The sequence below is a fragment of the Medicago truncatula genome, chromosome 3 (assembly GCF_003473485.1).
Source record: "Medicago truncatula cultivar Jemalong A17 chromosome 3, MtrunA17r5.0-ANR, whole genome shotgun sequence".
Lineage (NCBI taxonomy): Eukaryota > Viridiplantae > Streptophyta > Magnoliopsida > Fabales > Fabaceae > Medicago > Medicago truncatula.
In genome coordinates this window covers 39511716-39563264 of record NC_053044.1, presented here as the reverse complement: position 1 = coordinate 39563264, position 51549 = coordinate 39511716, and the positions used below count along the sequence as shown (strand labels likewise).

The window sequence follows — 51549 nt, the reverse complement described above, 5'->3', positions numbered from 1 at the left end:
TAACTCATTTAACTATTAATTTAAAGAGTGGGTGTAGGTACACTCAAATATATTGGGTGTACCATAAAATTTGTCTTTTTTATTGCAAAATTAGTGTAACATAATAAAAAATAAAATAAAAATTCTTTAAAAAAATAAAATAATAATAATAATAATTTCTTTATCAAATAATAAAAAAAAATAGTAGTAGTTTATTTAACCTCTAAAAATATAATTTATGTGTTACATTAATTAATGAATATTAAAATTTAATTTTTTTTATATTCATAAAAACATAAGGTAAATAAATTTCATTGTTACATAAAAATAGCGGTAAAACATTGATCATTTGATACGTACAAAATACCAAAGAGAGTAGTAGAAAAAGAGTGATGTGTATAGATTTGAAGTGAGACACTAACAGACGAAGTATAAATAGTTTAAGAGACAAGTTTTAAAAAAAGAGTGATACAAGGGTCAGCTTATCATTTCTCATATCATATTAGCATTTCTCTCCCAATTGTGTGACTCCCGCGTCCGTAAATATATGACATAGTCAAATAGGGTCAAACAGAGGTTCCTTTCTTTCATTAGAAGTGAGAAAGAAAATTAGATATATTTTTTAGATTGAGATAAATGATACCGGTAAAACAATTGTGTTTTGTCCACGATGTTAAAGAATAAAGTGAGTCGAAGAAGTTCAAGATTTTTGAGTAATTAATTTACCCAAAAATTAGACTTAATTAAAAAAACACAATAACATTTTAAAATTTCTAATAAGCACGCATTTTGTTAATTCAACATAACCCATTAGAGTTTTTCTATGGTTAAATCTCACCAAAGACAAAAGGTGAAGAAATTTAAAATAATAGGGATTGATAAAAAACAAATACATGGAAGTGAACAAAAAAAAAAATTAAATTCAATATAAAAATTAAACATCTACTTATATTGGTCATCTCATTTATAAGTGTCTCAACATCTACTTTTGCATCTAATGTGAAAATTTAAATTACAATTGACACAATAACATATCTCTCTTAATTGTGAGACTATGCGTCTATGATTTGGTGACATAACCAAATAAGGTCGGGCGAAGGTACTCACTCCGTCTCATAATAACTGAGTCATTTGCAAAAACAAAGTGTCCCAAAATATCTGAGCCATTTCACTTTTCAATGCAATATTAATTTTTTTCTCTCTCTTTATAACGCTGATTAATATTACTTTCATCACTCTCAATTCAATATATTCCACTTTGCATTTCTAACAGTGGAGAATGCACCGATACTTAACAAGAGTACTTAAAACCATTTTTCTCTCTCCTTCATTTATACGTTCTTCTTAATATGTATGAAATGAGCAAATGACTCAGTTAATCCGGAACGGAGGGAGTATAACATGATTGAAAAGGTGGATTCATGGTGATTTCATGGAAAGAGGTTTATGATTCTAAATTTCATGAAAAGAGAGAAAGGAAATTGTAAAAAGAAAGAATACGAAAAAGTAATTTGAAAATGAGATAAATGATTGAAAGAAAAAGAAAAAAAAAAGTAGTGTGTGTTTCGTCCGTGAAAGTATTGAAAATAAAGTGAGTTATTGGTAATTTTATGGTTTAGTTGAAGGAGTTAAAAATTTATGAGTAGTTATTTCATCAAAAAAAAAAAGACTCAATTGAAAAATGTCACATAATTTTAAAATATCGTTTTGTCAACTCGGCAAAACACATGCATTTTTTCATTGTTAGATCCCCCAAAGAGTAAAAGTGAAGGAATTTTAAATAACAGAGGTTGAATAAAAACATTTGAATGAAAGTGAATGACATCCAAAAATGTATATTTAATATAAAAAAAACTTATGCAAATGAAATCCAAAAACTATCAAAACAGTTCATCATGATGTTTGAAGTTCTTAGAGTGCCTACAATGAGTTTGATCATCGCATTTGACTAAGAGAAACCCCACACATGAAATTCACATCACATTTAAACCTAAAACCTTAAGACATTGGATATATTAGTCGTCTCACTTATATGTTTGCTTATTGTCTACTCTTACATATAATGTAGAAGTTTAAATCATACACGACACATTAACGTCTACTCCTTAGGTGTGAGACTATATGTATTTGTGATATGATGTGATAATCAAATAAGCTCAAAGGCACAACATGGTAAAAAATGTAGTTGGTGATAGTTTCATAGAGGATGTCTTTGTTCCTTTCTTTCAAGAGAAAAGAGAAAGTAAATTAGAAGAAGAAATAAGATGAAAAAGAAATGTGTACAAGAGAGAAATAATAAGCGAAAAACTAAGGAGTGTATGCTTTATTCGTGAATAGAATGAGATGCCGATAATTTTATGAATTTGTTGAAGGTGTTGAAAATTACTGGGTAATCATGCTACCAAAATAATAGATTCATTCAAAAAATGTCACATCAATTTAAAATATCTAATAAGTGTATTTTGTCAACTTAGTAGAACACGTCTACATTTTCCCATTGTCAAATCGGACCAAAGACTAAAACTAAATAAATTTAAAATAATAGAGGTTGAATAAAAAAATTGCATGGAAGCGAATGACATCTCAAAACTAAAATTTAAGATACAAAATTTAAGAAATGACACCAAAAAACTAACAAAACAAATCATAATAATGTTGGGACTTTTGTGGGAACCTGTATTGGATTGTATCATAACATTAGACTAAAAGCAAGCACACAAGTGAGATTGACATCGCAGTTACATTCAAAATCTTAAGAGATTATGAGTCATCTCATTGATATGTTATTCAATATCAATTATATGGCATTCAATGTATTATTTTAACCCACACTTGACACATTACAATCTCTCAATTAAATACGATACTCTTCGTGTCCGCGATCCACCACCACGAAGCACTTCCGCTCCCCAAAAATGTTGAAGCGTATATGATATCACCATTGGGACATACGGGGGATACAACACTTGTGTGATTCGACACATTGCAGAAAAAACAACCACAAAGGTGAGAATGATGTCGCATCTTCTTCCAAAATTTTAAGGCTTTAGTATGAGTTTTTTTTTCCTTTTCACTTATTTGTTTTTCGACCTCCAATATTTTATCCAATGCGATTTAAATGACACTATTAAAAGTTACACATGATACTTTTTAGTGTATACTCCCTCCGGTCCTATTTATAAGATAAATTTAGGTCAACAAAAGTGAATGTATTTGGACTGAATTTTTAACTAGATACATCAACTTTTGTTGATCCAAAATTCTCTTGTAAATAAGACCGGAGTGAGTATTTTTTTAGGGGAGTGTGTACATGTTTTTTAATTTATCTTCTTATATATTAAAGTTAACATGTAAGCCCTAATTTTAACCTAAACCCTATTGCATAATTTTACTGTTTTAACCCTAATGTTCACACCTAATCTCCTATTTTCATGAACAATCCTAATGCTCTCTCCTAATCTTCTTATATATTAAAGTTAACCCGTAAGCCCTAATTTTAACCTAAACTATGTTGCATAATTTTACCGTTTTAACCCTAATGTTCACACCTAATCTCCTATTTTCATGAACAATCCTAATGCTCTCTCCTAATCTTCTTATCTTCTTATATATTAAAGTTAACATGTAAGCCCTAATTTTAACTTAAACCCTATTGCATAATTTTACTATTTTAACCCTAATGTTCACACCTAATCTTCTTATCTTCTTATTCCTAAACAAAGCTTTGTTGCCCTAATTTTAACCTAATATTTTAGCAACTTTTCCCTCCTTTAAAACCTAACCATATTTCCTAATTTCCTTCCTCCAAACGCTAACCATGATTTCCTAACTTCACTCCTCCTAAAACCTATCTAATTGATTTCCATAAACCATATCTCCTAACTCCCCTCCTCCAAACCCTCACCAATATATCTTATCTTCTTATTCCTAAACAAAGCTTTGTTGCCCTAATTTTAACCTAATATTTTAGCAACTTTTCCCTCCATCAAAACCTAACTATATTTCCTAATTTCCCTCCTCCAAACCCTAACCATGATTTCCTAACTTCACTCCTCCTAAAACCTATCTAATTGATTTCCATAAACCATATCTCCTAACTCCCCTCCTCCAAACCCTCACCAATATATTTTAATCCTTTCTCCTAAACCGAAATCTCTTTTTAAAACCATACCTTTCACTTAAACCGAAATTTCTACCTATCTAATTGATTTCGATAAACCATATTTCCTAACTCCCCTCCTCCAAACCCTCACCAATGTATTTTAATCCTTTCTCCTAAACCAAAATCTCTTTTTAAAACCATACATTTCTCTTAAACCGAAATTTCTACCTATCTAATTGATTTCGATAAACCATATTTCCTAACTCCCCTCCTCCAAACCCTCACCAATATATTTTAATCCTTTCTCCTAAACCGAAATCTCTTTTTAAAACTGTACCTTTCTCTTAAACTGAAATTTCTACCTATCTAATTGATTTCAATAAACCATATTTCCTAACTCCCCTCCTCGAAACCCTCACCAATATATTTTAATCCTTTCTCCTAACACGAAATCTCTTTTTAAAACCATACCTTTCTCTTAAACGTTCCTAAACAAAGCTTTGTTGCCCTAATTTTAACCTAATATTTTAGCAACTTTTCCCTCCTTCAAAACCTAACCATCTTTTTTTATAAACCTAACATTGTTGCCCTAATTCCACCTAATATTTAACCTAAAAAATTATAGCCACTTTTCCCTCCTTCAAAACCTAACAATATTTCCTAATTCCCCTCCTCCCAACCCTAACCATGATTTCCTAATTTCCCTCTTCCTAAAACCTAATTCTCCTCCTTCAAAACCTAACCATATTTCTTTTTATTTATAAACCTAACATTGTTGCCCTAATTCCACCTAATATTTAACCTAAAAAATTATAGCCACTTTTCCCTCCTTCAAAACCTAACCATATTTCCTAATTCCCCTCCTCCAAACCCTAACCATGATTTCCTAATTTCCCTCCTCCTAAAACCTAATTCCCCTCCTTCAAAACCTAACCATATTTCATAATTCCCCTCCTCCAAACCCTAACCATGATTTCCTAATTTCCCTCCTCCTAAAACCTATCTAATTGATTTCCATATTTTCTGTTGCCATATTTTTTTCCTCACTTCCTCAACTCATTTACCCTAATATATTATCTTTTATCTTTTATTTATTAAAGTTAACCCGAATGCTAATTGTTGCCCTAATTTAACTTAAATTCAGTGCTTGCTTTTACTGTATTACCTATGTTTAAAATATCAAATTGCAGAAATCTCCTTTTTTTTTTTTAAAGAAAAATTGTTTCCTACTAAACAGATAAACTTAAAAAAAAGAAAAACAAATCACTCCTATTAACAAATTGTTCCTATTTTATTGCAGAAATTCCCAATTCTTTTGAATGAAACAAATCCCTCCTATTCTTTTGAACAAAACAAATCACTCCTATTTTTTTTTAACAAAACAAATCATTATTTCCTGCTGCTACTGCTAATTGATTTTGTTACTCGCATCCTTGGAGGTTGACTGGTCTAAACTCCCATAGAATTTCTGAATCTGCTAATATCATTTGTGTAAGATGATGATATATGCAATGATTTTCAATGTTTTTTCTTTCTCCACCATGTTTTGATATGTAGCTTTATTTTACAAATTGCAGATTTTGTTGATGGAAATGTGGATTTGGGGATATGCAGGTATGTTTGTTTATTTCACTTTCATTATGTAATTGTTTCATTCTAATTATTATTTTTTTCTTCCCTTTTTTTGATTTTGAATAGAAGTTTTTTTTTTATTTTTTTTTATTATAAAATTGCCTCACTTTCTCTGATGGTCCCCGCTATGTCGTTGGATTTATCACCAAGAAGCTGGAAGGGTTGGTTCTATCCAGAAAGTTGCAGATAGGCTTCGTTGTTACACTTGGCCATGACTTCTTCATCTCACTTCAAAATTGCAGGTGCGTTTTCTCTCTCCATGCGAAAATTATTAGCTTATCTTACAATGGAATTGATTTAATTAATTAATTTATTAAGTATGTAACAAACAGGGCTCCACAATGATTTAATTGTTTCATTCTAATTTAATTTTTGTGTTTATATAGAAGCATTGTTATTGTGTTAACATTGAGAAGAAAAATCAAATGGATTTTTAGCTGCTCCTCCTCTTTTCTGTGACTAAGGTTAACCACACATCTTTCTTTCCATTCAATTCCTCTATTGTACAAAATAGCTTGCAATAGCTTTTTAGGCTTCTTACAAAATCAAAGTAATTGTTATATGATTGGTGTGGGGTTTGGTTTGTTGATTTTGCAGTTCATGAATTTTCAAATTCGGGGTTGGAATAAGAGTAGGAGCATTTGTTTAGTTTGATTTTTGGTTATTTGTAATCTGATGACTTTTTGAATTGCATTGCTATCTAATTTATTATCATCTCTTTTTTTGTTTGTTATATTCTAGAAGGAGGTTTATGCGGTGGTGGTTGTTGCAAGAAGGCCCTCGCGGTGATAATTTATACAGTGGTGGTTGATTATACTAATGTGATTGTGTCTTAGATATCCCCTGAGCTATGCAAACTACAAATTAAGCTGTAAACCATGATTCATATCATTGTTTTAATAAGGATTGGCCCAATGCTTCATGTGATATTCTATTGGCTGAATAAGGATCTATCTAAGCATATGATTGTGTCTTCAAAATATGCTTAACTTACCATTAACTATAAGCATGATCATTGCAAAACATTAATTGTAAATCATACCTTACCTACATAATATAGCTATATATTTCATGTTATTTTAATTTACGGTTTTTATGTGATGTTGAACTCCTAAATTACTAATATATTGTGCTCATCATTGACCCGTGTGGTAGCACGGGTTAGCAAATTATGAGGTTTTGCTTGACATGAAGGCAATTTCCATTATCTGTCGTCTCATTTGCAATGACTATTAACAAGAGTCAGGGTCAGTCGTTGAAACATGTTGGTGTTTATCTATCTTCTCCTGTTTTTTCACATGATATTCTATTGGCTGAATAAGGATCTATCTAAGCATATGACTGTGTCTTCAAAATATGCTTAACTTACCATTAACTATAAGCATGATCATTGCAAAACATTAATTGTAAATCATACCTTACCTACATAATATAGCTATATATTTCATGTTATTTTAATTTACGGTTTTTATGTGATGTTGAACTCCTAAATTACTAATATATTGTGCTCATCATTGACCCGTGTGGTAGCACGGGTTAGCAAATTATGAGGTTTTGCTTGACATGAAGGCAATTTCCGTTATCTGTCGTCTCATTTGCAATGACTATTAACAAGAGTCAGGGTCAGTCGTTGAAACATGTTGGTGTTTATCTACCGTCTCCTGTTTTTTCACATGGACAGTTGTACGTCGCAATATCACGGGTTACTTCGAGAGGTGTTTTAAAAATATTGATTAATGACGACGACGGCGATGATATCGATGTTGCATCAAATGTGGTCTACAAAGAAGTTTTCCGTAATGTGTATGACTTTTTTGTGTACTGTTCATTTTCTTACTTATTGAAACTATTTGCATGTCAACGAAATTCAATTTCCCTTTCAAAATTATATGTTATTTTAAAGTAACAGGAACTACGTACTAGAATTATGGAACAATAACAAAGTCTTTGATATTGACATTATACTTTGATTCACGACAATTTTTAGATTCACACGAACTACAGTGTCTTATTTTTTCAGTGAATATTATCATTTTTAAATGACACGTGCGTTAGCACGGGTCAATGGTCTAGTATCTTCTTATTCCTAAACAAAGCTTTGTTGCCCTAATTTTAACCTAATATTTTAACCTAATATTTTAGCAACTTTTCCCTCCTTCAAAACCTAACCATATTCCCTAGTTCCTCTCCTCCAAACCCTAACCATGATTTCCTAACTTCACTCCTCCTAAAACATATCTAATTGATTTCCATAAACCATATCTCCTAACTCCCCTCCTCCAAACCCTCACCAATATATTTTAATCATTTCTCCTAAACCGAAATCTCTTTCTAAAACCATACCTTTCTCTTAAACCGAAATTTCTTAATCAACATGGCTTTCAGAAACATTCAAACTTTGCTGTCATACCACTACCTCACTGATAACCATATCTTCATTCCACTCTGGTTTATACTAAATATATAGACTTTTGCTCTTATTCCTCGCTGTTGTAAGGTATAAATCTTTCTTTCAATCCCTTTTAATCTTTTGTAGGTTTGTTGGTGAAAAACCCTCTTTCCGATCTTGACAAAGCAATCAACAAGTTGAGACTGAAATACAGATCATATATCGTTGAATATGACATTGATGATGTATGTGTTTTTTGTGAAATATACCTATTCTTAATTATTTGCATTCTATTTTATCAACGTTTGTGATGTTTTTGTTTGTTATTTTTTTAGGGTGCAGTATGCTTGCCAAACATGTTTGGCGGTGATTTTGGAGATCAAATTGGGCGTTATGCAATATTGACTGATCCTAAGTCCAACAAGTTTGAAGTATTGGTCGACAGAGTAAACAGAGCATTTTTTTTCTCACAAAGGGATGGAAAGCGATTCGTGACTTTTATAGAATCGATCTTGGTGCCTGAATTACCTTGGTTTTTGTTGGTGACGGACAGTTTGATATACAGTTGACTGATAGGTTTCACAAGAGTATCCCCTACCCGGTTTTTGATCCCCCTATGCATCTCCTTCTTGACAAGATGAATTTGCAAGCAACTTTCGATGACTATCTTCCCCCAATAACATCTCTTCTCGCTTATCGTCACAATATCATTGACATGGTTCTTGATTTCGAAAAAAAATTAACTGAGTATGATGTTACTAAAGGTTGCATGGTATGATACACTTTTCGTGTCCACCTTAACTTCTTTTATTCTTTTTCCGTTTAGTTGATATAAGTTACATGGATTTCTAATTTTGCAGATTCTACTTTACATCGGCAATGTTCCGCATATGCTTGATACACTCAAGACAACTGTGAATATTATCGACGACTGCGGTAACTTATGAGTGTGTGAGCTAACTTTTGCAACTTTTCCTTATGAACACTTCAAGATAGGACGGCGTTGGAATATGTTTGTGGAAGCTCGCAGGCTCCGTGAAGGTGTGAAGATCAGAGGGGGTGCTCCGATGGTTGGGTCACATGATACCATCTACCTTGATGTTATTTACAATTAGTCCATGTTTAGATAAATTGTGCAACACCTTTCCACTTTGAATTTTAAGTTTTAGTTTCTTAGAGTTTTGGAAGCATCTATTTTTTTGTCTTTGAATTTAGCAAATGTCCCTTGAATTTCATAAATAATTTAGCCTTGCTTACTTTGGTTTTTGATTTATATATTTGTGTTTGTGCTCCTCAAACTATATTTAGTAGCATTGCTGTGTTATTGAAGCATTTTAGTAGCATAGCTTTTAGTAATATTATTAGTAACAATTTCTACCTTTTGGTGACACTTTTAGTAACATTATTACTAACAATTACGAATCCTAATCTCTAAAATATGTTTTGGGTGGAATCAAACTAAAATCCTAATCCTAATTTCTCTCATTCAAGTAACTAAGAAATTTCATCCACATCTCTAAAGTAACTTGTTGGTGGAAACAAACTAAAATCCTTATTTCTCTCATTCAAATAATTACGGGATTTCATCCACATCTCTAAAATATGTTTTGCGTGAAAACAAACTAAAAATCATAATTCCTCTCATTCAAGTAACTACTAAAGATTTCATCCACATCTCTAAAATATTTTTTAAGTGGAAAAAAACTAAAATCATAATCCTAATTTCTCTCATTCAAGTAACCAAGAGATTTCATCCACATCTCTAAAGTAACTTTTTGGTGGAAACAAACTAAAATCCTTATTTCTCTCATTCAAATAAGTAGGGGATTTCATCCACATCTCTAAAATATGTTTTGGGTGGAAACAAACTAAATTCCTAATCCTAATTTCTCTCATTCAAGTAACTAAGAGATTTCATCCACATCTCTAAAGTAACTTTTTGGTGCAAACAAACTAAAATCCTTATTTCTCTCATTCAAATAATTAGGGGATTTCATCCACAACTCTAAAATATGTTTTAGGTGGAAATAAATTAAAAATCCTAATTCCTCTCATTCAAGTAACTACTAAAGATTTCATTCACATCTCTAAAATATGTTTTGGGTGGAAACAAATTAAAATCATAATCCTAATTTCTCTCATTCAAGTAACTAAGAGATTTAATCCACATCTCTAAAATATGTTTTAGCGAGTCAACTATGGTAATTCTTAAGTCAAAAAAAAAAATGCCCCATCAAAAATATTAATTTCATTTTATTCATATTAATCGTTATCCAAAAATGTTGAGCATAATTTTATTCCACTTCAACTACATCCCTTTGTTCTGCGCCCCTTCCCTATTTACATGTCAATTTTTAAGTAAAACAAGTGTCCCATCAACAATATTAATCTTTATCCTAAAATGTTGGCCATTTCCTAATTTTGTTCCACTTTTTTGTGCTATCCTGATAACTAATACTCTTTATTGCTCAACCGACATATCCTACTAACACGTATTGCACCTTTTTCCCATATTAGCCAAACCATCTCAATCTAAATAAGCATCCTCTTTCTTGAAAAGGAAAAAACAAGCCAATGATGTCTGCCAAATACACTCCAATCTTAGCTGTTTCTGGAGGAAGAAAGAATCTCAAGATGTGTGTGCGAGTTGCTCACATTTGGTTGATTCGAGAGAAGAAGGTCCCCACTAGCATCATTTTCATGAACATGTTACTGGTCGATGAAAAGGTTTCTGCATGTTTGCACTCTTAACTTTAAAATTAAACTAATGTCATAGTTGTTTTTTAGCTATGTAATTTAACCAGCTGTTTAATGTTGGTGTTTTCGTCAATAGGGTGGACGTATTCACACCACAGCTAGAAAAGATTTGGTGGCAAAGTTCAGGTCCATGGTTGAAGAACGGGCTACATATCAGCTCGAAGGACGGGTAATATCTGGTTCTAATATCAGTGAGAAGGTGTTTATTCCAAGGTTATCGCTAACACCATCTGATAATAGAATTCCATTCAAATTTAAACGAAGACAGTTTCCGATATCTGTCTCATTTGCAATCACTATTAACAAGAGTCCGGGTCAGTCGCTAGAACATGTTGGTGTCTACCTACCGTCTCCTATTTTTTCACATGGACAATTTTACGTCGCAATATCACGGGTTACTTCGAGGGGTGGTTTAAAAATATTGATTAATGACGACGATGGCGATGATATCGATGTTGCATCAAATGTGGTCTACAGAGAAGTTTTCCGTAATGTGTAGGACTTTTTTGTATACTGTTCATTTTCTTACTTATTGAAACTATTTGCATGTCAACGAACTTCAATTTCCCTTTCAAAATTATATGTTATTTTAAAGTAACAGGAACTACGTACTAGAATTATGGAACAATAACAAAGTCTTTGGTATTGACATTTTGCTTTGATTCACGACAATTTTTAGATTCACGCGAACTACAATGTCTTATTTTTCAGTGAATATTATCTTTTTTAAATGACACGTGCGTTAGCACGGGTCAATGGTCTAGTAGACCGTAAATGACAATATATTTATGAAGAATAGATTTATAATTCAAAGAATATGCAGTTTAGCTACGGTTGAATTGAGGTTAAAATTCCAGAAATTTTCTGCCAAGCATTCCAATTTCAAATTTTAGCTGCAGGAAAACTTAACTCAAGTTTTTTGAAAATTTATTCCATTTCAAAAAACTTACCAAAAACATGTAGTGCGGATGAGTTAAATTGTTGATTGAAGAGGACATTTTTTGTTGTTTTAACTCATGCCACTATGCTTGCTTTGTGTTTGATAAAATGCTTCAACCAAACTTTTATGGTACAATTCATGTTTTATGTTTGATAAAATGCTTCAACCAAATTTTGTTTACTTTCTAATCTCAGTAATCTGATTCTTCTGCACATAAGCTCGTTTAAGGTGTTTGGATTCTGCAAAACTAATGGAATTGTTTGTTAGGAATGTGATTGTGTGCAAGTTCTTTACTTATATCAACTTTTTTAAGCATCCTACTTTATGGTTAAAGTGTCTTTGATTTTTCTCACTTTTGTCAAATATTCCCTGTTTTCATATCAATTTATGTCATATTCCACAAAGAATTCTGGATTTGGTGATGATGATCTAGGAATTCAGGTATGCTTACGATAGTTTAGAAGTTTTGTAATTTGAAAATTTGATGGAGAGTAGTGTGCATGGTTTATTGAATTTTAAGTATGTTATAAATGATGTTTAGTTTATTCCTTTTTCTTTATTTGTTCGCTGGAATCTTCTGCTGTTTTCTGTTTCGTTGATGATTAATTATTAGGTATGTCAAGAACTCATTGCCAAGGTTTTATGGCTGTGACCGCATCTTATTTGATGATTACTAAATTGATTTATTTTTGCTTCATTTTTATATCTGATTCAAGATGTTGGAAAAAGAATTGGTGGTGCTGAAGTTTCGTTTGTTGACATGTGTTGATTGTTAACATTTTATAGTATGTGCATTGGTAATTTATTATGAGTTTATGTGTTACTTTGACATTGCTCTCATGAATCTGAGGTATAGATATGACCAAGCAGTGGAATCAAGAGATAAAAGAAGGAAGGTATGGATCTGAGCACAACACTTGGTTATACTCGTGGATGCTTTCAAACCTCTCGAAGAAGAGAAAGTTGCTTCAGCCAATCTCAAGTCGCTATGGAAGAAAGTTTAGGAAAATTTGAAGACTAAGGTAGCTGGAGATGCTGCTCCTGGCGATGTTTAGATTCTTCTTACTTCTAAGGAACATTCTGTTTCAATGAGATCTCTTGTGGTGAGTGGATTTTACGTGAGCTTGATCATGCAGGTAGGTTCTTCTGTTGTTTCGGATTGTTTATGTCTCTCTTTTTTATTATGATCATTGGTTTGAACTTTGTGTTTCTTATTATAACTTTGATGACTGATTCCTGGAAATATTATATCTTTTGCATGATGTTATATGTAGAATGTTAACTTGGACATCATTTCGAATCTAATTATATGAATCTTTTAGGATGAAGGTTTGGATGTGATTGTAGAAGGATTGGATACTTTGAAAAACATGGCACACGATATGAATGAGGTCAGATTCCCTATTGTGTTTGTCTTTCATCCTTTGCGTGTGTGATATACTTATTTGAATGTTTAAGTTTGCTAAATACAGGAATTTGATAGGCAAGTTTTACTGATGGATGAGAAACTTATCTTTTTCGTCTAAGTGATATACAATTTGATATGAATGACGGCGATTAGTTATCCCTGCTAAGTGTCTTGTTATCTTTTTTGTCTATGAGATGTCAGATTGTGTTCCCTGCATTGCAAGATCTTTTACACTTTTTGCTTTAAATGTGTAAGAAGTGATTTGTGTCACTACTATATTTCTAAGATAGTTATTTGTAGCTAACAACTAATGAAGTTTGGAAATGTCACAATTTTTTATTTTCTAAATCATTAGTTAATTTTCCTTATTCATTTTTCTTATTAATGAAGATTTTGGATGGTGGAAGGCATGGAAAACCTTTGGATTCAAGGAGTACATGTAAGTGAAATTATTTGCTACATAAACTAATGGCCATAGGAGCATTGAGGTTAGTTAACTATGAGACACTATTGATCAATTTGGCAAATACACTAATTTTTCTGTGAATGATATCTCTCCTGAATAAATTACAGAACTACAAACTAGTTTTTTTGTGAAATAGTTATCTTAGATACGTGATCTTTTAATCTGCAAGGTTGCATTGCATTATCCCTATATTATGATTTTCATAAAAGATGTCTTCGATTGTAACTTCCTCTATCAATTAATGTCTTATAGATGGAAAATGAGAATCTCAGAGAACAAGAAGTAGTTTCAGCCATAAGCAATACGTTGAGGCATTGACTCTGGAAGACATTTATCCATTCAAAGAATGTTTGTGACTCTGAAGTAGAGGTTATTTGACAAATTCAAGGATGTTTTTTTAAAGAAATTTGTTTCTGACTATATATGTTTAAATAAGGAAGAATGTTTCTATATATTTCTTTTTCTGTTGTTATTTGTTTTCCATGTTTGCATTTGTAAGTCAGTTTTTCACTTCTTATGCGGTTCACACAGGAGTTTTATATATGTGCTTCAGTAACATTTATGCAACAATTTTTGCTACAATTGCACCTAAACTGTTAGCTATAGATTGGCTGCAAGTTAGCTACAGATTAGCTACTAATAAGTAACATTTTTTAAGTGTTACAAGTGATACTCTAAAGTGTTACTGAAATCATTTAGTAACATAGGCTTTACCTAACATTTGTCAAATGTTACGAGATCTAAATAGTAACATAGATTTATTTCATTTCAAATGTAATTTGAAGTTTAGTTTATCAGAGTTTACCATCTTATGTTAAACTTATCCTCGTTGGTTGCACATGATATTCATTCATTTGATGGCAAAATCAAATTTAAAAAGAATATTTTATTAAAAAGTAAAGCATCATTTAATATTAAATTGTTTAAAATACTAGGTAGGCAAAATGAATGTTTGATCTAAGGAGATCGAGGTTTGAACTTCGACTCGCTGCTTCTCCATAGAGGGAAGAAAAAAAAAAGTATTATAAAAGATAGACCCAAAAGAAATCTACGTATGTTGACAATGAGAGTCTCCACTTGCATAATTTTTAAAATTATTCCTAATATTCTTATCATCACAAATAAAAAAAAACTCCTCATATTCTTAAATGATAAGAAAAGTTTATTAATAAATCTATGAAAAAATATATCTCATTTGAATTGTGTATCTTGTTCTCATTCCTAATAAGAGTTCTTTTTCATTATTTTTTTCATAGGAAGTGACACTTACGCCAATCATCACATTTTAAAATTTTATTTGTATGAATCTTCTTTAAGATGATTGAGAAGCTTTTGCCTCAAACAATAGAAAAATGTTTGAGAAGCCATGCGCCCTATAAGTTCTTTTATTACTACTTACTTTGGAAGTTCAAGTTCACAAAGGGCAAAAAGAAGATGTTTGAGAAGCCATGCACCCTATAGTTTTTTATTACTGCTTACTTTGGAAGTTCAAGTTCACAAAGGGCAAAAAGAAGAATTTCTTCACTTAACCACACCACAAAATCATACCATCGAAAATCAAGTTCACAACAAAGAGCAAGAAGAAGCACCTCTCCTTTTAACTAAACCACGACCGCACACCATTGAAGTTGAAGTTCACAACAAAGACCAAGAAGAAGAACTTCTCCTCTTAATCACACCACAACCGGACACCATGGAAGTTCAAGCACACAAAGAGGAAGAACAAGCACTTCTCCTCCAAACATGTGCACTCAAAATAAATGACAAAGAAGAAGAACACTCTCCGAAACAAGGACAAGAAGAAGTACACATGAAGGAAAGTGATTCTCTACCTCCTCCTCCACCACCACCACCACCATCGCTGCATGAAGTGGAAGCAATTCTAGAATACGAATTTAAGAACATACTATTGCTAGAAGAGGCTTTCACTCACTGTACTTACGGTGCTGAGAATGGCTTATCTTATGAGCGTTTGGAATACATAGGTGATTCAGTTCTTAACCTAATGATAACAACGGAACAATTTCATGCATATCCAACGCTGGCACCAGGTCACTTGACCCGTTTACGTGCTGCAAATGTCGACACTGAAAAACTTGCACGTGTAGCCATCAAATATGGTTTACATCGTTATGTGCGTCACAAAAAGCCACTGCTTGGAGACGAAGTAAGTTCTCTCTCTCATGTTATTTATTTACTTGCAGAAAAAATTTGTTACTTTTGGCAGAAAATATTCAAAGTAAAAAATAAATTTGCCAATGGTGACACCAAATAATTAATATAACTTTGCTTAGTTTCAAGATTTAATCAAGAGCTCAATATTAACGTTCTAATTATCTAAACATTTTTTTTAGTAATATAATATATCATTGCTTACAAGAGAATTGAGAGAAGAAGGAAGGGATTATTGTTGTAAGCTATGTGTATTCATTGGATTATGAAAGTAGTTACAACATTCCCTTTATATAAGACTTATTCACGTTTGTTGCTTAGTAAGAAATCTAATCATACTAACAAACTTAGCTAGATCACCTAACTAACTTGTAACAAACTACTAACCATGTTTTAATATAAAAAATAAAAATAAAAACTTGAATTAAAACTAACAAATTCAAGTTTGCATTCCGCTCCAAAACATTACAAATAGCAAGATTCGACCTCGTTGGAATACGATCTAATAGTAACCTTCAAGAAAACACCACAACTTTTGATGGAATCAGACTTCTTCACCACCTCCACCAAATTCCCAATACCATCCCCATATTTCTCTTTTAGCACCTTCTTCCATAAAGGGTTATCATGTTGGATCAACCGCCATCTCCATTTCACTAAAAGAATCAAATTCACCACCTTCATATCTTTCACTTCTAACCCAACCCACCCCCCACCCCCTCTCATTTTTAGGATGACAAATTTTCCTCCAACTTACCCAACAAATTTTACGGCCACCCCTCACTCCTCCCTAAAGGAAACTCCTTTGGATCCTAGTTAATCTCTTCAACACTTTAGCAGGCATTTTCATAAAAGACATAAAGAATCGAGTTAAGAAGCATCTAAATCATAATTTTCACCTTTGCAACGTGAAAATTCTTTGTGCATCTAAATCATTTCTATCGACACCAACTACACTTACTGCCTCGGCTTTGACATCCCTACATTATCCGCTGAAAGTCTCAAACCCAACGCTGGTAACTCCGATAATATTGGACAATCCGGTAGCACTACCTCAAGATTAAAACTTGTTTATCTTTTCTTGAGTTTCTGCCACTCCACTAACTTCCTTCTCCACTCCCTGGGTACCTCTCTTCTTTCATCCTCCTTTTCATTCCGGTTGTCTCCGCTGTTTTCTTTCCTTCACCCACTTCATCTAGATTTAAACATTTTTGGTCAATAATTTCTTGCACTGCAATACTCTCTCCAATTACATTTATAAGTAAAAAAAAACAATTTTTTAGGTTCATTGAATAATTCATGTATCTTATCTATAAATATGATCAAATATATTAATTATTCAATAAACTTAAAAAGTTGTATCTTACTTATGAATGTAATCGGAGAGAGACTAATTAGTTTGTCATTCTGCATGCCCTCTCCCATATTTTTCAGATAAAAACTGAGTTTTTGTTTCGCAAAAAGAATTATATATATTATTGTAAGAAATTACATTTGACTATGAAGAAACTGTCAAGGTTGTGTGTAGGTTTTTTTTTTTTTTGGATTGAACCGTGAAATTTAACAACGAATTGAAACAATGATTTCTTTTCTTTTTTTTATTTTTAATTTTGGATAATTTGATACAGATTCAAGCATTTATCAAAGAGGTGGTTGAATATCCTTTACACTCCAATGGACTAATTGATGTTCCTAAAATTTTGGCTGATATTGTTGAGTCAACCATCGGTGCAATCTTCGTTGATTGTGGCTCATCCATCGAAACTGTGTGGAAGGTACACATTCATTTTTTTACCATTTTGAAAAAACATTCATTTTTCATTTAAAAAAGTCATCAAAAATATTTTCTTTTTTGACAAATCAAAAATATATTTTTATAAAATTATACAAATGCATGTTTACATGATTTTATATGGATGCCATCTATAAGTGCCCTTGAAGTGCCTTAAAATGGGCTTGCAGTACCTCTAATACTCCCTTAATAAAAATTTATTTGCTTATAAAAAAACAATATATAAGTAAAACATTATTGTTTTAAATATTTCTACGTATTATCTTAAGACCTCGTATAAATTAGTGTACAATTGTTATTTCGTAAAGACTTAATTGCACTTCTTTTTAGAACTTAGTTACACTTTTGTTCGATTTGAGTCTAAAGAGTTACAATCATCGCATCAATTGAGCCTAAATATACGATAGATATATGGAGTAATAGTCATTTTGATTCCTCAATGTGTAATGGTTAGTCACAATAGTTTTTTAATGTATCAAAATTTTAAATAGTCTTCGTTTGTGCACTATGTTAGACACAATAGTCCCCAAAGCTAAAATAATCTTTGAAGGCTCACAATAACTCTTTTCATATATGGACTAAAATGACAATAAATAACTGTTTATAAGGATTGATATGACAACAAGTAAATATACTGAAGAATTAATACGACAATATTAATGAAACATTTTAATATTAGAGACTATGATGACTAACAAAGTGAACAATCAGGGATTATTTTGAAATTTTGATACATCAAATGACTATTGTGACTACTCATTGCACATGGACGAAAGTGACTATTACCCCTAGATATATCGATGTCGACCATTCTATTAATGTACGATAAAAAGTAGGAGAAATGTGATGCTTTTTATAATAGTTTTTTTTTTTTTTTTACAAATAATAGATAGAGAAGTGATATCGAGTGGTTAAATTTTTGATGACAACCACATCTCTCCTTTTGTGATTGGACAAAATCAATGGAGAGAAAGAAAAAAAGAGAATAAAAAGAAAGTGAGTTGTTTCAAAAATTGTAAAAAAGTGGTTTTACAAATATTATTTCTCTAATAGATATGTTATTATTATAGGTATTATAGGTTAACATTAATGATATAAAATAAATTTTTTAAATATGTGTAAAAAGTTGTATCTCTAGCTAGCTATATGGGATACTCTATTAAACCACTGAATAAACCATGACTACGATATATTGCAAAAATTGAACAACTTGTGCATCTATCTACATAAAATGATTTTTTTACTCGTGTAACCAAAATTATCTAATTCTAATGATGTGATTTTTTATGCCGTTCAAAAGAATAATATATAATTTCTTCAAAAAAAAAAAGAAGAATAATATATAATGTGATTTTATGTACATATATATCTTCTTCTTTCGAAAATAAATGTACATATATTATAATCATAATATATGACAAATAGTAAAACTTAAGACTTGCATACTGATGGGATAAAACCGCAAGTGTACGGTTCTACCGAAATAGTAATAAAAGAGTATCGTTTCGACAGAGATTTATGAATTCAATTTAACTTTAAATAATGATTAGATGAGAGTTTGAGATTATAAAGTTTGGATTTTTAATTAAAAGAAAATATAATAATAAAAAGAGAGCCTTGGGATTATTGGTCTGTCATGGCGACAAATTCTTCAGAAACCAAACCATTAAACCTAAAACCTTATGTTAGACCTAATTTCTAAAGACAAGTTTCTCATTAGCCTATCACATCTCCTTTCGGTCTCAGTGAGTGTGTTCCTCTAACAATCACGCCTATTTTCATGGTTAATTGTTATCAGAATCCTTGAAGTTCGAAACTTTATATGTCTCAAGGTTTGCTAGACTATTTTCATGTTTCGCAATCCTTGTCTAAATTCACTTGTTCGAATATCAAAACTCCACTTTCGTTTTATGAATTGATATTTGAGATGATGAATTAACAATTATCAAACCATCCACTTTCGCTTCTCCAGTTTGATAATGATTAATCTTCTTATATATTAAAGTTAACCCGTAAGCCCTAATTTTAACCTAAACCCTATTGTATAATTTTACTATTTTAACCCTAATGCTCACACCTAATCTCCTATTTTCATGAACAACCCTACTGCTCACACCTAATCTTCTTATATATTAAAGTTAACCCGTAAGCCCTAATTTTAACCTAAACCCTATTGGATAATTTTAGTGTTTTAACCCTAATGCTCACACCTATCTTCTTATATATTAAAGTTAACCTGTAAGCCCTAATTTTAACCTAAACCCTATTGGATAATTTTACTATTTTAACCCTAATGCTCACACATAATCTCTTATTTTCATGAACAACCCTAATGCTCACACCTAATCTTCTTATATATTAAAGTTAACCCGTAAGCCCTAATCTTAACCTAAACCCTATTGCATAATTTTACTATTTTAACCCTAATGCTCACACCTAATCTCCTATTTTCATGAACAACCCTAATGCTCACACCTAATCTTCTTATATATTAAAGTTAACTCGTAAGCCCTAATTTTAACCTAAACCCTATTGGATAATTTTACTGTTTTAACCCTAATGCTCACACCTATCTTCTTATATATTAAAGTTAACCTGTAAGCCCTAATTTTAACCTAAATCCTATTGGATAATTTTACTGTTTTAACCCTAATGCTTACACCTAATCTCCTATTTTCATGAACAACCCTAATGCTCACTCCTAATCTTCTTATCTTCTTATATATTAAAGTTAACTCGTAAGCCCTAATTTTAACCTAAACCCTATTGCATAATTTTACTATTTTAACCCTAATGCTCACACCTAATCTTCTTATATATTAAAGTTAACCCGTTAAATTCCTTTGTTTAACCTTATTGAATTTTCCCTCTTCTCAATTTCTCGATACATTTTCTCTTCTTATATATTAAAGTTAACACATAAGCATATTTTAGCCCTAATTTTAACCTAAACCTATTGCATAAATTTACAATTTTAACCCTGATGCTAAATTCCTTTGTTTAACCTTATTGAATTTCTCCCCTTCTCAATTTCTCGATACATCTTCTGATATATTAAAGTTAACACAGAAGCATATTTTAGCCCTAATTTTAACCTAAACCTATTGCATAAATTTACTATTTTAACCCTGATGCTAAATTCCTTTGTTTAACCTTATTGAATTTTCCCCCTTCTCAATTTCTCGATACATCTTCTTATATATTAAAGTTAACACAGAAGCATATTTTAGCCCTAATTTTAACCTAAACCTATTGCATAAATTTACTATTTCAACCCTGATGCTAAATTCCTTTGTTTAATCTTATTGAATTTCTCCCCTTCTCAATTTCTCGATACATCTTCTTATATATTAAAGTTAACACAGAAGCATATTTTAGCCCTAATTTTAACCTAAACCTATTGCATAAATTTACTATTTTAACCCTGATGCTAAATTCCTTTGTTTAACCTTATTGAATTTTCCCCTTTCTCAATTTCTCGATACATCTTCTCTTCTTATATATTAAAGTTAACACAGTAGCATATTTTCGCCCTAATTTTAACTTAAACCTATTGCATAAATTTACTATTTTAACCCTGATGCTAAATTCATTTGTTTAACCTTATTGAATTTTTCCTCTTCTCAATTTCTCGATACATCTTCTTATATATTAAAGTTAACACAGAAGCATATTTTAGCCCTAATTTTAACCTAAACCTATTGCATAAATTTACTATTTTAACCCTGATGCTAAATTCCTTTGTTTAACCTTATTGAATTTCCCCCTTCTCAATTTCTCGATACATCTTCTTATATATTAAAGTTAACACAGAAGCATATTTTAGCTCGAATTTTAACCTAAACCTATTGCATAAATTTACTATTTTAACCCTGATGCTAAATTCTCTTCTTATATATATCTTCTTATATATCTTCTTATATATTAAAGTTAACCCGTGAACTCTAAATTTAACCTAAACTCTATTGCTTAATTTTACTGTTTTAACCCTAATGCTCACACCTAATCTCCTATTTTCATGAACAACCCTAATGCTCTCACCTAATCTTCTTATATATTAAAGTTAACCCGTAATCCCTAATTTTAACCTAAACCCTATTGCATAATTTTACTGTTTTAACCTAATGCTCACACCTAATCTTCTATTTTCATGAACAACCTTAATGCTCACACCTAATCTCCTATTTTCATGAACAAAGCAAATCTGCATCGCTTTATTTCCCCTATTTCTTCAAAACAAATCGCCCTATTTCTTCAACAAAACAAATCGCCCTATTGGAATAAAAGGGTTTTGAAAGATTATAGCAACATTTTTTTTTGTTAATATTACACTTTTCATCCAAATTAGAACTGAACTCTCTTTGTTAAATATCTACTACAAAATGCACCAGAATTTTGCAATCTATATAAACAGGTGGAAGAAACATTTCAATATACAGGTAAAGGGTATTATTTACGGTAAAAGCCAAATATTCGATAAAAGGAAAATTATTTAAATAAAACATTTTACATGTTGAGGTTAAGAATGAGCTATTTTTAGGTACATAATATAACATTAACATATAATTTTTACAAAAGAATGAAGTAAGATTTTGTCAAAATAAAAATAAAAATGAAGTAACATACCAATAATATAACATTGACATATAATTTTAACAAAAGAATGAAGTAACACACGATTGATAAAAATTAATATTTTTAAGGTGAATAAGTGTGGTGTCTGAAGTTCGAATTCCAACATCTGCATATATTTGGGACCACATATTTCATTCTCTTTAATATGCATTGAGATTTGTTTTTGTCTACTACATCTACAATGTATATGACCCGTGCGGCAGCACGGGTGGAAAGTCTAGTTCATGTTAAAACGGTGAATTTAGATTAGAAACTAGGGCTACATAAAATTAGGGTTTAAAGCTTGGTTTGATTAGGATTATGTCATTAAACTTATCCAACAATCCCAAGACAAGAGAAGTCTACTCACTCACGTTCATTGTAGACATAGAAGAGAAGAAGAAGAAGAAGAAGAAGAAGAAGAAGAAGAACATAAAAGTAAATAACAATAAAATAAAGGTGAACTTTTATTCCAATAACAAAAGATGAATTGTTATGATAGCTAACTACTCTATTTATAGTCTATAACGACTTAAAACCTAAGCAATACATCACTAGAATGTTCCACAAGAAACCAAGGGCTTTTAGGTAAGAAATAAACTAATAGGTAGCTTGTCCAGAAAGCAAAATCAGCAAAAGGACTAAAGTGGGCGCGCCTCTTGTATATATTTGTACAAGATCTTCAAATTCTTTGCACATGATATTTTTGTATGAGATATTCATATTTTTGTCCTCAATCCTTGCACTAGATATTTTTGTATAAGATCTTTTATATTTTTGGTACGAATCAGCTCCAATTCTCCTTTCTTTTTTTCCAAGACTCAAACTTTAGAATATTTGTTCCTGAAATATAATAATATGCAATTGTAGTAAAAGAGTTCTAAAAAGGAAATAAACTTAAATAAAATAAACTCAAATATAAATAAAACGACTTAAATATTATATTAAAATAACTAATTATTGACTCATCACATACACATAATAGTAGTAATAATATGACATTTTCTCCTGATATTTTCATTATTTTTTTTGTTGCCATCCTGATATGTTACGTTCATTATGTATGTAGAAATATTGCACTTTCTCTTATTTTATTTACATTTATATAACATAATATAACTTTTTTGGAACTAACATTTTATTTTATTTATTTATATTCATTAATTTTTTTTTTAAAATTTTTATATTCATTTTTACAGTTTTTTAAAAAGCTACTCGTACCTGTAATTGATCCCCACACTATTCAAAGGCATCCCAGCGCAGAGCTTAATGAATTTTGTCAGAAGAGAGGTCTCAAGTTGCAATTCAGAGATTTGTGGAAAGTATCTGAGATAGTTGAAGTTCTTATAAGTGAGGAATTGGTTGGAAGTGGCAAGTGTGGCTCTAAGAAAGAAATTGCACACAATAGGGCAGCAAAAAATGCTTTGGAATATATGAAAAGAAAATTTGGTATAAGTACATCTACAAGAGATGATGCTACCGAAGATTTTGATTCTCCTCCTAGATGCAATGGAGGTCCAGCTGCTATCGAAGATTTAAGTTTTCCATCTAAATATAATGGAGGTTCAGATGCTACCGAAGATTTAGGTTCCCCTTCTAAATGTAACGGAGGTCCAGATGCTACCGAAGGTTCACATAAGTGCAACGGAGGTCCAAATGTTACTGAAGATTTAAGTTTCATTCCCAAGTACAACATAGGTTTAGATGCTATAGAAGATTTAGGTTCCTCAGCTAAGTGCAATGGAGGTCCAGATTTTAATGAAGATTGATGTTTATGTTAATAGTTAATTTGAATATTTATTTGTTAGGTTATCACTTAATAGTGAGTTGCAATATGAAAGATTCTTGGGTGCGCCCCAATCAAGAATTTCTCATGCAGTATTCTTAACTAGAACAATCAATTATATATATTTTCCTTTTGAGAGAATTTTAATATATTGTCCTTTTGATGTTTTTAGAAACGTTATATTTTATTTTTTTTGAACAAGCCAAAATGGAATATCATCAAGAGTGGTTCATCTCATACAAGGTGTGCAAAAGAGAACCAATCACCAAAATTATTGTTAATTTTTTTTTTTTTGAGAGGTATTGTTAATTATTTTCTTACATTATGTTTTAATTAGGGAAAATTACATTGACCTCCCTTGAGTTTTACTTAAACAACACAAATACCCCTCTAGTTTTCAAAAAACACAAACCTCCCCTTATTTTAACACCGTTAAATAAAAACACAAAAAAGGTTGTACTTTATCATTTTTGTAGTTGATTCTTCAAAAATATAGTGTTTAGTCATTCATTTTCTCAAGCACAGAATCTGTAAAACTTGAATTTCATGGCTGATGCAATTCAAAAGGCACGAAACAATTGATTGAATATAGCCGAAAGATCAAAGTCCTGATTTGAAAAATAGTCAAATTATTATTGTTTGTGCCTTTTTTCCCCTTTTGTTCTTTGGTTTTTTTGTGCGCCTGAAATGTTTATTGTTTGTGTCTTTTAGCATATGTTCAAAATTGAAAGCCGTATCCAAATTGGAGGGTTATTTTTCCCTTTGTTTGGTGAAATTGCATTTCATAAATTCCATAAAATAAACAAATTTCAAATAAATATTCATTTACGATATAGAACGAAGTTACACAACCACAAAAAATAGAAGAGAAACTTAATAAAATAATGGAAGAAAAAATGTTCAACAATGAAGTAAAAGAGCTCATAATAGTGAGTGAAAGTGTGAGAGACAGTTAACATTAGAGATTTAAAGGTGTTAAGATATAATTTAATGGTGTTAAGATGGAAGGGAGGTGTGTGTCTATTTGGTAACAAAATAAGGGAGGTTAGTGTTTGATTTAAAACTAGAGGGAAGTATTTGTGTTATTTAAGACAATTTTAAGGGAGGTTAGTGTAACTTATCCCTTTAATTATGTATTCATTAATTTTATTTTTACACGCATGTCTTTTAATATTTCCTTACATGTTTTTAAAAGCTTATTGGAACCTTATGATGACTGATCTAAAAGCTACTATGAAAATTTGGGCATACTGCTACTTAAAATTGCGGAGAAATCGGCATTACAACGCTAATATTGTGAAACAAGTAGAACTAACATTTTCTTCTAATAAATTAATTAATCTTCAAGATTGTTTTTTGTGTTGCTTAGTTAAAAGCCTTTTGTGAGGCATTTACTATGGTCTTTTTATAGGCAAAAACCATAGATTTTATCAAGTCATTGTACAAAGGATTACATCTATGCCATTAAAATGATTGAAGATAACGTGAGTGGTTTACGTGTATTTCATTATTTATTTAATGTTCAAGGTTAATGTGTTTATGTAATATGTCGTCTAGTTCTGGTTGTTAACATGTTTCTCGTTAATTTAATCAAGTGATTGGTCGTGCCAAGTATGGTCTCCCAGTCAGTTCCTTTAAAATGTTTAACTTAATTTCGGATTTTCTTTAGTCAAGTGGTTGGTTGTGTCAAGTATGATATCAGTCAGTCAGTTTCTTTAAAGATGTTTAACTTAGTTACAAATTTTATGCCTTTGCTCATTTCGAAAGATTAAGCTTGTATTTCTTTTTCTAAAGGTTTCTAATTTGCTTTGATCATTTGACTCCTTTTGTTAAAAAAAAAAATAAATAATAGTAGTGGAAACTTAAGTGTTTAAGACTCAATAAATTGCTTAAAATAGGTCGGGTATAAAACATATTGTAAAGTTCACAAAAAATAAATATAGAGACTAAAAACGATAGAAGCATACAACTATAAAATAAAATAAAACTTAAGGGAGATTGTGGCATCAGCTTATCCCCCTTCTACCTATGTCCCCGCATAAGGTGAAGTGTAATATGTATCGTAAAGCAAAGTGTCTACATAAGGCAAAGAGATTGATCTTGAACATGGAGTGAACAATTGAATTCAAGTTCTTTATGTCGCAAATTCATGTGCTTCAAGGTAAAATTCCAAAAATCTTCCACACATTATACCTGTTTAATTTTGCCTTGCCTGTTGATTTCTAGGAAATTTATTCACTTAATTCCAATATAAAAATTAATATTAACATAGTTGCAGTTTACTACAATAAGGAGAAACCAAATATATTTAGGGTCTTTGTTGATATTACAATGTCTGACTTGAAGGATCAATTAGACTAAAGCACGACGACATAAGAAGGATGGTTAGTGTTGAGAATCATTGTCGTTCGATCGACGCATTCGATTCACCCAGATGAAATTATAGAGCAACGACAATGTGAGAATCATTTTCTCTATATTTGGTCAGTATAGTTCGAAGGGATCGATCAAGTTAGACGCTATCTTGATGAGATTTGTTCATTTTATTCGGGCAAGTTTGATTCAGCTCAGGACATACAAAGAAATCCAGACGTGCATGGATGAACCCGATGAAAAAAATTAGTTTTGCTCATCAATGATCTTGTTTGGGTTTAATTAGTTCTCGCAATTATTATTGTTGTTGTATTACATTTTTGTATTTTGCTTTTGAATTTGCGTTGAGTTATGTTGTGGTGGAATTATGTTGTTGTTGAGGTAGAATGTGATTTGATGACATATTTTTTTGTTTTCTGTGTTCTGATAGATTCCGGATTCTGTAATTTGAAACTTAAAAATATTTTTGGATTATAGAATCCAAACGGAATGAAATAGAAATTTTGAAGGATGCACAACAAGGATGGATAAGAAATTCTCAAACAATTTTGATAGGAATACTCTCATACCTAATTCATATATACCCATTTCTCAAAACATTCAAACTACCATTTTTATCATAAATTTATTTATTTACGATGTGTGTATTTTTTTATTTGTAGACAGTAGATGACGATTTATTTACGAAGAGTATGGATGTCAATGGGTATCTATGGATATCAGTAGTATGATATATATCTCTGCTCCGTTGGATAAATGATACTTGTGTATGTGCCCATATCCACACGGGTATCTAAATACGGGTAATCCACGAGTATTTTAAGTATCCACAGATATTCGCGGGTATTCATAAATTTTTGAAAAAATATTTTTTAGTTATCTAATAACTTTAATTTTTAAACATCCATTTTAATTTTATAAGACATATATAATCAATTTAAATTTCATAAACCATACAAATTTCACAATCCCTGCAAATTTAATTGTCCTTACATTATTTATACAAATTCTTGAAGTTCATACAAATTTACAGCTTATCAACGTCTAAAAAAAGTATAAAAAAACTTATGTATTCCAAGCTTAAAAAAAATTATAAAAAGGCAAACCTTATGTATAAAATGTATAAAAAGACTTATACGAATTATTAACTAATTAGAAATTGGGGTTACTTAGAAAACAAATATATTAATAATTTATCTAATTTATTAACATGTATGGATATTCAAGGGCACATGTACCATCAGATCTATATATGTATCCGTAAAGAAACAGGTAATTAGATACTCATTTATTATACTTATGGATATCCGTTAAACTACCTATCCTGTTCGTGTGACGGATTTTATCCGCTATTATCGATCAACGGGCACTGATTTTTTGCCATCCCTAGTATACTTTTAATTCAAGGAATATAAAAGTCAGCTACGGTTGAGTTGAGGTTAAAATTCTAGGCAGCAGAGATCGAAACACCATTTATAGAAATTGTTTCCAAGTCACAGAAGAAAAGGAACTCACATACTTTACAGAAAACTTCACTCAGAACCCGCTCTCGTCCACCATTTAAATGAATATAAGTGTTTCATGACACAGTGTGGTTCTGGAGAAATTTGTTGTTTCATGAAACGGTGTGGTTCACTTTGTTGCCTCCATCTTTGGGGGAAGATTTTGCTAGGGACAAGAATGGGATGCCGAACTTTATTTCCTTAATTACTTATGTTCCTAATTTTCTGTATATATTTCTTTTTCTTTTGAGGATATTGGCTTAGTCCCCGCTCTTTGTAAATTTTTTTCTTTTTTTAATAAAATTTACGTATTGAAAAGGCGGTAAATAATGGGGAATTTGTTGGGTGCCAACCTAATTAGGATGCTTCAAATTCTCCCAAATACCCAACCTTTCTCTTGGCCTTATCGAAAAAAAAGATTAAAATTCTAGAATTTTCCGCCAAGCATTCCAGTGAAAAATTTTATTTCACTTCAAAAAACTTTGAAGTTCCAAAAATATTTAGTGCGGGTGATATTAAATAAAAAAAGAAGATAAAATTAAAACTTTTTATAATTTGTAGGGTGAGAAGTTATAATTGTAGAGATAAGTATAAATCTTTCTTGTTAAGTTCATGCATGATCTTTTTCTTAGGAAGTTCATCCATGATCTTGTTAACCAAAAAAAATGATGTGCGTAATTTTGTTTATTTTGAGTTTTATCTAAGTTTCTTTCATTTCAAATATAATTCAAAGTTTAGTTTATCACGTCGTGAGAGTCTAATATCTTCTATTAAATTTATCTTCATTGATTGCACGTAATATTCATTTGAAGGAAAAATCAAATTAAAAAAAAAAATATTATATTAAAAACGTAAAGCATCATTTAATATTAAATTATTTGAAATGTAATAATAGGTAAAACTAATTTTTTTTTAAGGATAATATAGATAAAACTAATGAATGATGGATCTAATGAAAGAGTTAGATACACACAATATAGGGAGCTGAAGTTAGAATATAATAGAGAAAACCCTTATAAATAAATAAAAATAACCTAGCGAGTATAAGAAAGAAAATAAATTATAAAAGATGGACCCGAAAGAGACCTATATAAATATTGACAATGAAGCTCTCCACTTGCATAATTTTTTAAATTACTCCTAATATTCCTATCATAAAAATAAATAAAAAATCCTCATATTCTTCTTAACTGATGAGAGAATTTTTATTAATAAATCTATGATAAAATATATCTCATTTTAATTGTGTATCTTGTTCTTGTCCCTCATGACAATTCTTTTTAATTTATTTTCTTTCACATTTACGCCAATCATCACATTTAAAAGTTTTATGTATATGAATCTTTTTAAGATGTTTGAGAAGTTTTTGCCTCAAACAATAAAAAATGTTTGAGAAGCCATGTACGCTATCAGTTTTTATTACTATTTATTTGGCACAATCTCAAATCAAAAATATTTGAACATACAAATAATAAAAATTAATAGAAAAATAAATTAATTGATGTGATTATATCGTTTCTTTTTTATTTTATTTTTTTGTATGTGGACGCTCAAACATTTTTTATCTGGGGTTGTGCCCAATTAAAAATTGTCGTTAGTGTTTAATACTTTTTATTTACAAATATTAGTATTTACCTTGTTCAAAAACTTGTCTCTGTAATTAACATATATTTTTTCATATTCGCCAATAGAGATGGAACCTACAACTAAATGATTAAGAGACCTAAGGTTATGTCACTTGTGTTACACCATATTGGCTAATTAATTATGTCTTAGTTGCACCGATCAATGTTCCAAAGAAAATCAGAATTATAATTAATTCATATTTTAGTTGAAGTACATGTCACAATCACTGCAATGATACCAACCTTATAAAAAATAAAAATAAAAATTGGACAGATTCTGATTAATCACAAACATGAATGGCCAGTGGTAACACATTAGCAGAAAATATTTAAAAGTAAGAATAAACTGGCCATTAGTGACACCAAATGGCTAATATAACTTTGCTTAATTTCAAGAGTTAATCAAAAGCTCTAATATTAACCTTCTAATTACCAAGACAATTTTTTTTTTTTAATCTAATCATGGCTTACAATCTTTTCTGAAGCATGATGGCTTACAATCTGAAACAAAAACTGTTCTCAATTACTCTTCTGTTCTGCATAATTTTTTCACCAACTGAAACAGCATCAACATTCAGCCATTACAATTGCACAACCATAAAAAAGTTTAGTCCAAAAAGCATTTACCAAACCAATCTAACCACACTCTTATCAACACTTTCATCCAAAGCACTCAACCATGGCTACTACAACACTAGTATTAGTACAATCGATGAAAAAGAAGACACTATCTATGGTCTCTTCATGTGTATAGGATACACAAGTAACTGTGGAGAATGTGTTCAAAACTCTACCAAAATACTTACCTCAATGTGTAACTTAAATAAAGAAGCTATAATTTGGTCTGATGAATGCTTGGTGCGTTATTCTGATCGATCTTTCTTTGGCACTTTGGAAGAATCTCCATCATGGTGTGTGAAGGGCTCAATGGATTATGAAGGTCCATTGAAAGGATTCAACAAAATGCTAAATTCTTTGATGCTGGATCTTGTAACTCAAGCAATTTCTTTGTTGAAGAAGCCTGTAACTCAAGCTATTAAAACTTCAACGGGAAATTCTATCAAATTTGTTCTCAAGAGAGCAATTTTCTTTGAGGACAAATTCTTGTATGGCCTTGCTCAATGCATACCAAATCTCTCTAATGATAATTGCATGAAGTGTTTAAATGATGCTATAAATTATCTGCAAACCTCGTGTGCTAAAGGAAAGATTAGAGGAAGTGTTTTATATCCAAGTTGTGTTGTTAGATATGATCCTTATCCATATTTCGAACAACCAATAGGTTTAAATTTTTAACATTTTGCACTCTATGAGATAGTTGTTTCATTTATTTCAAGTAAATTGATGTTAACACTAATCTGTGTTGCAGTAAAAAGCGAGGAAAATGAAGTACAATCATTTAAAATATTTTTTCACGTTCTTGCTCCTGTCATGATTTGCTCGGTTGCGGGTTTCTTTTTCGTGTATTATCTGAGACGTAGGAGAGCGAGGAAGAATCTCATGTACCACAGAGAAAATTGTAATGTGGAACTAAAAAGAATTTCCATTTGTGATATATTTTAATGTTGTAAACTTTCAGTTACTGAATCAAATTTTTTTATTTTATACTTCTATGGTATAGTTGGGGAAGAGATTACATCAGAAGTGAACTCTCTGCAATTTGATTTCGATATGATTCGACTAGCAACAAACAAGTTCTCTGAAGATAACAAGATCGGAGAAGGTGGTTTTGGAGATGTTTACAAGGTTATCATCAATCTAATATTTAGTTTAAAACCACAGTGAAGAAATCTTGTTATAATGTTCAATGTAATATTTGGTAATGATGTTTGTGATGTAGGGAATGTTTCCTAATGGATATGAAATAGCGGTAAAGAGGCTCATAAGAAATTCGAGTCAAGGAGCTGTGGAATTTAAGAATGAGGTATTGTTAATAGCCAAGCTTCAACACAGAAATCTTGTGAGATTGTTAGGATTTTGCATTCAAAGGAATGAGAAGATACTCATTTATGAATATATGCACAACAAAAGCCTTGATTATTACCTATTCAGTATGAAATTTTTAACCTTCTATACTTATTTACTTAAATGTTTTTCTTTTTCTTTTCAATTCAATGCTTTATAAATTAATGAATTTGTGACAAATCAAACATTATAGGTCCTGAGAACCATAGAAAATTAACTTGGCATGCACGCTACAAGATTATAAGAGGGATTGCACGAGGTATTCTTTATCTACATGAGGATTCTCATCTAAAAATCATACACTGTGATCTTAAACCCAGCAACATTTTGTTGGATGACAAAATGAATGCAAAGATATCAGATTTTGGCTTGGCAAGGATTGTTGCCATTGATCAAATGCAAGGAAACACTAGTATAATTGCTGGAACATAGTAAGTATTGATATTGATACAACTATTTCCTTGAACAAAATGGAACTTTTGTTTTTGGATTATATATTCACCAATGATGAGCTTTTTCCCCGTTTATTGTTAATTTTTAGTGGCTACATGTCTCCTGAATATGCAATGCTCGGCCAGTTTTCTGTTAAATCCGATGTATTCAGCTTTGGAGTCATAATGCTTGAGATTGTTAGTGGAAAAAGAAACGTTGATTATAATGGAGTAAACTCCATTGATGACCTCGTGAGCCATGTGAGTATCTTATTATATTACAATTTTCGGTTACTTTTAACGACTTGCATATAGTTAAGAAAAAAGTAAACCACAAATTTCGTCCCTGAATTGAAATCCTCTCTTACTTGTTCCTCAAGTAAATGAAAAATAATAAACTCTCTTCAGCATTTTCATATTTGCTATGTTTGCCTTTAACATTTTGTCACATTTGTTTCGCTAGTCCCTAACATTTTGTCAATATACTTAACAAGGACTAACTAGACGAAAATGACAAAATATTAGTTCAGAGACAAAATTGATTGTTTATTGGTTAAGAAAAAATAGTCAAGTAACTTAACATCTTTTATTTTTGGTCAACAGTAACTGAACATCTATATTTGGCAAATTGATTGCAGGCATGGAAAAAATGGACTGAAAATAAGCAAATGGAATTATTGGATCCTGCATTGACATACTCATTTTCAGAAACAGAAGTCAGTCGGTGCATACAGCTTGGTCTACTATGTGTGCAAGAAAATCCAGATCAGAGGCCTACTATGGCAACAATTGCTTTGTATTTCAACATTGATTCAATTGATTTGCCACTACCTCAACAGCCACCATTTTACATGCGTGGTAAAATAGAATCAAAGGTGGCTAGTAAAAAAACAATGTCAGGTCGACCAAGGAGTTATTCAGTGACAAGGTTTTAAGTTGTTGTCATATTTGTTATCTACCTCATAATCTTTTATAGTGAGGGAAATGGCAAAAGAAAATATAGTTTATGTGATTTCAATTTCAGTTTTATGCAGACTTTGAAAACTTTGATATTATGTTATAAACCCTCTTTTAGTGGTAGTACTAGTAACTATGTCACCTTGAATATCATGAGTGTTTTCTATTTTTATGTTGTATGTAAACGGTTTTTTCAATGTTTTGATACATTTGTGATAAATATGGTTTAAATTTAGAAGTATTTTTTTTTGCTGGGAAGGTTTAAACTTTAAAGTTATAAGTTCATATGCATGTGAATTTCGAAATAAGCAAAAGCTTTAGAATCGAGATTAAATTGTGTTATTGAGTTTCTGAAAATCAGAACTCTTCAACAAACATTTCTCAAATACTAAGATTTGAGTTGAGTACATCAAATTAAACGGGTTCAACTTTTCTGATACAAATAGGAATCATATGTGCGCATCTGTAAAACCTAATCCCCCAATTAAGTAGGACTACAATGTAGGGAAAAACTCTACATACACAAGGTCAATTTATAACTCATAGTGACTTAAAATGTTAAGCCGTTTGCAAATACTAAAGTTAAAAGGAAAAGGGATAAACAACTATTTCAATTTATGAATTTATAAAGTGGTATCATCAGTCTTTAGATGAATCGAAATTGCAAACACACCACGTGTCTCTTTTATTAGTTAGTTTAGTCTTCAAATATATATTTAGATAGTCAAATTGGTTCTCGAATGTTTTTTTTTGGTTTGTTTAGTCCATAAATTTACTTAAAAAATGTACTAAAAATATTTGCATTCATGCCCTTTCAAATTTTTTGTTTCTTCTTTATTATGATTTATTTTCCTTTTCAATTAAATTTAATTTATTAGTTTTCTGAAAAAATTATCTATTGTATTTCTTTATAACGTTATGCGTGCATAACATTATGAATATGTTAAATTATTTATAACTCATAGTGACTTCCTCATTTTATATTGTAGTGGTGCAGTTCAATGATATAATTACTTGGTAAAAGTGTCGCTGACGCTGAGTTGGTTTTGATGGAGATGTATTGTTTGTTCAAACTACATTTGGAAAAATGGAATGAAATTTGGAAGTCAAAACTGGAAATTAAATTGAAAACAGCAGAGATGTTATAACCACAACTTGCACCACGGCTTTAATTTTATATTATATATATTTTGACAAATTTTTATCACACATAATAAATAGATTATAGAATGGTATTAACTATTAAGTCGTTCAGGAAGTCAACCCGTAGCTATTCCCGGTTGCTTTCATTTGGATCGCAAATTGTATTTTGCCTGTAATAATCATGCAGACACTTTTTCTGGGTTTTATTTACATGAGCTGAATAACATCAGTTTACCACCACTTATAAGTGAGATTCTTCTTTTTTTGCTCAATAAATGTAATCCCATCTGGCTTCTACATGTTCTCTGTAAACTTGTATCGAGACCATGATTGATCATTTCTCTTGTCAATGAGCAGAAAAATCATGAACATTGACATTCAACGCAAAGAAAAATGTGAGCTCATTCCACTCCCCCTTTTTATCCAAACCTATTGGCTTTTAACTTTTTTGCACACTAGAGCTTTATACAAAAAAACCTCTTTTTTTTTTTTTATGTCGTATTTCATTCATAACTGGGAGAGAGAGAAAAACAGTAGGAAATATGAAATGGTAATAAGATTATGTTGGCCAGAGATTTATGGAAGCTGGCAAATCTTTTTTACATTACATAAAAGTTTTCTTTGCTACACCAATCATTATGCAGCCCTCACTTAAATCAACATTAGGAACTAGACAAAATCAAAAAGCAATAAATAAAATGACCAAAAGTCAAGCAACTATACCCTGTATACACTCACTAATCCAAAAATCTTATGTACTGATACAGTTCAATGACAATGATTAATGACCTCAATTTGAAAAACCTCCATATGAAAATGGAAGTATAAATAAGTTCAAGGAGACGTGGTCAGCAGATACAGAAGGTGTTGATATTAATGTTACTCCATTGACAGAAAGAATTACATACCACACAACTAAAAGACTGCAGACACCATCTGAGTTGCTAATTTAATTAGTTGCCTATACAGAGTAGCCTTTTGCTATCTTCGCCTTGTTTACAATCCCAAGGGTGTAGAACAATGCCGAATTCATCCCATGCAGTAACTCATTTTGTGATCTCCTAATTATAAATCTTTACTGGCTTCTCAAACGTGTGACGATTCTGAAAACAAAAGCCATGTATTTGAATAGATTTAACAAAGCAAGTTTTCCAACCTCAAAACGAATTAGCAAAGTGGACAAAATACATCCAAAAAGACTCAAATTATGTACTTAGAAATCTAGCTCTCCCTAGAAATATCACGAACCTGGTTGACAGCATATGATCTTTTAGGAGCATTGTCAGTATGCTCCAAGCCAAGATATTGCTCCCAAGCACCATAAACATCTCGCCTCTATCAGAACGATACAAAATAAGTAATAAACATATTCAACACATAATTAGTGACGAATATCATGGAACAGAAAAAACATAATTACAATTAAGTTTCAATTAATGCACCTGAAAACGACTGGATACAATGTCTGAATCCTGAAGGTACTCTGGACGCCCAAGTGATAGAAAAGCAAACTTCCACTGGCCAAACAAGAAATATGATAAAACCGTTGGGTAAATTGGAATCAAATATAATATCAATTTTTGTTCAGTGAAATCGTCAGGCAAAATAAAATGACTTCAAAAGCTACAACTGTAACAAATAACAACCAGGGTAAGTAAGGAGATACCTTGCTAAACTCTTCGTCAGGAACTTGAAGTTTCTTCTGTATTCGCACTTTAATTTCAGATAGAGCTTCACCTTCGTGTATAACCAAGAAAAAGGGATCCCCGAAGTTTTGAATTTGCTGCAAAGTTTAGGGGAAAAACAAAATACACAATTAATATCAGCATGAATAACAGAGATATGAAAAAAATTAAAAAATATACAAATAAAAGGAGTCAATTAAAACTATTTACCATTTGATTTTGAGCAGTGTCTTTAGTAAAATGGTACACATGAATTAGACGATCCTGTGGACCAATGTTTTTCTCTTCTTCTGGAATCTGAAATTTGAACAAAACCACAAAAGATTTCCATTTATTTTGCAAGAGAAATCAAACAATTAAAAATAGTATCTAATTATATATATCCAGAGAATAGTCTGACAGTGTTACTATTAGAGCAAATAAAAGAAGAAATACATCATACTCTAAAGGTTTCAAACCCCACTTATAGGAAGAGATTCCTACCTCCTCTGCTCGCAATGTCCAGTATTGATCATTAATATTTTCAATCTTTTCATTGGATGGAAACACCTGCACAGGCAGATTGGCAGGAAGTGATAAGTGTAAATAATAATAATAATAATAATAATAATAATAATTTTTTTGTCTTAAGAGTCAAACCAGAAAGACAGAAACGTATACAATTAAAGAATCATAATTGAATACATTTTAGTAAATTTAACTATGATTTACAGATAATTTTGTTTGCAACAATAACAAAAAGTATAACAAATTGAGTCATCATCAACAAAGAGGTAACTAAATACCTTGTATATCTTGTGATAGAAGACTTCAAGCAACCTTAGCTCAGCATCAGGATGAGATAACTCCACCTGAGCAACAATAGTAAAAAGTGAGCATGATACAGAATTACTCTGTAGTTTCGTTTGAAAAACTAATGTTGGGGAACAGCTGACAATTTATTTGAAAAAATAGAATTTGGTCAACACCGAAGCCGCAGCTGCTCAAAACATGCAAAAAATGGCTTCACCTAAGTGACTACTATTTTTTTCTTCATAAGTCAGATGAAGCCATGCGTACTAGTTTTTTGCAGTAGTGACCTGTAGCCATAGTGCAAGAGTATTGTCTGCACATGAAATGTAACCGGTTAATGAATCAAAGCTTAACAAGTTCACCTTGGTTTTAAGATCATCAAGGACATCTCCAACAGTGCTCTGCTTTGGGAGTCTGATAGTGTGACTAACCACCTGATTTAACAATGTAAAGAAATATAATAAGGGGTAATGAGAAAAATATAGGTGAAAATAGAAGAGACTAAGGTTACCATACTCACCTCGTCCTTGATGGCATGATGAAATGCAACTTTCAGAGTTTTCAAGCCTTGTAATTCGGGTAGAGGGATGTCGAGCACTTCATAGTATAATATATCTGATGTCTGATGATGAAGAAAAAAATAAGATGCCATATTTTTCAAGAACAAATATTAAGAAGTATTTAACAATTAATACCTGATTGTAATGAACTAGCATATCAGACAAATGATCCACCCCTCGGTGCTTAATAGGCTGGGGTTTCGGTTGTTGAGAGTAGCAGTTGTGAGGGGTAAGACGTATTTTGGATGGATCATCCAAGCCAAGTTGTTGAGCTACTCTCTCCACCACATCATCATATGTATAAAGTCTTGACCTAGAATAAGAATAAGGATGGAATGTTAAGCATAATAGCATATGAATTCTTACACCAGCTATCTGGTAAAATAATTCCATAGTATGAAATACAATAATTTTATTCCAAAATTTCAAGATGCTTACATCTCCAAAGAGAAGTCATCTTCCTTGGGTCTGTCCAATGATCGAAAATGAACCACCTAAGAGTATAACAGATTTTGACAAGAGATGTCAGCTGTTAATTCTTAAAATATGAACATAATGAACTTCAAGATAGCTTGTATATACGGGTATGCACAAGCCTGTGCTCAGTGATAGTGAGCAAAGGTACCGAGTAAAAATCCTTGAAGGTTTCATATCCACATCACCTAAAACCAAATAAACTGCATATAGTAAAGCCAAAAAATGAAAATACCTGGCGGTTATGAACATATTCTAAATATGAGGGCACATCTGGATAGCGAACTTGTTCCTCATTATCTACTAAGGGAGCTTTCTGAAAGCATACAATATCTCCATCCTCCAGCTACAAATAAAGAATACAGTCAATGTGTGAATAGAAGATACAGTAACCCAGTTGGAGAATTTGGTTCATGTATTATTTTTTCAATCCTGGGAATCTTTACATGGGAATTTGGATTCTCATGTCAGGCAAAACCCCTCTAACCATGGCAACTGCCATTTGTTAACATAATTTTACCACGCTCTGCCTCTGTCAGAAGTTGACCAAAGCTAATCACTGGGAATCCGACCACACCAATTAGTAAGCGTCAGTCCCCATCCAAAAGGTTTTGGACCAACCAGACATAGCAATCATCATTCCCATTAATGCTATTATCAAGATTTCCAGGAATATTTTTCAAAAACAGAATCAAATACCCTTTTCAGCATCAATTATGAACATACCTGGCTTGCTCGAAATGTTACTTTCTTATCAATAGGTTCGCACATGACATTTGGCTCAAACTTAATCTCCTGCACAAAACAAGGCTCGGTCAATTCACTAATACTGCAACTCCTAGGAACAAAGTCTCTCGGATCATAAACAAAAGATGCACTCCGATAACTAATTTACTATGGAACATGACACGCTCAATCTACTATGATGCACTAAAGCTATCGCAGTAAATGTAATGGTTAAAACACATAAATAGAACATAATGTAGAAAACAGTGTTGTCAATTGCGAATCCCGGAAAATAGTGGTTTGTTCAAATTTTGCTATGCAACAGTACTATAGCGCCTATATAGCCGCCTCTATTTCACAATATTTTGTACTAAATAACGTATTGTGGAACAAATGCGATTTGTTCAAATTCTGCAATGCAATAGAGTTATTTATAGCGCCACCATAGCTGCTATTTAACAACACTGGTAGAAAATATTGTTAGAATTTTTTGTTGTGTCTAACTTATCCTTACAAAACCTACTTGTAGAGTGAGAAATGTCTACCACTTTTAAAGTCATTTTCAGGTCTTATTCTAACACACACCCCTTACACCTAAGAAGCGTAACCCAAGTGGCCCAATAGCAGGTAGCCCGATGGATTTTGGATAGGCCATGGGCTATGATATCATCTTAGAATTCGGGTTGGGCCTAACTCAGCCTTTACAAAACTGGCTTGTGAGGTAAGAGTGTCTCTATTTATAAACTCATCACATGCCTATATCTCTTTTCAGTGTGGGGCTTGGGGTATTTCCCTATACATCCTCCTGCACCCAGCACTACTAGCTTGGAGCGTAAAGAATTTGGTGGGTGGCCTGAACAGCAAGGCTCTGATACCATATTAGGTTTTTATATTGGACTTAATTCATCCTTAGAACTAACAAATATATACTGCACCTGTGGCCAAAGGTTAAAAAGAGGTAAGGAGCTAGTTGACGCCGGTCACGTTCCAACTGATAAATCCATAACATATAATAGAAAACATACTTTTAAAGTTAATTAGGAAAATGACGAGTAAAAAGCTTTAAGATTTCATGATTCTGAAAACAGAAAAACATAAAACGGGAAGAGACAAAGAATAGTTAAAGGAAATATTAGGCTCTAATCGGGAATTTTGCAGTTCCTTAAAGAAATGAAGTTATCGCACTAGTGATTACTATTAAACAAGAAATGACCTACTAAGCTTGAATAGCACCCCACAAAACTAGATATAGAAAATCGGATTTTTGTAATTTCAAGCATACGCAATCGAATAATGCTTTAAATCTACATATATCATGACTGAATTAAAGGAAAACGTACAAACCAACCTCATAAAGTACAATATCTTCTTCAGGAACATAACCAGCCATTTCATTTAGCCTTGTTAAGATTTCTGATGGCTTGCCAGTACACTTCACAAAGAGCCTTCCAACATAGCTGCCATTACAAGGAAACAAACCATGTGTCAATCCAGGTTCTACACACACAATATGTTAAAACAAATAAATTACTCAGTACCGAAGCTCCTCTTTTTCAGGATCATATAGCTTAAAGAAAAGTAATATATCGTCCTTTGTCTTGTCAGGTGGTGCAATGGGACATAAATCCTACACAAAAATACAGATTTTCAAAATATTGTGTTTGGATAATAATGTTTTCTGCTATTAAAAAGTAAACAATTTCCACAATAAATGTTACCATCCCCTTCTCCACTTCCAAAAACAACTTCAGTTCTGCATTATGAACCTTGTTTGACACTTCTCTCAATTGTCCGACCTGCCAACATCGGAACACTCTCAGAACAAGAAATACAAACCAAAGGCCCAAAAAGATATGGAAAATACTTAAACAAGTTGCATTTTTTAATTTTGAAGTACAAAACAGTGAGCTAAAGATGGAATAATAAATAAAAGACAACAGAGAACCCACAAAGAGTTGACTATATATCCATCCCAATATATGGAATCTAACAAATCAGGCAGCTAGGACAACCGTGTAAGTAGAAGGCTGACATTAGATGATTTGAAGCTATAGTAAAAAAAAACATAAAGGTGTTTCCATGTCATAGTAGAAGCTTATAATTTTACAGATCATATTTCCCTTGAATCATGAAACCCAACTGTCAGAAAAAAGGCAGTGAGAGCAAAGAACACAATAAGGAGAATCTCCAAGGAAGCAAGAAAATTTACAGTTTGTGTTTCCTCAATTTGTGTCAGCGGTCTATTAGGCCGATAAGTATGGTTTTGACGCTTAGCCCACAGCCAAAAGCGCTGAAATTGAACTGGTATACCAAACTCTTTTGCAACCTCTTCCTGAAAATAACAGATTATGCAACAAACTTTAACATCAAACCTTTAAAATATAGCTTTTAAACAAAAGCACTAAAATAAACTCAGCAGACATCTCATCATAAACTTTGTAAATTATTACGATGAAAGACGTCGGATCAAATTCATTTGTGAGACATTTTCATTATCTTCCAAGTAAACAAATGTAAGTTTCAAATTTTATTATTGTTGGAAAAATAAAAGTTCTCTGATAACTGAATGCTTTAAAGAACTACAGTGAAAAAATAGTCCGCCCTCTGTGACAATTTATCCAATAAATAATGACCAAAACCAGACCATTAAGCGAACAAGGATGATTGATGGTGATACCTTGAAAACATTAAAAGGTGTCTGCTTTTGTACACGGAAACTTCTCACTTTGTCGTGGTCTACAAGATCAAAGTAGATATCCTTTCCCATCTGCCCTTCAATGTCTTCATCCCGTGCCACCTAAAAAATATCATACTATCAGTAATACAAAATGCAATTTGATTGTGTAAATTCTGATATAAAAGGCATAATGCTCAATTCAATTGATTCCCAAAAAACCAAGCTCGGGAACTACGAACCTTGATAATTGTATAAAGATGCGCCTCAGCCTTTTCTTTCTTTTTGTGCTCTTTTTCTTCTTGTTCTTTCTTCAACCTCTCCTGCATCGTCCATTGCAAAAAGTCATGTCAGATCTTCATAATAAAGTAAAGAAAGAAACACAACAATAAAAAGTATGGGGCAGCGGCAGATTGAACTAGGCTTAATCTTGGCTCAAGGTTTATAAATTATGCTTTACTTCTCATTTGAAAGCAAACTTAGAATCCAAGATGTAAATAGTTCTCTAGTAAAACAACACATGAATTGTTTTGAATATTAGACTTACAAGTACAAGACAAACATAAAACATGTTTCTATTTAGCTTGGCTTCATTCTGAGTACTAAAAGTAGATAAGATGTATGCTTACCCTTAAATGTTCAGCAATGTCTTTCTCATCCACGTTGCATATGATTTTGTCCTTGTCACTTTCACGTATATACACCAGCATATAAGCATTTGAATATTTGGTGAATTTAAATGGTGGGTTATTGAACCCAGGATTTGTTTGCGGTAACTGTTGAAGCACAAGTGGATCAATCAATAGCAGACAAGATGTAAAAAGGATAAAATGTGATGGCAATGGAAATAAAGCAATTACCTCTTCCTCACCACCATATTGCTCCTCTAGTGCCCGCTTATTGTCTTCTTTCGTCACCCTCTCATCATCGAATTTGTACCTGATAACAGTCCCATATCAAATATAGTGATAGGCAGGGACAGACAGAGCCAAAAAGGCAATCCAAAACAGTAGAAGACAAAGCTCCTTCAAGTATGTTGCATGGTAGTCATGTTCAAATACAAAAATTATTGGAATTATACTAATCTAATTAAAAAAATACCAAGGAACAGATGCGTCCTTTGCAATTGTCTACCACTACAACAGTCTGATTTCAAATATTACCTACCATATGGTTCATGCAACTAATATCCTATTACAACTTGATATGTCAGTAGAAGCGTAGAACACATGGAAAAAAATTCAACTGATAAGCATAAAATATAACAGCCTTTAGATGATATTTTAGCATTATTTGACAATCAGAGACACAACCATCCTAATTGCTGATTCATTTCAACACTGAATGACTATTAACATCTAAGTCTGAAACTTTCACGAGGCCATTATGTAGCCTCGAAACATAATAGGTATTGCAGCTGCTGAATGATTGTGCTGTGCATATAAATAAATAGATGCTTGTAACATGACTTGGGATCTTTAAACAAACTGTATTCACAAAGAGCAACTAAATAGCAGTGAACAGTACTGATCTCTTAAGACTATTATACGTACCACTGTTCAGAGAGAGTTGGCCTGATAAAAGCATAATAATGCCCACCATGCACGCCCCCACTGTGAACCAAAACACTGCAGAAAAAAATAAATTAAAATTTGTTACAAAAGAAAACATCAACGACCAAATATGCATAAAACTAACTGCATAGTGATGGTCTTTAGCGACATAGATAAATACGAATTTATAACTCCCATGCATTTCATTAATTAAAGAACAAAGCTACTATTTTAGTATGAGAAATTTTTACCAAGTTGACTACAAAGAGAAAAGAATGCACACTAAATAATACATGGATAATCAAAGAAAAGTAATTTGATGTAACTGCATACTCCAACTACAAGAATTTGGTCAAAGTCAATCACATTAACTCATACAACTTCATGAACTGATTTCCATGCAAAACAACATTTCCCTCAAATAAATGGATCACAAGGGATCATCACATATATGAAGCAAATAAGTTTTAGCCTCCAACGCATGAAATTAAGAATCTGTGCATTTGCAATAAATACAAAATTGAATGGCTACAGGGGCAGCTTGGTTCCTCATTGTGTTTTACTGCCTACTGATTGTTGTTAGAGGATGGTCATAGAAAAGTCGCAGAAAGGACCGCTAGAAAGTCGCACAAGGTAAGGAGGGAATACGAAGCTGTTAAGGGTGCAAGAGAGGAGACAAAGCTGTTTTGGAGGAGCAGCAGAAATGAAAAGACACGAGATCCCTAATTTGTGTCGTTCAGAATTTTAGGGTGAAATGACCAAAAATTCCACAATAAACACAGGGAACAACTATAAGTTTAGGGCATATTCAGGATTTTGCATGGGCTTCACTGTGGCGGCAGCTATTTGACCGCTGCAACCCTGCTCAAACCAGCAATGTAGTGGGGTTGTGTAGCGCCTAGGGCTGCTACAGCAGCTGCTATGGATTACATGGAAATGGACTTGCTGAAAACTAAGGTTTAACAACATGATGCACCACTTGATCCATATAGTTGACCTAACATAGTGGTAAAATGTTTTTGTTAATATTCTTGTTGAAGTAATCAATCAAATAATAGCTTTACTATAATATTATTTGTCCAATTCTCACTATGATTAAGAAAATACCTTCTACTCAAAATGAAAAAGAAAATATCTTCTCCGATTTGATTTTATTTGATTTGATATGGAAGCTTCCTCTATCGTTAGTTCTTACCTTATAAAACGCTTTGTGCAAACTAGCATACATTCAAAAAATTCTATTCATTCTAGCCTGCAAACTATGTCCACAGACCATTTTTCCCCTTCATCTTTTGTTTCCTTTCTTCTCGTATTTCTTTAAAATTAAATAGGAGAAGATATTGCTGAAAACTAAGGGGGGTGTATTGGATTGAGATTTCAAAGGATTTTAAAAGACTTTTTTGTTTTATAAAAGTCTTGTGGTATTCAATCAAGATTTTTAAGGAATGTAAAACATTTTTGTGGTATTCAATTAGGATTTTCAAGATTTTTTAATGAGTCCAATGAAATCCAGTGGTATTCAATTGAGATTTTGCATAACTTAAAAATTGTCTGCTAGTTTTCAAAACTCTACGGATTTTAATGGATTGTTGTGAGTAATGGATTTTGTGAGATTGTTTAGTGTAAAATGTATCTATTAACAATCTCACACCTAACCTTGAGACTTTTTTGTCTCCCACACATAGCCTTGAGATTTTGTAATACTCTTCCAAATTCATTTTTTTTTTTTTTTTTTACGTTTCTTCCAAATTCTTTTCTGTTCTACTGTAACAATGGCAGATTATATATTATTGTCGAAATCATCATGCCTCTAACTTGCACTTTTCTTAACATAATTTTTACGTTCATTAAAAAAAAAGAACGTACTGTATAATCTTGTGGTTAATTTACCATCTACCTATATATCAAATTATTATAAAAATCACAACTTTTTGTTCATTGGTATTATAATAATTTTTCTACTTGCATTTTTCTACCTGTAACATGCATTTTTCAATCAAATTATTATAATCAATAAACTAACATAACTTATTTTTAGGTCTATTTATTTTGATATCATATGTCCAGAATTTTTAAGATCAATCAACCTGCTAGTAGTATATTATCTAATAGTCTTTTTTTTGAAGAAATATTACACTCATTGATTCAATGTTTTGTTTTCGGTTGATTTATAACTGTACTTTTGTTTTTGAGATTTTTTGGTCTGTATTGTATCTTTAAATTTATTGACCCTTTTAAAATCTTAAAAATCCATTAAAATCCTTTAAAATCTATATCATGAATCCATTAAAATCTTGCAAAGAATCTTGATTGTAAAAAGTCTTTGAAAAAAAGTCTTTTAAAATCCCACAAAATCAATACAATCCAACAAAGTCTTTTAAAATCTTCAAGATTTTTTCTATCAAAATAGTCTTTTAAAATCTCAATCCAATACACCCCCCTAAGGTTTAACAACACGATGCACCACTTGATCCATATAGTTGACCTAACATAGTGGTAAAATGTTTTTGTTAATATTCTTGTTGAAGTAATCAATCAATAATAGCTTTACTATAATATTATTTGTCCAATTCTCACTATGATTAAGAAAATACCTTCTAGTCAAAAATGAAAAAGAAAATATCTTCTCCTATTTGATTTTATTTGATTTGATATGCTTCCTCTATCGTTAGTTCTTACCTTATAAAATGATTTGTGCAAACTAGCATACATTCAAAAAATTATATTCATTCTAGCCTACAAACTATGTCCACGGACCATTTTTCCCCATCATCTTTTGTTTCCTTTCTTCTCGTATTTCTTTAAAATTAAACAATTTTTTCTTCTGATGATACTGCATGATATCTTTAAGGGGAAGCATATCAAAGTTACTTCCGCACGTTCTTCATAACGCTCACGAACATCTTCTATAAAATGCAACCGTGTTGTGATAAAAAGATGAACTAATGTATAACACAAACTATTCCTTCCAGATATAAAAAGCACCAACTGTAACAGATAAAAGTGCATGGGGAGAAACCATAGCCAACATATAAAGCCATAAGGACTTCTTAATGAGAATGTTTAGTACAGCCACACAGTTCATTGTATTCTAATCTAAAAACTCTGCCAACATTTACAGCAATAACAGCTTATAAAATTAGTACAGTAAATGCAAATGAGATCAAGCATTGAATTAATCAAAGATAAAATCGAGAATTATGTACCCCAAACACCGACCATCAAATAAAAAATCACAAAATAGCACCGATTATGAAGGGCTGAAGTATCTATAAAATTAGAAAGGTAATGCCCACACAATCAAAGTAGTGCATGCAATCTGTAACTATCCTGCAGAAACTAACATTTAATTACCTGTGAAGTGTGTAAAGATTGCGGACACTCCTGTCAGCATCAGGTGATAGATATTTTCCATTCTCACGATCAAGATCAAGTTGTGAGGGAAACTCATAACGGTCATTAATCTACATAGTGAGGGCATAAAGAGAAAATTAATATCTCATGAATGAGTTAAAAAGGAGCACCAACACTCCATGAAAAATGAAAGAAAATCAACAGAAACTTGTGATAAATAACTGCAAATCCCTGCGCTCGCTCTTTCAAAAAAAATTCCTTCTGTCTAACTAGCATGTTATACTTAATGATCCAACAAAAACGCTCAAGCACTGGGCAAGCAAAAGTCTTGTAATACCATCAACACCAACCATACAAGTTATTTCCCAACGACTATTTACATGTCAATTCTTCATAGGCCTTTTATAGCAGAGCTGGAGCAACACTAGATGTATCTTACTTAATTTCAGTGCACTGAGTAGTGAAATTTAACAGTTATGCCAATTGAACTCAATTTCAGTGCACTGAGTAGTGAAATTTCTAAATAGAAATACACTACTAACTTCCTTGCATACTGACTAACAAATACCAAGAGAGCGAACAAAATAATATATTGATAGTACTACCAACCTTAACCATAGTATCCCGCATAAAGTCATATTCAAATCTTTTGAGCTGAAGCTGAAGAACAGGAGGAAAATCAATAAATAGGACACCCTTCTTAGCATCCTGAAACGATGGGAGCAGTAATATGTGCATTAGTTTTTGAACAAAACTAAATAAAAATGCAAAAACTTAGATGTTGGCATTCTGACAAATACAACAAGCGATTTAGAGAAATAACATTATATTGTTAAAAGGAAATAAACATTTACACAAATAAATTCCTGCCGAGTAATATAATAACATTCGATGCCAGGGAGCTAACTTTAAATAGATTAAATCATACAACTCATTATAACTCTAAAAAGGCAACAAAAAAAAAAGGGTTTTGCTAACAAGTGCCCTTAGGGTACTTATTAAGGAAACCAAAAATAGTAGTTTTGCATTGAAAATAACAATTGTTTAACTTTTAAAAAGTGAAATTCTCCACTTTTCATCATTTCCCAACATAATATTTCTATTTTTGCTTTCTTAACCAATGCCCTGAGGGCACTCTTTAGCATTCCCAAAAAAATTGACAGCCAGTCGGTCATAGCATTGAAAGCCATCCGATGGCTGATTCCATAACAAAAATAAAAACACATGCAAGAAAACAGAAATCGTCTGTGTTACAGGGACATTAACTTCTCTAAATTACACTAGAAGTTTGTTATAAACCACTTCAGCTTTTACCAACTACCACTAACCTGCAAACCATATTGTTCAGCGTGATATTTGTTATCCCCCTCAAGACGTTCAACTTCAACATACTTATCAAAGGAAGCATAAACATCGCGACAGCCTTTGACATCAAGCTGAAGGTCTAGCATGCATAAAATTAAATTAGTATGCTGTGACAAGGCAAGACTAAACAAATGTTTGAATTTACATTGCATAAGAAAGTACCATAAAATGACTCCTTTCTAGTTGATTTGTAGTCCACATTGATGCACTCTATGTAGTTCATATGGTGTCCTTCAAATAGCTTTTGTATAGTTCCCTCAACAACGGTTCCCTAACAACGAAGAAAATAAACCATAAACATTTGACACTGTCATTCATCATAAAGAGCATGAGCGAAAATACCGAAGGACTTTCTCAAACCTTCATTTTGTCTTCAAGTTTTTCACAGAGGACCCGATTTAGTTCTTGAACATCATGCTGCATGAAAGAATCATATGTATCCCATCCAAAAGATTTTGTCAGCTCCTTTGTTGCAACGCTGGTGTCACTATATTGGAGCTTGTAGAATAAACTTTGCAGAGCCAAAGGGATGCTTCCCGAGGGCATATCATTTTCAGTTGTTGGCATATGGTACACAGCCTGGATGTGATATCCAAGAATCAACTTCAGCACTTTTCAATCAGACAAATGGACTTCAGGCAAAACAAAATAAGACTAACAGTTCTTACCTTCCTAAAATAAGGAATATGGTACAATGTTTGAAGTAGAGAATTCATATAACAGGTAGCTCCTTGATTCTTGAGCCCAACATAGCCGGTCTCCTTCTTTGAGTCATAATTCCAGTAATCAACAATCTTACGAACAAGAACCTCTGCTTCGATTATAAGAGTATCATTCACGAGATACCCTCTACTAGGATCATACAATTCACCAAGAGGCATGAAAGATGTGAAACCCCAATCACTTTCTCGCGCATTAAATTGATGTTGTGTGTCTGCATAACATAGGTAAAATTAAGCAACAAGATCCAGGGCTTAATAAAAAATGGACATTTCCACTTCCTCTTTCTTTCTTAAAATTTCATATGGGTGACACTAACAAGGTCAATTGGCAGAAATAGATAATAAAACTCATTATCTCATCTTCCACCTAATTTCTAAACATGGTGCAAGCGGTTGAAACCAACGGTTAACAAAGATGCTGTGAACCTATAATTAATTCCAAACACAAGGGCCAAATGCGGAAAATAAAAAAAGAAATGCAGAATAATTAGTGTGTGAAGATTTCAGATGATTTATTATAATAGATTATTTGAGTATCAAATGATCTTGCATCAATAACTGCAACATAATGACATATACATCTTGCAAAATTCTTCTTTTAACTCCAGCAATGTTTTACTGTTATGACTAAGTCAATGCCATTACGTAACAAGTGTGAAGATCAAATTGATAGGGCTACCTTTTCTCACGGTGAACTTATTATGGATTTGATTAACAATTGCCAAACTAAACTGTGCATATCTACTCCAACCATAGGGCAAACTAGTTGAATCCGCGACATCCAAATACATGGACAAATAGTCCACATTGTTTCCTTTTGGGAAAATAAGCACACGCCTATCAAGTATACAACAAAGTTAAGAAGAGGTAATCAGTGAAATTGAGTAAACATATCAGAGCATATTTAAAAAAGAAAATTGCTAACCAATTTACTAAATCTCTAAAAAAAAATACCATTTATAAGCACCAACAACGAATACTTCTGAATAGAGCTTTTTTGTATTCAGCCTAGTAAAATTGTCAATTCTCCATGTGAATCTGGTTTGTGGAGGATCCGGGACAGGCTGGCTCTCCACGGTATTGGCAGTTTCAGGTTGAGCTACAACTAATGATCATCACAACAAACAAAATGAACAATTACCCATCATGTTTGTAATTATCATAAAACATAAGACTATAAAGCGGGTAGTATGGCATTGCTTAACTACACCCTCCAATAGCTTACAATATAGTATGACTAAACTGACAGGCAATATAATTAATTGCACAATCAACAGAGACGTTGAAATTCGACAAATTCCAAAATGCAAAGCAATCAACAACTGGACATTAATTTGGACTTAAGATTATTCTGTAAACCTTAACCAACAAGCTGATTTTGTGTTAAAATTGATCCAAAAGCACCTTCACTGAAGAATTTTTCTTCATTCAAAATGTGATACCATGAAACCCGCAAATTAAAATTCTAAAGCCAAGTTTTCGCACACCTCAAACACCCTCCTCTCTGTATTATTTTTTAAAATCAAGCAATAACACATAAACAACTTTTCAAGCAATTCTTTTTTTATTTTGCTACTGGAAAACTATTAGGAAAGATTTAAAAATTAATGAATTGGATCAAAATATGGCCTATGATTAAACACTATAGCGTAATTTGATATGTAGCCGGCCCCACTTAGTGGGATAGGGCTTGGTTGTTTATTGTTGTTGCTATATTGGCCTGGTGGCCAATGCATTCACGCATACAAGCAGATGAAATGTGGTGACCCGGGCTCGAACCCTGATTCCACATAAATGTCTTCACAATCCAAAAACTATGTTGTAACACGGGGGAATGGGATCTTTTGAAGCAATTTAATTACATCAAACAAAAGCTGAGAAAACAGTAAAAAACAGTTCTTGATTAAAGAAAAAGGAAATTTTTCACATGGATCAAAAAAAGAAGAAAACAATAACTACCTTCCATAGGCTGATGATTGTTGTTCTCGGGCAAATCAGCGTGTGGCACGAGCACTTCTTCATCCTCTTGCTGCTACACAAACAAAACAAAACAAAACAAAAATCAATCAGAAATTCACACCCTAGTTTGGATCCACCATAGTACCAATTACCAAAGCCCTAAAAATTGAAACACGAAAACGGAAAATTGCGATGAAAAATTTACTATTTCAGATCAAAAACATCAAGAAGAAAAAAATTGAAACGAAAACCCTGAAAGTGAAGTAGGAAAGAAAATCGTCCGTGAGTGTTAGGGGAAGACGTACGTCAATGGGAGCGGACATCATGACGGTCATGGTGAAATTGGAACCTGCGCGGGTAATTGTAGAGAGAGAAAGAAGAGAGAGAGTGATGAAGAATGAGATCAGCAGAAGCTGGTTCGAGAGAGAGAGAAGAGAGAAGAAATAAGGTCTTTTATTTGGGGTTTGGGCAATTGTGTGATTTCGTGTTCATATGTGGGCCTTGTTTCTTAGAAAAAGGGTGATCACACCATTGATTAAAAGTGTAGTACATAGGATTGGTACATCTGATTGTTAGGGTATGGTGTGATTTAAGATTGATTCACATTCACATGGGTTCTCGTTTCAGCACTCACTCATATTCATATTTGTTTTCCTTATTAGTTTGTTACTTGATCGATAAGGTTAGGGTAGTAAGGACGAGTAATTTCATAAGCTTCTATTTATCGGCTCTTGTTTATTGTCCAATTGATAATGTTAGGTCGTCATCATAGTAGTAAGAACGAGTGATACCATTTGTTTCACCGATATATGTATGTTTAGTTCATTTCACAGTAGTAAGGACAAGTAAAATCGTATATTTCTAGCCCGTGCCCTTGTTCATTATCCAACTTATAATGGTTAGGTTAGGTCGCTGTATTGTATCATAGTAAACATAAGTAATGTCAAAAGTTTGTGTGGTTTGGGTGTTGTATTGATTGTTGCTAAAAATTTTAATAAATTTAAAATATTGTTTCACCGAAACATTGTATGAGATGTTTCATCATCTTATTGATGAGAGAAAGCGCAAATTATATATGGAATGGGATGTCTAAATATATATATATATATATATATATATGCATGTGTGTGAGCCTGCGTCGAAGTTGTCTGTGCATGTACGTGCTCACATGAGTGTTATAGTGCGACTCATGTGATTATTGTTGGATCAAGTTATCTCATTGCATTTAATGATTGTTTGTCCATGTCATATATTTTTTCAATCACCCTATGTTCATGTTTTACCAAACAACTCTAGTCATCGTGAATATTGGGTAGTGGCAACCATATACTCATTAGAAAAGTTTGGGTTGATAAATAAGTAGTTATGCACATGTTTTCATCTCATTGATTGAGTTTGCCACTCTCGTGCAGATACAAATCACATCAATTTATGCTTTGGGAATAGCAACAAGGATCTTCGTGGACATCGTCACGAGTTAAATTTATTGATAACATCATGCTTCGATAATTAGGGTAAATAGGGTGCTAATAGTGGACGTTGTGAATCAACAAAACAAGCATGTTGCAAAGCTACTTTACCACTTTTAAGGAGACTATCAAAACAAAGATGCAATCACTTAATCATAACCTCCTTACCCAGATTATAACGTT

At 32.0% G+C, this 51549-nt stretch overlaps 3 protein-coding genes across 6 annotated transcripts; 2 read left to right on the top strand and 1 right to left on the bottom strand.

The window, feature by feature from the left end:
• Positions 1 to 11686: 11686 nt before the first annotated feature.
• On the top strand, positions 11687 to 24178 carry LOC11435654 (ribonuclease 3-like protein 2). Of its 3 annotated transcripts, none has more exons than XM_024778184.2 (8): positions 11687 to 11928; positions 12656 to 12935; positions 13122 to 13190; positions 13598 to 13646; positions 13926 to 14042; positions 14930 to 15840; positions 17474 to 17620; positions 23451 to 24178. In XM_024778184.2, the coding sequence occupies exons 6-8, from the start codon at positions 15040 to 15042 to the stop codon at positions 24018 to 24020; spliced, it is 1518 nt and encodes a 505-aa protein (XP_024633952.1). In that variant the 5' UTR covers positions 11687 to 11928; positions 12656 to 12935; positions 13122 to 13190; positions 13598 to 13646; positions 13926 to 14042; positions 14930 to 15039; the 3' UTR covers positions 24021 to 24178. The 3 variants fall into 3 exon arrangements, with proteins under 3 accessions (XP_024633952.1, XP_024633951.1, XP_003601360.2); XM_024778183.2 differs by lacking the exon at positions 11687 to 11928 and adding an exon at positions 11938 to 12240; XM_003601312.4 differs by lacking the exon at positions 11687 to 11928 and having other exon boundaries at positions 12267 to 12935; positions 13598 to 13695.
• Positions 24179 to 29980: 5802 nt separating this feature from the next.
• LOC11443024 (putative receptor-like protein kinase At4g00960) lies at positions 29981 to 33121 on the top strand. The gene is made up of 7 exons (XM_003601311.4): positions 29981 to 30819; positions 30907 to 31056; positions 31159 to 31283; positions 31378 to 31588; positions 31696 to 31933; positions 32044 to 32194; positions 32572 to 33121. Exons 1-7 carry the CDS (start codon positions 30024 to 30026, stop codon positions 32866 to 32868), a joined length of 1968 nt encoding a protein of 655 aa, XP_003601359.2. The 5' UTR covers positions 29981 to 30023; the 3' UTR covers positions 32869 to 33121.
• A 1453-nt stretch (positions 33122 to 34574) lies between these two features.
• LOC11443023 (ubiquitin carboxyl-terminal hydrolase 13) lies at positions 34575 to 50441 on the bottom strand. 2 transcript variants are annotated; one of them, XM_003601309.4, is made up of 32 exons: positions 50203 to 50441; positions 49898 to 49970; positions 48893 to 49043; positions 48618 to 48775; positions 47885 to 48150; positions 47577 to 47795; positions 47379 to 47487; positions 47180 to 47295; positions 46461 to 46559; positions 45852 to 45961; positions 42498 to 42572; positions 41805 to 41883; positions 41574 to 41720; positions 41187 to 41267; positions 40948 to 41067; positions 40480 to 40602; positions 39989 to 40066; positions 39809 to 39897; positions 39619 to 39727; positions 38271 to 38339; positions 37780 to 37890; positions 37509 to 37564; positions 37206 to 37383; positions 37031 to 37132; positions 36873 to 36944; positions 36504 to 36569; positions 36202 to 36267; positions 35929 to 36015; positions 35700 to 35816; positions 35476 to 35550; positions 35282 to 35368; positions 34575 to 35136 (listed from the first exon to the last, which is right to left on the bottom strand). In XM_003601309.4, exons 1-32 carry the CDS (start codon positions 50230 to 50232, stop codon positions 35095 to 35097), a joined length of 3360 nt encoding a protein of 1119 aa, XP_003601357.2. In that variant the 5' UTR covers positions 50233 to 50441; the 3' UTR covers positions 34575 to 35094. The 2 variants fall into 2 exon arrangements, with proteins under 2 accessions (XP_003601357.2, XP_003601358.2); XM_003601310.4 differs by having other exon boundaries at positions 49898 to 49967.
• Positions 50442 to 51549: the final 1108 nt, after the last annotated feature.

Coding starts and splice junctions, on each gene's coding strand:
- LOC11435654 (XM_024778184.2), top strand. CDS start 15,040: ATGCGCCCTATAAGTTCTTTTATTACTACTTACTTTGGAAGTTCAAGT. Junction 15,841..17,473: donor AGCCACTGCTTGGAGACGAA/GTAAGTTCTCTC, acceptor AATTTGATACAG/ATTCAAGCATTTATCAAAGA. Junction 17,621..23,450: donor CCATCGAAACTGTGTGGAAG/GTACACATTCAT, acceptor TCATTTTTACAG/TTTTTTAAAAAGCTACTCGT.
- LOC11443024 (XM_003601311.4), top strand. CDS start 30,024: ATGATGGCTTACAATCTGAAACAAAAACTGTTCTCAATTACTCTTCTG. Junction 31,284..31,377: donor GTTTTGGAGATGTTTACAAG/GTTATCATCAAT, acceptor TTTGTGATGTAG/GGAATGTTTCCTAATGGATA. Junction 32,195..32,571: donor TTGATGACCTCGTGAGCCAT/GTGAGTATCTTA, acceptor AATTGATTGCAG/GCATGGAAAAAATGGACTGA.
- LOC11443023 (XM_003601309.4), bottom strand. CDS start 50,232: ATGACCGTCATGATGTCCGCTCCCATTGAC. Junction 49,044..49,897: donor CAATCATCAGCCTATGGAAG/GTAGTTATTGTT, acceptor GATGATCATTAG/TTGTAGCTCAACCTGAAACT. Junction 39,728..39,808: donor CCTGAAAAAGAGGAGCTTCG/GTACTGAGTAAT, acceptor TTGTAATGGCAG/CTATGTTGGAAGGCTCTTTG.